Below are 71472 nucleotides of genomic sequence, written 5' to 3' on the forward strand. Positions count from 1 at the left end.
CTGACCTAGGTATCAGGTGGATAAGGATGCATTGACTGAACCGGGGGTCCAGGGGGAGTTGGTGATCTGGGGGCAGAAAGTGACTTCTGTTCTGCACCTTTCCACTTGGAGACGCCTGTGCAATATTCAGAAGACAGAGCCCAGCTGTCTTTTAGTTTTCCTTGGTTCTGCATGCGAAATCAGAGAGAACCCACATCCTGTCAGAGGCTGTGGCTTCTCCCCTGGCCCCTCTGCTGGGCTCTCTCCAGCCCCTTGCCCCCAGGCAAGAGAGGGGCCAGCTGCACAGTCTGCCGGGGGCTCCAGGAGCAGGCTCTTAACGCAGCGGGGCCCTTCAGATGTTCTGCAGCTGACAACCCCAGGCCCCGTGCCTGCCAGCATCTGTTCACACAGACACAGCTTCACAAACTCTCCGGACTGGAAGGGACGTTGGAGGTCACAGATTCCAGTCTCCGGGTTGGCATTTTCAAACTGCTCTGATAATGCAAGAGTTCTTTCCTTCTGCTGTACAGCGTCCCTGTCTTCTGACCGCCCCCGAATATATTGTTAAAGACACAGTCCCCCCCACCGTGAGGCTCACTCCCAAGGAGAAGCATGCTTGCAATGTCTCAGGCTTGTGGCTCTAGCAGCAAGGAACACAACAAGCCCAGATTTGGGAACACAAGTTCTTTTTGTCCTTCACACTACAGCTACGAGAATGGTCTCCATGGTTACCGCAGCTTCTCCGAGGTGTCTCGATTTTCATTTTCTATATTCCTCTAAATGTCTAATTTATGAATAATCTGTTTAGGTAACCTGCTAGAAAGTTCCTGCATGTATATGAACATCAAGAAACAGATATTATGTATTCAAAAACCAAAAAAAAAAAAAGTAGGTCGACAGGCATTTTTGGTATATATATATATTTTTTTTTTCTCTCACTATAAAAAGCAATTTGGATTGACTTAAAAAATTTTCAAGTTAAACAAGATTCAATGAAAGAAACATTGCCTTCATGTTCTTCAAAGGCATGTAAGCCAACGAGGGGTAGGAGCTAACCTAATTATGTTTTCTTTAATGTGGAATAGTTATTTGCCTGACATTTGATTTGCATTCACCATCACATTCAAATGGCTGGGACATTGATTTTTTTTCTCCTGTTCCCTTTGAACATGAAAGTGTTTTTTAAAAAATTTTTTTTCCCTCTTATGAACATCGTGATAAAAATGGATCGATAATTACATTGTTGGATAAAAATGAATATAAACTTTATTGGAAAACACCAGCAAAATGTGGGAACAGCGTACATACACTACAGCCACGGGCCCACACAACTCAATGTGCACGTTATGAGCCATAATCAGGTCTCTAACTACTATTTATTCTAATGAAAAGAAATTATAGACCTCAGAGGAACCGATGTGGGCCACAGATGCACGCCACCTTTGAAATCTTTGCCAATAGCGAACGATGGGGCAATAATGTGTTTGCTGTGAGCAATCCGGTATACTGCAAGAATTAATTGGTTTAGAGAGAAACTAATCCTTCCAGTGAGCAGGGCGTCTAAACCTCCACGCTATTACTTTTCAAGTCTTTTGAGAAGAGAATCTCACAAACTTTTTTTTTTTTTTGGCAACGTGTTCCTCCCGCTTGACAACAGGAAATAGTTCTTGATGTCTAGCCTGAATCCCTCATGCTTCAGTTCATTGATTTATTTCTCTTTAATCTCAGCAGGCTGTGAGGGGTTTGTCCTGGTGGAACAATGTAACATATGGGGGGACTCGCAGTGATCCCAATCAGACTGAAAACAGAGGCCAGCTGTGCTCCTGGCACTTCTGAAACAAGCTGAAAAGAAGTTAATTGCGGTGGTGGCTGCCACCCCTCTCCTCTGCCCCATCATCACTCCCCCACCCTTATGCATCCTGGCACCCATCCTGGGACTTTCGTGCAAATGCTCTGAGTTTTATCAGTTTCGGTCCTTCACTGGCATAGTAATGAGCATGATCAAAGCTGCCCCCATCCAGTCCTATGTCCAGCGTTTCTGTTTCATGAAGGGATTTCCGGGCAAAACGCTCTTAATTCTTAACCACCATCTCTTCTCACCACGCCAGGCAGTCCCTCAGGCTCCTCTCACAGCTTGTGCATGGCAAAGACGGGCTGGGTGCACACACGCGAAAGCGCTGAGAAACCACGAGAAAAGCACCCAGTGATTTTTAACATAAACACTCAACACTATTTTTTCAAGTTTTTTTTTGCCTAAAAAAACCAGGGGATGCATTCATTCCCTCCTCGCTGTTTGCAGCGCAGGCAGCTCCGCACTTGGACCACCAGGTGGCGCTCGTGCCCTTCCACCGGCCACGGGGACTCGTGGAGCAGGAAACAAAGATGGGGATTTGAATAAAAGCCTTCAAAAATGCAATTCCGAATTTCTAGCTTGAGCAGCGTGCGTGTAAAAATTCATGAAGATTGAATTTCGTTTCATGTATTTTTACTTCCGTGAAAAGAAAGGCAGGTGATTTCCTGACTGCGCCTACAGCTGTCTTTACAAAAGGGGGTGCCTGGTTAAAGCAGGAGGGAGGGGCAGGCGGATGCCCGGCGGGTGCTTTGAGAGGCGGGGCCTCCCTCCCTGGTGCTGGGGACAGCTCCTGTTTTGCTGGGTAGCATCCTCTACATGCTCCAGAATGTAGGGCTAGCTGTGACAATCAGCGCTGCTTGCAGTGACTGACATGAGTCACCGAAGGCACTTATTATTTTGATGAAACGCAGCACATTTCTTTCAACCCATAAAATCAAAGGTCTGAGAACAGGCTGTTTTCAGGGTGTAAACACTCCCCTTGTTTCCCTGGGATGGTGCATAGTGGTTAAGCCTCTGGGGCCTTTGTGCATTTTTCAGGCATGAGTGACACAGTGCTGGGTGGCAGACCCTGTTGGCAGATGCTGGACACAGGCCAGGGCATCTCAGCCTCCCAGGGAGGATCCATCTGGTGGAAGTTGGGCACCTTGTAACCAGGCTCTGGGCCAGGTCCACGCTGGGTGGCAGTGGGAACCTAAGTGGGAGGGGCCCCAGGGGATGATGGACCGAAGTATTGGGAGCCTGGAACTTCAGACAGGCCTGGGGCCATCCAACCTGAGCTCTAGATGGCTGCAACTGGGCCACCCTGGGTTCACTTGTGTAGCCCCAGCATCTGGTGCAGTGCCTGGCACTTACCAAGTGTCCCAGGAGCATTTGTGAGGTACACACCTGGCGGATGAATGCAGAGGCCCCTTCCTGGGCTGGCTGGGGCTGCTGCTGAGCCTTGGGGCATGTGGAGTGACTACCAAGGATGGGTGCTAGGTCGTGTCAGCTCTCAGGGACCTGACATAGGCAGGGGCAGCAGAGACCCAAGAGTTCATCAGGGCCCACCGCAGAGTGTGTCCATGTGCCAGGACTATGTGGGAGTGGCCTCACGGGGTCTTTCTTTGTCCTTCCCTCCCTGCTGCCCTGCTAGAGCCAGTTTTTCCACGGTTGCCATGACAACTTCAGCCTCAGTCACCGCTGAGGGTCAGCTGGGCAGTTGGGGCTTCTCAGGACAGGCCTGAGCGAGCAAGGGGCCTTAAACTCCCCCCACCACCCCCACAGAAGGCAGGACTGTCAAAGACCAGGGGTGTGTGTCTCATCTCAAAGAAAGACAGAAAGATGGGATAAGGCTTTTCCTCTAGTACAAGCACAAAAATTGCTCCCAGGGCAGATGCCCTCAGTCTGGCTGTGTGGTGGGGACTCTGGAGCAGGCAGAACCCTGTTACCACCCGAGTCTCCTGAGAACTTCGATATAACACATTGCTACTCATTCACCCTACCTCCTACCCAGGCACTGGTCTCTACCAGGGTTACCAGCAAGGCTCCCGAAAGACCCGACTTGGAAGGCCTCTGGAGGCTTCCTGGGAGGGCACAGGCTGAAGAGGGCTGGGGGCAGCCCCAGGCTTTAGGCCAGATCAACCGGCCTGCATGTTTGTCAGGAGCCCCATAGTCAGGCCTCACAACCTCAGACCCGGGTTGCAGGACTGCACACCACCATCCATCCTCCAGCTCCTGTTGGGCACCCATGAATAGGTGCTGGGTCTGCTCTCTGTTCTCGTTGTCACATTCCTGGCTACCCGCAGGGACAGGAGGGGGGGGTGCATAGACTCCAGCCAGGTGGGAGTCGGGTACCTTCCTTTCCACATTCTCTTTATTCCAGGGCTTTTGAAGAGCAAGGAGTGGCTAATAAAGAGGCAGTGGGAATGCATGAGATGGCCAGACCCCAAATTCCCTGGGTCCAGGAGCTGCAGAGAGATACCATGCGCTACTTGGAAAGGGTTCCATGATTCGGGGTTGACCACCTGGCAAATCGTGCTCCTCTGGCAGGAGGAGAATTCTGTAAGTATCACGCAGAAAACTTGCAGCCTGGACCGTAGCCCGGCTGTCCCACATGAGCCCTGTTAACAACAATGGTAGCGTTAGCACAAAAAGGGGGGCATCTGGGTACTGGGGTACGGTTCACAAGACCTTGGATTTACATAGCACCTTTATATTCTAAAAGGCCTTGCCTCGGTCCCTTCAGCAGTGGCCACACTGAGGGAAGCCTTTAGAACTCAAATTATCTCGGCACCTGCAGCGGAGCAGGGAAACCAAGGCAGAGGCCTAGAAATGATTTTGTGCAGACTCAGTGGTGTCCAGGGCTCTCTGCACTTCCCCGGGGCCCTCTGAGGTGGTGTGAGTGGGGTGCAGGCCCTCACTGGGCGTTCACTTTGTATTTCAGGATGTAGGAGTAGAAGTTGTGGTTGGCATTCTCTAGCACCATGACGTAGACTTCCTGGCAGCCAGCAGTGCTACAGCTGCCCTCCCAGTAGCCCTCGTGGTTCAGGGTCAGGGGCCATGTGTCCTGCCCCTTGACCAGGGCTTTGGCGATCCCGTGCAGCTTCAATTTGAATGGGACATTCCGGTTGGCAGGAAGCACGCCCGACAGAGGTTCCAGCAGCTCATTGTCCTGCCCCCAGTTGCCAAAGCTCTCAGGGAACACGGGCCAGTTCACCTTGGTGTTGGCGCAGCACAGGAGGTAATTGAAGACAAAGATGTAGTTGCCGGGCTCCTGCCTCTTCTTGACAAAGATCTTGAGGGCAAACTTGCCGGCATGGGGCAGCTGGACTTTCAACTCTGTCCTCTTCTCCCGGTGCAGCTGGAAGATATAGCGGCGCTGGGTCTCCTCAGTGATGGGGCCATCATCTCCATGTAGGGAAGCCAGCACGCTGATGCCCTCCTCCACACCAAAACTGATGGAGCAGCGCCCATCGCTGGTGTGGATGATGGGGTCAGGGTGGGAGGGCTTCACAATGCCCATCTGCTCTGAGAACCAGCTGGGGCCCACGGGCTGGTGAAGCTCGGCCGGCAGCCGGACACCCAGGTCCACGTAGTTGCACTTGATCGTGTACTCCAGCACCGAGCTATAGATGTCGGAGTTGCCTTTGGCGAAGATCTGCAGCTTGTGGGTGCCCATGGTGGGAGGGTACACGTCCAGCTTCATGCCGTTCTTCCTGAGGCTCAGCAGCCCGTGCTCCTGTTTGCCATTGAGCATAAACATGAACAGTGTTGGGGCGCAGCTCTCAATGGTGATTGTGGCCTTTCCGTTCACTGTGGAGAGAAAGGCAGGGGTCAGGTGCCAGCGTGTGCTTGCGTGCTGATAAATACTTAACAGCTGACTCTAACTTACTGTGTTTGCCCATTTCTGTGGTGTAAATATTTCACCAAGATTGATTTGAACCAACCCAGGTGATGTTACTGAACATGGTATAGGCCAACTGGAAGAGTTCCTCTACCCACTTTAGGTGGATCTTTTAGAGAGAGCTGAGAGCAGGGGTCTCAAGAAAGATCTGCCCGCAGCTGTATGGGCTCTTCCTACCTATTTGATTCACATTAGATGAAGGTTGCCTGGAGTCTTGGCCTGATTCCAGAGCAGGGGAGAGGGTCAAGGGACAGAAGGGTACCATCTTGTTCAAGTCTTAGGTCTTGCTTTCACACCACTCCTTCCAGTATCTGTTCATTATGGCTCAACAGCTCTCATGTCAACGCGGTCCCTTAAAAACTTTACTCTTGGAGACTGTGCCCAGAGGGTGAGGGTGAGGTGCTTCCCCTGCCCTACCCCCTCCTTCTCACATAGGCAAACCTGAGCCATGTTTCTGGAATGGAACCAGTGTGTGCACCTGAGGGTCTTTTGCATACCCTCTTCCTTGGTCTTTTCCCTTGCCCTGACATTTTTAACTCCTCTGTCCTGGTCACTGTTTTTGAGGAACAGGTTCCTGGGTTTTGCAGCCCATGAGGACTCACCTATCTGCCCTCCCTGGCTCCCAGGGAGGGGCAGTGACTTCTCTGAGTCTTGCCTCACCCTCACTCAGAAGTTGACCCGCAGCCCCAGCCCCAGGATCCTCCTCAGCTCTGTCTTATAAGTGTGCGCCAATGGAGCTCCTCCTTCCCAGCTCTGTCCGCGGGTGGAGACAGGCCATCTGATCCTTGCTCACTGTGAACCCTTCCCCCAAACCTGGCCAGACCTCAACTTCAAGGCTCAGCTGTTAAGAAGCCGGTTCTGACCCCTCAGGCGAACCTGAGTTCTCAGGGAGCTTCTGTCCTGACCCTGGCTCTCTTCAGAGAACTCATTAGGGTTGTAATCAGTTATATGAACATTTTTGTATAACGTCTGTCCCCTCTCTTGGGGTCCCCTTCCTTCCCTTTCTTTTTTGTCCCCCTCAGATTCCCTCTTCTTTCTCATCCCTACTCTTATGGTAAATGGCTACCATCAAGAATTTTTTTTTTTTTTGGATGTGTATCACGAAGGTCTAGAATAAAGTTTGAGATGACTATAAATTAAGAAAATCTGGCATTCACAATTTCCTGTCTCGCTATGAGGCAAACTCAACTCAGGGACATTAGTTCGATGCTGTAGCCAGGTCGATTCTTTCCTGTGGCTCAATGACCCACCACAGACTGAACAGGCCTCCATCTGATGCAGGCGCAGGAAACCGATTCTCAAAAGTGAGCAGCCTCACACTGTTATTTTAGCAGCAGGAGCTGCCAGGCTTTTGTGGCTGTGAAGAGAATGCAGGAGCTCAGCCTACTGGTTAAGGAGACCCCTGTGGGACAGGAGAGACAAGGTGCCACAGCTAACCTGAGGGCACGTGGGCTTCCTGTCTGCCTTCATCGCCCTGCAGAGTGGGGTGAGGCTGGGGGCCCCGCTCACAGGTCACCCTAGCTGATAGCCAATGTGAGATCAGTTCTCCGTCCAGGACGCCCCCTGGTGGCAGTGCTTTGCCAAGATGTGGGAGGTGGGTCCACTGCTTTATGAACCCTGCAGGATGCCCAGCTGCACACCTAGCCCTGGACCAGGCGCTGGGCCCTCAGGGTAGCATGAGAGACAGTCCTCTAGAGAAAGGCTTTCGAGGCCTAGACCACAGTTCTGGCCCCTCAGGCTTGGCCCTCCATGCTCTGTAGAGTGTAAAAACCAGCTGCCCTGGCCCCTCTGGGCAGGTGAGAAGGCAAATGTCAGCCCTGGCCAGCTGTGGGAGATAGCTAGATGCACTGCCCTGGGCCCCAGGGAAGCTGACTGGCGAAGGCTGGATCCTTTGTTCAAAGAAAGGGGTTTCTGAGCCGGCCAGTGGAGTCTGCAGGGCTGGGGAGTGGAGGTTGGGGGCCATGCTCTCTCCTCCTCTCTCCTCCCACTGCCTATGACAAGTCCATCTGACCTGTCCTCCATCTGCTGTAATCCAGCACACTGGCCACCTCTCTAAGGCAGCCTTCCCTGCCCTCTGTCCTGGTGGAACTGCCTCTACCTGTCCAGGGAGAGCCCTTGCCCTGACCTCACTGGATCGCCACTGACCCACAGATATCAGCTCTGTGGGGTCCAGACATGCTCCCTACCTGAGCCCAGGAGAACACAGCAGTCTGGTCAGCTTTTGTTGGGCTCCTGAGCAGGTGGGTGTCTGTGGTCTAAGATAGTCCTGTCCTCTGGCACGTGAGCTGAGACAGAGGGGCCCCTCCAGGCCTGGTCCTGTGACATGACAGGCTGTGTGTCCTGCCCTTAGGTGCTGGGACATCTTCTGACACATCCTTTTCTTATGCAAGTGTGAATGGGGGCTTCTGTCCTTGCCAATGTGACCTACAGCCATGTCCTGCACTGATAGTCTTGGCTGTCTGGTGCCCACACACCCTTGTGCACATATGGGCTCTGGCTAGGGCCCTGCAGGGTGGCCTTCTAGCAGCACAGAGCAGATGGCTCTGTCCCTGCTGTGGGGCCCAGCCTGGCCACCTGCTTCGCGTTACCTGTTCTGATCATGGAAGTCTCTGGGTGGGCGCTCAGCATCCCCTTGTTGTAGAATTCGCTCTTGTGATACATGTTGTTCTCAAACTGCCTCAAAGACTGAGGAGGTTTTAGCAGTTGCCAGTTCTTATTGTCCGGGAAGTGGTCCTCGATGAACAGTGCGGGGTGGGTGAGGAAGTAGAATTCGTTGTAGCTGGAGGAGGAAGAGCTGGTCAGGAGCCAGGAGCGGGGAGCGGATCAACCGCTCCCACCCAGCTCTGCAGGTAGCAGGGCTTATGGGGGGAACTTTTCAGGCTTCTTTTGATTGACACACTCACGGGAGGGACCCTGCCGGCACCCAATGGGAAGAGGCGCCATCTTTGTTCTGACATGGCCACTGGACACCTCAGTGGCTACTTTTGGACACTGGAGCCAAAGCAGAGTCCCAGACTCCTCTTAAGAGAAAGCCATGCTTGAAATTGTGGCCTGTTATGAATGGCCTAAGGTGTCCATGGGAGAGAAATGGTTCCCCTCTCAATGTCAAAAAGAAATTTGAAGAGTATAATGTAACCTGTGGACCAGGTGCTGGCAGTAGAGGTGTTGGGGAGGGGGGCAGAAGGCAAAGTGCTTGAACGTCCCACCTCCATGTCTCCCCATCTGTGGGCACTTCTATGACTCCTGGGGGCCAGCTAGAGGCTTTGAGGCCAGTGACAGGGACCAAGAGAAGAATGGGGAGGCTCATCCTGAGATGGGGGAGGCTCCTCTCTGCCTAAGGAGACCAGAATTCAGAGCATCAGAGGTGTCTGTGAGCACATGAGCCTTGTGTGTCGGACATTGTGGGCACGTGACATGGGGTTTGTCACAGCGTGGAAGCTGCAAAAACCAGAGAGAATGTTCTCATTTTTCTGAATAAAAAGGAATCTGAAGGCTGGGGGTGTGGCTCAAGCGGTAGCGCGCTCGCCTGGCATGCGTGCAGCCCGGGTTCGATCCTCAGCACCACATACCAACAAAGATGTTGTGTCCACCGAATACTAAAAAATAAATATTAAAATTCTCTTCCTCTCTCTCTCTCCCTTAAAAAAAAAAGGAATCTTAGCCGGGCACAGTGGCGCACACCTGTGATCCCAGTGAGTTGAGAGGCTGAGGCAGGAGGACTGCAAGTTCAAAGCCAGCCTCAGCAACTACCGAGACCCTGCCTCAAAATGGAAAATAAAAAGGGCTGGGGATGTGGCTCAGAGGCCAAGTACCCTTGGGTTCAATCTCTGGAACCAAAAAAAAAAAAAAAAGGAATCCGAGCTGCTGATGGACATCATGATCCTTCAGAATGTGGCCTTAGGAGAAGGCCAGGGTCTCCCAGAGCCCTTCAAGGTAAAAACCGTCCAGTTTGCAACCCTGCCACGATGCCCTACTATGGCCCACGAGGAGTCTACATCACCCACAGGACTCCTCCCCACACACACAGCTCTTCTTCGGTCCAGAGAGGAGCCTGGCATGTGAGGAGGCAGCGGGAGAGCATGCTGGCATCTGGGCATGGTGACACGGGCTGGGCCTGAGTGGGACTGCAGATAGCTAAGGTGGCCTCTCAGCCCTACCCTCTGGACCCACGCTGATGGCCAGTGAGGGAGGCCTTGGGGTTTAGGTGGAGGGAGCAGTAGGGAGCCAGAGGAGGCACTTGTCTGTGGAGGGTGAGGTCACAGAAAAGTCTGGGCCCTCCCAAGTGGCCTAGAGCTGGCTCCTGTCACAGCCAGCCGCTAGATGAGGCCACCAGCCTCTCCTTCCGCCCACCAAGCCTTCTCCACCTGTTGCCTCCTTCAACCCCATGTCTTCCCAGCCCACCAGCCGGACACCTGGTAGGAGCAAGACTGGCACTTACAGGAAGGTGAACTTGGAGGTGGCGGTGTCCACCAAGCCGCTGCCCCACGTGCTGTCCACCAGGTGCCATCTCCCCTCCAGGTGCACAGCATTCCAGGCGTGGTCAAACTCGCCAGAGAAACTCTGCCCTGTCTGGTAGCCGAAGCCCTTGGAGTAGCCGGGCACCGTCACGCAATGCACGCCAGCGATCCTGGGGGGCGGGACAGGAGTCTGAGAGAGTCTCCTGTTGGGGCTGGTCCCCAAGTCGGACTGTCCGTGGCCCCAGGCTGCAGGTCCTTCCCGTCGTCCCTCCTTTATCCTGCCTCTCACACATTCACAAGTGTGCATCCTTGAGTGCTTTATCTTGGGGGGTGGGGACAGGCAGACTCAGTGCTGGCTGATCCTGCCACGGCAAACTGGCTGTAGTCCCTCCCGTGAGACTGTTCAAATCACTTCTGAAATGTCTCCCTAGAGCCTGCTTGACACGATCCACCACTAGCTCTTCCACAGGAGAAAAATGAGGCCAAGAGTAAAGATGGTCTTAAGAATGGAACCAGGGAAATGATGATGTCCTTGCAAGGGGGGTGAAGAGAAGCTGGAGGAACAAGTGTCCTTAGGGAGAGCTGGTCATGAAGGCAGGAGAAAGCTGACCCCTGCCCCGCTGGCTAACCTTTCCAAACATGTCTGTAGGCAAGCTGGTCTCTGCATGCTGGCCTACGGAGCCCTGACCAGTTGCCAGTTCCTCTCAGGTCTGATGGACAGGTCAGTCCTCTGTGAACATCATGGTGCATGAAGATCATTCACAGACTGTCCAGGCCACCAGGTTGGTGTTCCCCATAGCTGTCTTGGGAGGAGTGGAATTGTGAGCAGTTAGCCTGAGCTTTGGGGTCCTTTTGGCAATGCTCACAGCCTCGATAGCACCATTTTCTGGAAGCCTGGACAGTGGGGAATGGGTGTTGATCACCTCTGGAGACCACAGAAAACCAGGCATTTGGAGCTAAAACTCATGAGGTCCAGGCCTGGGCTATGAAACCACCAAAAGCAAGACCTCTGACCATCCCGCCATGCCAGCTGGCCTTCCTCCCCAGCAGCCCTGCAGCTCACATGGCTGCCAAGGGATGGACTGTGTGGATAATTCCATGGCCAGTATGACCCGGGGGCACTCCATGCCAGCCCTTCAGAGGCCTTTGTGTGAATTAGAAAAAGCCACTCCTTCCCCAAATGGTTTTCTTGCACTTGTAGAAAACTGTTGTAATAAATGCCCAGATCTACGGATGTGCAGGGTGCCCCTCAGATGGGGCTCCTTTGGCATCTGACAAGCTGCCCAGCCCTCCACACCAGAGGTCTGCTGGTCCTGCAGACGTCTCAGATCTGAGTTTGTAGCTCAGGACTTTAGCCATGCCTGTTTCAGGAGGGTGGCCCTCTGGGGGCCTGGGCCAGGTCCTGTCATGGACCAACTCCATAGCTTTAGTTGCTCTAAATAATAGGGCCATGGGCTCTCAGGGTAGTGGGGTGAAATTGTCATGCATATACTATAAGGACAAGGAGAATTTTCCCTGGGAAAACAAACATTGAATTAAAAGTTAGCAGAATATCAGTATTATTAAAAATTACTGATTGAGAGGTTGAGTCAGAAGGATGGCAAGTTGGAGGCCAGCCTCAGCAACTTAGCAAGACCCTCAGCAGTTTAATGAGAACCTATCTCAAAAATAAAAAGGGACTGAAGAGATAGCTCAGTGATAAAACACCCTGAGTTCAATCCCCAGTAGCCCCCCCCCCAAATTATCTATACATCATTTGTTGAGAGTCACTGAGGTAAAATGTGGTGTCCTGAAGGTGAGCTGATTTTATTTTCCCTGTTCTCCATGTTACCTCATGTGCATATAATGATTATGTTACCACATTGGCTTTAACCCTCCTCCAACTGCAGGGTCTAGGCCACTCATGCCAAGGTTCCTTAGAGGCCTGGAAGTTCCGCAGCCTCTGTCCTTGACCCACAGTTTCATGAAAGGAGGTCCAGGTCTTCTTGGCTCTCCAGAGACCCTGGTGCACACATACCAGCTGGACCCTTTGGGAAGGACTTCGGGAGCCCTGTGGGCACCCACTGGCAGGCAGACCCTGATGGCAGAATTTTCTACTGGAAAAGGTCAAAAATGACTTCCAGAGCAGAAGGGCTGCCCAGAGGCAGGAGGAGCCCAGGGGAGAGGGAAAGGAGCAGCACCCACACTTGGAGAGCCAGTGACCTCATTTCTCTGCAGCAGAGTGGAGGATGACAGGCTGTGCTGAGGGGATGCTGGGCTCAGGATACAGATACTGTCTTATTGTCTTAGAGAAGAACATCAGCAGAGAGAGTGTGGCACGCAAAGCCAGAGGGGTGGCATGGAGGGGTGGGATAGAGGGGTGGGATGGAGGCGCGGGATGGAGGTGTGGGTGGGGCAGTGGGCCTTCTGTAGGAGACAGGGCCCCATCCACTCAGAGGTTGGTTGAGGAGAAAAAAAATGCTGTAAAAAATATTTAGAGGGGTTGGGATTGTGGCTCAGTGGTAGAGCGCTCGCCTAGCACAGGCGGGACCCAGGTTTGATCCTCAGCACCACATAAAAATAAAGGCATTGTGTTGTGTCCATCTACACCTAAAATATAACCATTTACAAAATAATATTTAGGGAGGTAGATTAGTACTTCTGACATAATGATAAAACTCTACAATCAGTGCAATGTCTGCGTGTGGGTAAATATGTGCATGCATGGAGAACAGGGGCCAGCAGAATGAGAGAGGGGGAGAGAGAGATCCAGGGTGAATGGATCTTCTGAAATGATCTTCTGAAAATGGGATTATGGGTGACTTTAACTTACTTTTAAAATTTTCTCTATATTTTCTGAATTTCAAATAACAATTATGTGTTATTTTTAGAGTTGGGAAAAATCCATAAATACTACTTAAAATCATATTCTTCAGTAAATGATTTCCCACTGTTACGTAGAGGTCTGTGCTTAGGAATTTCCAGCATGTCATGGAGGGATGGATGAAGGAGCCCTGGGAACTCCGGTGTTTAGTGAACAGCTCATTTTGCATTAAGGTAAACTGATCCATGCAGCGCTGGGCATATGTCTGCTGATGCTTGTCCTGTTCAGAGCCAGCTGGGGACAAGGAAGGAGGAGGAGCATTTGGGATCCACGTAATCTCCAGATATTGGTGCACGCTGAGGTCCCTCTGCAAGAAGCCGTGTCCCCAGGAGTGTGCCCAGGGTGACACCCACCCACCAAAAGGGTGAAGTGGAGAGAGGGTCTGAAGAACCACGTGGGGAGCAGTAGTGAGCGCCTCCCCAACCATGGAAAGGGCTGGAAGAAAAACTAAGTGGCGGGGACATCCACCCGGACTGCTCCAAGCTGGAGGGGGTGGCTGGTCATCAGGCGTGGCCAGGAAATCAGGGTTCTACTCGCAGGTTTAATGGTTGTCTCCAGTGTGACCTTGCCAGACTCATGATGGGCAAAAAAGAAAGTTGGCATTAAATGATCTCCAGGGGGTGATTCTCCTCTGATAGCGCAAGGAGAGTCTAGGAGGGCCATAGGGAATGCCTGCGGCAGAAAAAAATGAAAAAAGAGAACTCAGCTGTAAGCCACGCATTGCTTGACTATGACATGAGCATATTTTATTATCTGGCAGCCACGTGCAAGGTGAAGTGGGCAGAGGAAGTTATAATGTAAAATAGTGCTGATAATCTATAGTTTTCCAGCAAAAGAAAGTACTCCCTATGTATCAAATAATAATTGCAGAACTAGTAGGGGTTTTGTGTCTAGCCTCTTGTTGCTAGTCAGAATGACCCATGACCCTTTCCTGTCATCAAAAGATCACTAACTAGCCACGTGTGGTGGTGCATGCACACTACTGGAAGCCCAGCTGTTGGAAGAACTGAGGCAGGAGGATGGCAAGTTCAAGGTCAGCCTGGGCAACTTAGCAAGACTCTGTCTCAAAAAATAATTTAAAGAAATGAAAGACCACTAACTATATAAATTAGGTACCAAGCACTGAAGCAGGCACCAGGGCATCATGTACCCTGGCACAGCATGACATCATGTGACACAACACAACACAATCACATAATAAAAAAACTCCTCCAATGAGGCTGGGGATGTGGCTCAAGCAGTAGCGCGCTTACATAGCATGCGCAGGGCGCTGGGTTCGATCCCCAGCACCACATACAAATAAAATAAAGATGTTGTGTCCACCGAAAACTAAAAAATAAATGCTGAAAATTTCTCTCTCTCTCTCTCTCTCTCTCTCTCTCTAAAACAACAACAACAACAACAACAAAAAACCAAAACATACTCCTCCAATGAAGCTCAGCCAATGAAGCTCAGTGGCTGCCCCAGGAGCTCTTCCTGGTGGAAGAAGGATAGATCTTTGAACTGTCACTAAAATGCCAGTGTACAAGCAGATCCCCAGGGAATTCAGTAGAGGGGTGTTCACTGCCAACAGGAGCTGGGAGAACATGGAAGGACGGACCAGCTCAAGAAACATCTCCACCTACTAAAGAGCTCAATCAGCTCTTCAAAGCTAGAGCAGCCAGTATCACCCAAGGACACCATAGGTTGCAGAATCTCTGCTTTTACTTTTGACAGTCTTTACAACCCCTATTCAGGCTGCACAGCGTGAGGCTGATGTGTATCTCAAGCCACAAAGGAAACAAGCAGGCAGGATGCCCCAGGGAACTTCCAGAGGATCCAGAGAAAGCTGCAGTCAGGTCTCTAGCAAGTGCCAGGGCTCAGTGACACAACCAGAGGAGCCATGAGAGCAGGGGTCACTGAGGTTGCAAGAACTAGGTGGCCACTCAATATGGCCTGATAGAGATGGATTGAACACAGGTGCAGGTAGACAGAAGGCAGTGTCATTAGCTGGATCCCTAAGGTTACTGCAGGTCCGAGTGCATTATCCTTATTTTAAGAAGATGGGTGTTTCCCAGCTTAGTGCGGCATATCCTCAGGTGTTAACTGAGCAGGTGTGTGTGTGGGGGGTGAAGATGATGAGATGGTCCAGGACCTGCCATAGGCATCCTATGACACTGCTAGAGCCATGTCACTGCCAGGCTCCAGGAACAGTATGGTTGAAGGTGGGCAGGCAGGGTGCCCTGCACCCACTGGGCTCTGACCAACTCTCCCAACTCTGATCATCTTTGCCAGGATGTCTGAGCCAATCAGGAAAAAAAGGGAGGGGTGGAAGAACCATAGCTGTAGGTGAGGCAATGAAACATGCTTTTTTCTTCTGCCATTTTGTTGAAAATAGTGGAGTTTCTGTACTCAGCAGGACAAACAACCCTTGGCTTATCTTTCACAATGTATATAATTGATTTTTCTCTGCAAAATTGACAGATGCTATGAAAGACCACTAACTATATAATGTCCCCTCTTTCCCCTTTTCTTACACTACCCTTCTGGCTAGATCAATAACTCCCAATGATAACCTCACTCAAAGGTATGTAGAGCTCATGATATATGACCTCTGAGTCCTCCTCTCCAATAGGTGACCAGTCAGTTCAGAGAGGGAGGCTGCCTGGCCTGGGGACACAGAGTGAGCTAGAGGCTGAAGTGAAACCGGGATGCAGTTGTCCTGAGGCACAAATCAGGAGACTTTCTGTTGCATCAGGCCTTTGGTAAAGCTTTGAACTTTTGTCTTTACCTGTGAACTTGTGGGTGGTGGTTTGAGTGAAATTAAAGCTGGTTTGTTAAAGAGATATAATTCACCTTTGTATCAGAAGGGTAGAGAGAGTTTAGATGACCCTTTCTGGAGGCTTTCATGACAAAGGGAGATTTGCAATAATTTAAATTTATCCATCTCCTGGGGAATCCGCATCTCTCAGGAGGCTTAGATGGCTACATCCTGTCTTTGGGGGCATTTGGATCCAAGTGGTGCTTTAGGACCTCGGCGGGGATGTCATGCTGACCAGAAGCAGCCATCTGAGTATGCATGCCTCTGCACTTGCTCTCCGTGGCAACTGGAGGATGGATGGAAAGCCAGATGACATTGGATTGGTGACGCGACCACCCAGTCTCAAAGCCTCGGACTAACCATAAGCTCCTGGTTATTCAAAATCTCTGGAAATCTGCTAGCTGATGGTGCTAGAGTGAATTTACTAGAGGCTGACTCAGTAGCAGGAGCCTAGGGAATTAACCTCGGCCCCTGCAAAGAATTAGGTAGAATCAATTCAGGCTGTGGACCGTCAAGGTGAAAGGGAAGAAATTAACATTTGACAGAGAATCAGAAAGCAACTGAACCAGCAATTATTAGCAATAGCACTAACAGAAACAAAAAAACCAAAACGTCATGTCTAGAACTTGAGAAAGACAATGAGGAAATGAATGATGCTATACAAATCTCTGAATTCCCCTCCAAATTACTTTATTAAATCAGTCTTTAATGAGACCATTACAAGGAGGAGGACTGCCCTGGTAAGAAGTAATGATGGTCAGGTGGGTACAACTCTTGCTAAAAGGCCACCCTGTCAACCAATGAGGGATAAATCAGCAAGTGTGGATTGCATGTCTTCCGTGGTTAAGGAATTAGCTGATGAATTTACAAACCTTTGGCAGTTATCTCAGAGGTAAAGGGAATTGAGAAAGTGAGGTATGGCTGGATTACTGACCTTTAAGGCAGAAGTTAAAGGAATTTGGGGGAATCTGTGAGCTATTTCTGCACATCCTGGGCAGCAGTGAGGAATTTTGTGCCTGCTAACTGCCAGGTTGAAACTAACTTTAAGTGATGCAAAATGTTGGGATGGATTTTAATGATCGGCTGTGGGCCAGAATACGGCCCCTGCTAAGCATCTGGATTGGGCCAAAAGCTGACAGTTTCACTCAAGACAAGTGTCAATTTTCTTGAGTCTATGTGGGCTGGCGCAGTCTGTAGGAAAGTTCCACAGAACGAAAAACTCCAATACTCAAGAAAGACAGGACTTGTTTAAAAACAGCAACTCCAAAGTCAGGTGACCAAAATCCCAAACTGCATGGCCTCACTCAGTCCCACAGTCCTGCCAGGTAGGCAATATGGCTCCCCAGGTACAGATGAGAAGACTGAGGCCCTGAGAGGTCCAGTGCCTTACCCAAAGGAACAAAACAAAGAGGTGGTCAGATGGGGACTGGAACTCAGGTCTTTTTGGCTTCGAATCTGGGACTCCTACAGCATGCTAGAAAGCATGTACTGGATAAAGAAGCATTTCTTAAAAAAAAAAAAAAACAAACTAACCAACCCATTGTTTTCAAATTCACAAATCAGATGAAAATGATCATATTGTGAAAGCCTGGGAAAGAAGGTGACAAATTGCTAGACACAGTGGAGCTAAAAACAGACTGGTAGTTATTTCTTATGAAAGAGAATACACAAGGGGCTGGCGTTGTAGCTCAGTGGTACAGCGCTTGTCTTGCAGGTGTGAGGCACTGGGTTCGAGTCCCAGCACCATATATAAATAAATAAAGGTCCATCAACAACTAATAAAAAATATATTAAAAAAATATGCAAGTGTGCCAGGAATTGCCCTTCATTTCCTGACATCTTGTAAATACTTATTGAGGTCCTACTGTGTCTAGGATTCTGAGATGAGTGTTCACAGGGAGGCAGGAAGAGAGGGGGCTAAAAAGATCCCCAAAGTCACATAAGAGTTCTAAGGCATAAAGGAGAAATGAGCACAGCAGCGCCTAGACACACAGAACGAAGCCTGGGAAAGAAGGTGACAAATTGCTAACAGCGTTATCTCTAAGTGGTGGCATTCGGAGGCACTTAATTCTTTTTCTGTTCGCTTTGTGCACTTTATAGATCTTGTACAATGAATAATTTTTTTTAAAAAATTGAAAAAGTTATTAAATGAAATCATAAAGCAATTCACAAGCTGGCGTACAAGGTATATGCTGAGGGCCTCCGGGAGGGGAAGGTGCTGTGGTCCCAGGGTGGGGCCTGGAAAGAAAGGAAGGAGCGGGCAATAGTGTGATGTCAAAGGGTGCAGGGGCTGGAGAGAGGGTTGAGGTCAGATTTTGGAGGACATTGTAAGACAGTGTGAGTCATTAGTGGAATTCAGGAACCCAGGCTCAGGGCAGCCTGGGGAAGGGAGGTGGGTGAGGATTCAGTTTCCTGGAGAGAGCATGTGAGTAAGAGTCTGGGGGTGGCAGTGAGAACATGGAGGAGTGGAGAGGGCTACACTGGCGGGGTAAACAGGGGTGGCCAGGGTGACTCTCTGCACCCTCAATTACCCTGGTGTGTCAGAGGTGGACCTTGGAAGGGAGGGAAAAGGGGAGTGGAGCTGGTAAGGAGTTTGGAACGTCTCGGAGGCCAGGTGCATGTCTGTGTTTTGTGCGGGGTCAGAGACTGGGGGGCAGGACAGTGGGCGAATAGGTTGCATATCCACCACGAGCACCCTGCAGCTGCCTCAGCCAGAGTGAGGCATCACAGCCGCCTGCCTGTGGACCGTTTGCTGCTGCTTGGTGTGGTAAATCTCCACCTGTAGTCCTGGTGCCTGGCACCTGGGTGTGTGAGCAGCTTTACTCTCAGAGGCCTGCGGAGACACAGGCAGTCAGTCATTCCTTTCTTGGGGTTAGGGCTCTCCGGAGGTCCCAGGACTGGCTGTTTCCTATGAGAACACAGCACACCTCAGAGAGGGAGTCCCCGGAAGCTGTGGGGGTTGGCCGTGTTCTCCGAGCCTTGATCAGTCTTGAATTCACTGGGAACTAGCAAAAGCCCATCTCCCACTCAGGCAAGTAACCTGGTCATCCGCTCACTCCCAGAGCCCTGGAAATAGTGCCCCAAGACTCCCAGAGAAGCTGTTTCCTGCTTATTTCAGCTTTCCATCTGACAGATATTTTCAGGTAGAATTTCTGTTTCTCCCAAGCGAGGACCCCGTGCCAGCCCAAAGGACAGCCTTTCCTAGTCCCCTTGGTGCCAGCAGCCACATCCTTTGTTCCCAGGCCTGCCATTCTTTAACCTTCAGCTGCATGGAGAAGGGAAAAGGCAGAAAAAAGGGCCTTTTATAACCAAATTATCTCTGTGCATTCATTTGCCATTATGTTAATGCCTCACGAAGCCCGGCAGATGGTACAAAGTCAATTATGTTGGTGTTAAAAAGGGAGAAATTGACCTTTTCAGGACTCACTTGGATTCCAGAGCAGAGTTTGCAAACTCAGGCTTCCGGGGCCTGGCATGTGAGCCAAGGCACACAGCTCTTTGGAAGAAGGAGAAGGATGGGGTCGGGTGGTCAGCCGGGAGACTCCTGTCCCTTGCTGGCCACCTGTCATACCTGCACATTCTTTCGAAGAGGCCAGCATAGCCGTCACAGTTGGTTTTCTGGGTCCGCAGAATGTCAGTGGGCTTGAAGGCCTGGCGGTCCTTCTCCTGGGCAGCCTCAACGTCGTACTCTGGAGGGCAGAGGAGGGGACAGTGAGGAACCAGCGTGGAGCCTGGTGCAGAGGTGAGAGGAGGCCTCACTTCCTGTGGATGGCCCCCAACCAAGCGGTGCTCTGGGCATCCCAGGCCTGTGTGGGGAGCGGGCCAGTGGGTTGAAGGGAGCCAGGCCCCCAGAGCTAGCCAGGCCTGGGAAATGGCTACTCAGTTCAGCCATGGGGAGTCCTCCTCCCATACTTTCAACTCGCTCTGCACATACCGGTGATTGTGCAGGCAGCGAGAGGATGAGCAAGACCAAGGCAGAGAGGCACTTGGCTCTCAGGCCTCTGATGAGGGCTGTGTGTGCCAGAAATAATAAATAAAATAAATAAAGGGTCTATTTCTGCTCCTGGCATTGCTGGAGGGGTTGGGAAGGGAGGAGGTGGCTTCATGGCTCTATGCTCAGACCTTCTGCCTATGTCAGGTGAGTTCATCCTTTAAGCTGCCTCCTGAGAACAAAGGAAAATCCTCATGGCAGCAGGTCAGGGAGGGCCTGGCTGTTCCTCCTGTCAAAGGACTCAGAGTCCACCCCTCTCCCTGCCGTCCATCCTTTTATTTGTGCTTTCAACACTCCTCCAAGGGCAGCCTCTGCTTGCAGCCCCCTGTGGCTTGGTTTGCCCTGCTCAGGCCCCAGGCTGTCCTGTGGAGAGCTGTGGGCAGCAGCACAGGACCAGGTCCTCTGAGACAGCCCTGAGAACCTTGGGGACTGGACTGAGACCAGTGGCCAAGGTCATCAGCATGGAAGCAGGGAGCAGGAAGCAGGGAGAGGAGAGCCTGCCCTTCCTGGCACGGGTACTGGATGAAACCTCTGGGTTGCAATGACTTCAGGTAGCTGGGACTCTCCTCAACCGCTGGCCATCCTTCTTGGAGATTCCTTCCTGTCCTGGGTTGTTCTCTCTGTGGAGCAGGATCACGAGGAAGCCAAGATCAAGGGTAGACTGCTGCAGGGTGAGGGACCTCCTTGGTTAGTCTTTGGCTACTCGGTTCAGCCACGGGGAGTCCTCCCCCCCTACCTTCAACTCGCTCTGCACATACCAGTGATTGGATGGGAACAGGGGGCTACAGAGGGTGACGTCTAGGGTTCTAGAGACAGTGTGCTACACCATGAGCCTACCTATGTGGTGGCAGATCCAGATCCAGATGGCGCGGACCCTTTCCAGATCACTGTGGGCCTCCTGGAGCAGGTCACTCACCAGCTCATCCAGGCCACTCTTGACTGTCACCTGGGGAACAGGAAAGGTGTGCTGCATTAGGGCCTGGAGGAGGGTGGGGGAGGCCAGCACCTGCCACCTGCAGCCAGGGCTGCTAGGGAAGCCAGAGCCAAGGTGCAGAAGGACAAAGGCTGGTTGAGGGGTCAATTGCATGGACATGGGGGTGCTGGACAGGGCAAGGGTGCTGACCAGCTGAATCATCAGCCCCAGAGCCACCACGGGCTTTTCTGTAAAGATCTTGGGACCAGACAGGTGGGCTTCTGGGAGGCTATAGCAGCTTCTAGTCATGATGAATACTTCTGGAAACCATCTATGAATTCAACCTAAATCCGATCAAAATTCTAGAAGCTCTTTTGGATGAAATGAACAAGTCAATCCTCAAGTTCAAGGTTACCAGAGATTCTGAGTAACCAAAGCCAACTGTGCAAAAGAAAGAGCAAGATGGATGGACTCACTCTTTCCAGTGTTACTACTTACTGTAAAGCTAATCAAAACAGTTTGGTGTTATCATAAGAATCATATAGACCAGAACTGAGAACTGAGAACCCAGAAGTAAACCCACACATCTATGGCCAATTGATTTTTTTTTAAAAAAGAGAGAGAGAGAAATTTTTTTTTAATATTTATTTTTTACTTTCCGGTGGACACAAAATCTTTATTTTATTTTTATGTGGTGCTGAGGATTGAACCCAGTGTCCCGCGCATGCCAGGTGAGCGCGCCACCGCTTGAGCCACATCCCCAGCCCGCCAATTGATTTTTGACAATTTTTCCCATAGGGGAAAGGGTAGTCTCTTTAACAAACGGTGGGAACAACTGGATTTCTACTGCAAGAGAATGAAGCTGGACTCTACCTGACACCCTGTATAAAAATCCAACTCAAGATGGATCAATGACCCAAATATAAGAGCTGAAGCCAGAAAACTCTTAGGAGAAAACATTGGGGTTCATCATTATGACCTTGGATTTGACAATGGATTCCTTGGTAGGATGTCAAAGACCCAAGCAAAAGAAGAAGAAATAGATTAAATTGGAGCTCATTAGAATTAGAATTTTGTGAACTTTAAAAAATATTGTTAGCTAGGCAAGATGGCGAACATACATAATCCCATGTGTGCTACTTGGGAGGCTGAGGCAGGGAGATTACAAGTTGGAGGCCAGCCTTGTTGACTTAGCAAGAAGGGCCTGGGATGGAGCTCAGTGGTAAAGTACCCCTGGGTTCAATCTCTAGTATCCCTAAAAATAATAAGTGTGAGCACAACTGTGGAATAATAGGAACCCTGGCACTTTACTGGTGAGAATATCAAGTGGAGCAGCTGCTGGAGACAGCATTGTGGTGATGATGGGTCTGAGCAGAGAATGAGCAGATGATCCAGCAATTCCCCTCCCAGAGAGATCCCCCCAGAACTGATGACAGGGGACTCAGACAGATACTCATCCACCTATGTTCACTGCAGCATTAATTCATGAAAACCAAAAGGTGGAGATAACAAAAGCATCCACCCAACACAAAATGTGGCACAGGCACACGATGGAATATTATCCAACCCATAAAAAGGAGGAATTAAATTCCGTGCATGCTACCACATGGTGCCAGATGAAATAAGACTCAAGGACAGCTGTTATGTGATTTCACTTAATCGAGATAGCCAGAAGAAGCAAATTCATAGATGTAAGCAGAGGTGACCAGGGGCTAAGGACGGCGTTGCTTAATGAGTGAGACGTGGGACGTGGGACATGGGATGTGGCATTGCTTAATGAGTGCAGAGTTTCTGCTTGGGATGATGAAAAGGTTTTGGAGATAGATGGTGGCAATGATTATGCAACATGTAAATGAAATTAATTAATTAATGTTAGTGAATTTTCCACTTAAAAATGAATAAAATGAAGCCAGGCATAGTAGCACACGCCTGTAAATCCCAGCCTCTTGGGAGGCTGAGGCAAGAGGATCCCAGATTTGAGGCCAGTTTCAGCAACTTTGTAAGACCCTGTTCCTAAAAAAAAAAAAAAGAGCTGGGGATGTAGCTCAGTGGTTAAGACCCCTGGGTTCAATCCCTGGTAGCTCCCCTCCAAATGAATAAAATGGCAAATTTTATGTTACATATATTTTATCATTAAAATAATAATAATTATGATAAAAGAACAAATGAGCTTTTCTCCAGAGACCTTCTGAAGGAAACAGGCTTGAGAAAAGCAGAAAAGCAGCCCTGACCCTGTTCAACTCTTGAGAAAGGATGAAGCAGCTCCTGCTTGGGGCCTGCATAGGTGTCAGTAGGTGTCCCATAAGTGTCCACACCTGGCCTCAGGGGACTCCCTGACTTGCTTTCACCTGGAGCGGTTCCATCACTTACTTGGGAACTCCTAGGCCCCACCCTCTGGCCACTCCTACCACGCTGGTGCTTTGACCTGGGGGGGAGCTTTGAACCTGGGAGGGAGGGTGTCTGAGGAGGGTGGGGCACTTGGTAATGGCCACCGGAAGTGGGGAGGATGAGACAGGCTGCTGGTGAGGCTCAGTACACACTGCCCAGAGCCCAGCCAAGGCTGGAGAACAGTGGGTGGCCCAGAGGGAGCCAGGAGGAGCAGTGCCCCACCCTCCTCAGACCCTGGGCCCCACCCCTTCCCCACTTGGGGCCCTGGCAAGGCCTAGGCCTCCCGTGAGGCCAGGAAACACTTGCTTTCTGATGAGGTCCTGCTTCTCCAGGTCTCCTGTCTTTGCAGGGACATGGCTTCCTCAGTCAATGTCCTTCCTTTTCTGGGTCCCCACATCTTACTTCCTTCCTGGCTGCCTTATGTCTTCCTGCTCTTCTACCTTAGAACGCCCTCGTAATGTCTTTCCCAGTCCTACCACAACCAGCCTCCCTTCTCTGCCAGCCTCCTGAGGGTCTACTTTTACCTTCTGTTCTATCCTTCACCCACTAGTCAGAGAGCCCTCCAGTCCCCTCTGAGGGGGCACTTGAGCTCTTCCTCTTGCCCTCCCACCTTCCTCCAGACATGGGTAGGCCTGCGGTGGGGGAAACCATGGCAGCTCATGCTCTCAGGGCTGAGCTCTGCTGTGATCAGTGGCTCTCTCTGCCTGCATCGGTGGCCGTCCCCCACCCTCTCCATCCTTTCCTCCATGGGTTGCTGGCAGAGCTCAGCAGCAGTGATACCCAAATGGTCAGGGCCAGGACACAGCAGGGCTGGCCAGAGGGGCCTGCCAATGGCCAGCTCTGGGGTGTGCCACCCGGGTGGACGCATCAGGACGGTGGGCAGGGTTGGGATGGAATGCCTTTGGTCCTAGGCAGGGCCCTTGGGACATCCAAGGCTGTGAAAAGGCATCTCTGGGCCATCCAACCAGGTGACTCAGGGTATGTTCGGGAGGAGCCCGGGCTGGGGAACTCCAAGTCAACTTTGGGGGCCTTTGGCCAGAGGGGCCGTCCCCCCTACCTGTGAGGCATAGGTGTCCAGTTTTTCAAACTGCCGCAGGTCCAGAGGCATGGATTTCAGGCTGGATCGGTCCCAGGGGTAGGCTGGAAATACAGAGAGGCTGGGTCAGTGACTGAGACCCGCTGAGGAGGGTCTCCAAGAGCTGTATCTCCTAGAAGGGTTCTTTGGTAAAATTAGTTTGAGAACCAGGGCAATTCCTCTCGTCCTCCTGGATATCCACGGGGAACATAGGCCTACCTGCAGACCCTGGCAAATCAGCATTCAAGAGACTGGCTTCACCTCAGTTAACCCAGCAACCCCCAGACGTGTTGGTAAGGGAATTTCCTTCTTCCCACTATTTTTCTACAGATTCTTGTGGGAAATGTCTAGATAGTGCTGCTAGCTCCTAACAAACGCAGGGACACAGGGTCAGCGCCATGGCCGTGTGCTGGGTGAGGTACTGCAGAGCACCCCGTGGGTAGGGGGGCATAGCAGGGCAGACCATCTGGGTCCTATAGGGTGAGGTGTGCTTGGCACCCCATCAGGCTTCCTCCCTGGTCCATGGCCAATTGGAGACTGGAACACCCCAGAAAACCAACTGTAGGTGGAGATATTCAGGTGCCAGGTACTCAAGGTACTATGAGGAAATCTCTGAAGGAAGCTGGGCCCATAGACACAGGGAAGAAAGGCAACTCAAGATTGATGCTGACCAGGCCCAGCAGCTGCCCAGGCTTCCCCACTGGACACAGGAGAGCTCCAGGCAGAATTGGGAGACAGTGTTGGGAGGGAGAGCTGGAGCTCACAGCACCAACTCCTGCTCCCATTCACTCCTCTGTGCCTATTACCCCTGGGCAGGGAGACACGGTAACCCTGGCAGGGCCCTACCAAGCTTCCCCATGTCTCAATTCCTTCCTTCCACAGACACTGGCTCCTGACATTGTCTGATAGGAGATATCGAGGTGACCTAGGTGAATACGATGTGGACTTACACATTTAAAAGGTTCCGCTCACGACAGCTCTCTCCTTATCCCATTTAGAAGAAGGATGGCATTTCTAATATGGGATTGAAAACCCTGTCTATTAGTTTTACTCTTTCTTGGTTCCATTTTGCAGTATTTATTATTTTACACTGAAGAATATCCACAATGATTCGCGTCTCACTAACTCTATCTTCTGAGCAGATTATATAAATCCAAATATGATTTTGCATAAATACATTTAATATGCCAGTTGCATTAACTAAATGGATCTCATTTTAAAGCAAAACAATAGGGAGAAGGGCAGAGTGCATTGAGCCTTAGAGGACATCTGGTCTACCACAGGGGAAAGTGAGGCCTAGGGTAGTCAGTCAGGGAAAGCAGGATTCCAACCCAGACTGTCTCTCATCCTAGCCAGTGTTTCCTCCCCTGCCTTAGTTTGCTTATTCACATGTCTCCTGCCTTATAGACATTTGGCATTCAGTTTAAAAGTTACCATGATTCTGAACTGTTTTTATTGTTTCCCATAATGGACTGCTTTGGTGTTGGAAAGGGTTAATCTTCGGCTTTGGGATGACATCCCTCTTCTCCTTGTCCATGGCAGACATAGTTAATCAATCATGACACTCTTCCTTTCAAACCCAGAGGTGACCCCAGACGCTCAATGTCCCAGGAAGCTGTTGCCAGTTGACTGGTGATTGTCTCATGAGGCTAACTCAATAGGCTCTCTCTCGAGAATGCCCCTGGAGAGGGGCCTGGAACTTACCATGGGCATCTTTCCCTCCAGGTTGCCGGGGTCTCATGTTTCCATTTTTATCACCTTGTAAACCTACAATATCCCAATGGTCAGAAGTAGAGACATTTAATAAGAAGTAGGAATGCAAGATCTGAAGATATCTGTGTGCAGATCCCTTAGCTTCTAACCCTCTGCTTCCAGCTCCTTTTCATAGGCTCCTTGTTTCCATCCCCACCCACTGCCCAATGGCTGCTGAGATTGCTGTGAACTTTCTTGTGGGGCAGAGGCAAGTCTGGGAACCAAGGAATGGATGACAGAGCTGCAGTCTGTGAGCAGAGCCAGAATGTGCTCTGGCTTCAACACTTTGGATGATGCCATGGTCCCCCTAGAGCCTGACGTTCCTGGCCACCCCATGCATTCTCCCGCCATCTTGGAACATGGCTGCAGATGCTGAGAGTGTTGCTAGTGTCCTCCAGATAACCCGAGGAAAAGAACCATCCATGGATAAAAATGAAAGAGGCAGTTTGTATGGACCTTGGAACCTAGAACCTTTGACAATTACCCATGTGATCATCAAAGGGCAGCTGAATTCTTATGAATTCAGGGTGGTTAAAGAAGAGTGCTAGGGGCTGGGGATGTGGCTCAAGTGGTAGCATGCTCGCCTAGCATGCATGAGGCACTGGGTTCGATTCTCAGCACCACATTAAAACCAAAATAAAGATATTGTGTCTGCCTAAAACTAAAAAATAAATATTTTAAGCAAAGAAGAATGCTAACCAGTAGTTGTCATATCCACAAGCAAAAGGAAGGGAACATTTCCTTCTGATTTGAAACCAGGTCAGGAAGATGTGGGTCCGTCCACATGGACCTGGGGGTGGGGATGTCAAGGTAACTGTAAAATCTACTTAGGTGGGTAAATATTACAACAGAACTTTGCAAATGTACACAGGTAATTTTGAGAAATAGTAGTCCTGTTGTTTCTTACATCTACATTTTGTTTCCACCTACATTCTGGGATGCAATGGTGGGAGTTCAAAAGAGTAGCTAGCATTTATTGTGCACTTCCTATGCCTGGCCTGGGCCTTATTTTTACCATCTCTTCTGACCTCACAGTGATCCTAGGGGGAGGTTTATGCATTTTCCTCTTCTTGCAGATAAGAAAATTGAGTTCAACATTCAGGTTAAGCCATATGCTCAAGGTCATATGTCTGAGAAATGGACCCAGCCAGTGGCTTCCTGAGCTTCCCTGTCCACACTGGACTGGGATCCTGAACACTGAGGACTGCAGGGCCTGCTAGCCTTGGGGGGGCTGTGGCCTATTGAGTGGACGTGGGAGGACTGAGGCTCAGTTTTCTGTAGCATCCTTTCCCTGGCCTTCTAAGGCCTCTGATTAGCCATGAGATGGACAGATAGAGGAAGAAGAAGGGATCAGAGAAGCCACTGTGGCCCTGAACATGGCCTGTGTACATGGCACTGGGTGCTAAGTTAAGATCACGGGCTTCAGAAACAGACCTGGGTTCTGACCCACTTCCTAGCTGGGTAACTTGGGCAGTTATTTTGACTTTCTGAGCCTCTGCTGATCTAAAAAAAACAAAGAAAAAAACCAAATGGGGGTAATTTCAGTTTATACCAAAGGGCTATGAAGTTACTGAAGTATTTAGCACTGTATACCCTGTTGCTTAGACAATCAGCAAATCGTATCTAAAACACCAGCAACAATACTCTTGTAACGAAAGGTACCTTCAGCCACCTACCCAGTGTTACCCAGGCCTAATTCCAGAAACAGAAGAACCGTGGAAGCTGGGTGGGCAGAGCGAGTATCCCAGGAAGACATTGTCATAGCTCTCTGCCTTTTCCCAGTTTGCAAGCTGAGGCTACTCTTCCCCATCCCTCAGAAGATACCCAGGCTGCAATCTGGCCCACCCATTGCCCTCAGTGGCCCCTGCCACCCCTCCACCAGCAGCAGCCCTGTACGTACGTACGTTTAGCCAAGGAGAACTTCTTGAGGAACTGGGGCATGGCGTCTCGAGGGTGGACCTCCACTGTCAGCTGTGTCCCTGAAAAGGAGCAGGAGGTGCTGTTTTCAGCCAGGTGCTGCCAGGAAGGGCGTGCTGCCCTGTGACAGATGTTTGAACAACAAAACACCATTTGTTTTAGAGCTTTCTTCTGCATATGCAAATAATTCCTGTTTCTATAAAAAAAATGAAACAACATACTAAGCAGACAATTTCTGGATCTAGGCAAGATGGAATATGCACACTCCACCTCCTGTCTCCCACCAGAGGCCTCTGTCCATCCTGGATAGAATGCACCGGGAAACCACCTGCAGATCCTGTGAATCAATGGTAGAAGGCAGATGGAGCAGAAGATCAGGATTGAAAGAATCACCAAACCGGCACTGAGTCTATTTCTCTTGTCCTCTCTGGCATCACCTTGATTGGACTCAAAGGCATCCTCAAGCCCAGAGCTTCACAGTGGGTAGCCCATACAGGGTAGATCTGTAGAGCACCTCAGAGATTTCAACCCTATATTACTTAGCAGAAGACTCAAGAAAAATCTCAATTTGAAAAGGAAAAGATAATCAAGAGCTGTCAATCCCATGATGATACAGATTCAAGTCAGACAATGACTTTAAAGTAGCCACGACAGTCATGCTCCAAAAAGCAAGGGCAAACAGTTTTGAAATAAACAGAAAGATACAAAGTATTAGCAAATAAATCGAAGACGTAAAGAAGAAATGAAGAGAGATGATAGAACTGAAATATAAAATAGTTTTAAGAAACTTCCAGATTTGCTCAAGAGGACAGGGGAGAGTCCGGGATCTTGAAGATAAAGCAACAGACACTATTCAGTTTGAACAATGGAAAAAGGTGAACAATGCCTCAGGGATTTATCAGATAGGAATCTAATAGTCTAACACTCATGTCAGAAGGAAAGGAGAAATAATGTGGTGCAGAATAACGATTGGAAGAAATAACAAAAATTTCCAAAATTTGATAAAAGGCATAACTTACATATTCTAGAAACTTAGCAAATCCCAAACAGGATAAATAAGGAAATCCAAGTCCAGACACATTATAATCAAATTATCGAAGGCAAAAAATTATTTAAAGTAGACCATGAAAAATAATACATTATGTATAGCATTGCTGCAGTTTTCTTGTTCGAAACCAGGTCAGAGGGATGTGGAACATTTTAAAAATGCAAAAAGAAATAAACTGTCAAAGCAGAATTCTATATCCAGTAAAAATACCATGGAAGAATGCAAGTAAAATAAAGACATTCATAGATAAAGCAATACCAGGAGTTCATTAACAACAGAGTTGCTCTAAAAGAAATTCTAATGGAAGTTCTGCAGATGGAAGAGAAAAGTTGCTAGAGGGAAACTTGGAAGAGGAGTAAAATTGGTAAATACCTACGTAAATATATCAGCCAATTCCTCTTAAATTCTTTAACATGAATGATGATTGAGAGCAATAATCCTAACATTGTTTAATAGGTTTTCAGCATATGTAGACATAAAATACATGATAACTACCTATATGGAAGTAAAGTCTCTTCATTCTGTTTGAAATGTTAACATTACTAATACTTAGAATGTGAATAGTGAAATATGAATACTATAAGACATACAAAAGATCTATACAAAGAGAAAAATCTTCATAAAACAATAAATAATTTAAATATTATTCTGAAAGATATAAAAATAATTTTAAAAAAGCAGGAAAGAAGTAGCAGAAGAACAAATAGAAAACAAAAAATAAAGTGGAACACCTAAATCCAAATGTACCAATAATTTTATTAAGTGTAAATGGGGTAAGTGCACTACTTAAAAATAGAGATTGTAAGAAAGGGTAAGAAAGGAGACTGAACTATATCCTGTTCCCAAGGGTTCAACTTCATTGTGACATTGATTAGTTAAAAAAAGATGACATAAAAGTTCAGTAGATTACACAAAGAAGAATGAGGGAAAGGGATGGGGGACAGGAATAGGAAAGGGAGTAGAATGAATCTATGTACATAGGTAAATAAACCACAGTGAATTTCCACATCATGTACAAGACTGGGATCCTAATTAGAATAATATACACTCTGTGTTTGTGTAAATATGTTAAAATATATTCTACAATCATGTATAACTAAAAAGAACAAATAAAAAAAATTAAAGCTGGAGTTGCAGTATTAATATCAAACACAGTAGACTTCAGAGCATAGAAGATATCAGAGATGGAGAAACACTACATAATGATAAATGAGTCATTTCACTAAGACATGATAAGCTTAAATATATACTCATCTACAACAAAGTTTTAAAATATATGAAACAAAAACTGATAGAACTGAAAGAAGGGCTGGGCAAATCTAGATCACAGTTGGAGATTTTAGCATTCTCCTCTCAGTAATTGAGAGAATTGGTAGAAAGAAAATCAAATATATAGAAGAATTGAGTGATACTATTAAGTAACAGAATTTATTTGATGTTTATAGAATACTTCATCAAATGACAGCAGAATACACATTCAAGTGCCCATAGAATATTCACCAAGATGGACTATATCCTAAATCATAACACAAACCTTAAAAAGTTAAAAAAAAGAAATCATATGAAGTTTTTCTTTGGCCATTTTGACTATAGTGGGATTAAACTAGAAGTTAAAAACAAAGATTAGCTGGAAAACCTCCAAACACTTGAAAATTAAGTAACCTACTTCCTAAAAATCCTCCCAAAGAGGAAGTCTCAGAGAAGATATTTTGAACTCAGCAAAAATGAAAATACAGTACATCAAAATATGTAAGATGAAGGCAAAACAGTCCTTCATGGGAAACCTATAGCATTAAATACTTATATCAAAAAAGAGAATGATGTTAAATCAGTAATCTAAGCTTCCACCTTAATAAGTAGAGAAATAGTAGAAAATTAAACCTAAGGCAAAGAAGGAGGGAAATGAAAAAGATAAAAACATAAACCAGTGAAATTTAAAATAATATCAATGGAGAATAATCAATGAAACCAAAAGTTAGTTCTTTCAAAAGATTTGTAAAATTGATAAACCTATAGCTTGAGTGATGAAGATAAAAGAGTTATGACACAAATTGGGAGTCCAGTCATTAACATTAGAATGGACATCTTTATACACCCCCCATATGTACCAAAATCATAAAGGAATACTACAAACAATGCTATGCACATAATTTCTACAACTTAAATAAAATGGACCAATTCCTTAAAAGTCACAAATTACCAAAAGACTCATTTAAGAATTAGATAACCTGAACATTCCTAATACCTCCTCACCAAAAAGCAAGGCCCAGATGGTTTCATTGGTAAATTCCAACACATATTTAGAAAGAATACCAATTCTTCATAAGATCATTCAGAAAACTGAGGAACAGTGAGCATTTCATAACTCCATTTAAGACACCAGCATTAGTCTTATACAAAACCAAAGACAGCATAAGAACGCTACAGACTAATAATCCTCATGAAAATAAACACGAAATTCTCAACAAAGTGTAAAAAATTAAATCCAGAAATACAACAAGATAATAATATATAACAACCATGGGTCGTTATTTTGGAAGGGTAAAGTTAGTTTAATATCTGAAGATTAATAAATATAATTCACTACATTAACAGGCTAAAGTAGAAAAACCACAGGATCATACCAGTTGATTAAAAAAGATACTTTTCACAAATTTAACATCAATTCATGAGAAAACTTCCTAAAAAATTGGAATAAAAGAAAACTTTCTTAATTTGACAAAGGGTATTATCAAAATGTATATAGATAACAGCAATGGTGAAAATAGTATACTTTCTTTGTAGTATTGGAAACAAGTCACAAATGTCCACTTTCAGTGTTCCTAATAACTTGCACTGGAAATACTACTACCCAATGCAATAAGACAAGAAAAATAAATAATAGCTATAATGTTCTTATTCATAGATGGTATGTAAAAAACATTCCAAGTCATCTAAAAACTCCTAAAATGAATTTAGGGTTGTCTCAGAATATATGGTTAAAATAATCTCTCTATATTAACAATAAAAATTAGAAAGTTAACTTAAAAATAACCAATTTCCATATCTCCAAAATTGCACCACTTAGGTATAAATATAAAACAAACAAACAAACACCCTCCAACCATGCAGTAATTGTATACTAAAAAACTTTTAAATAAGATTAAACATATTAAAGAGGACTTAAATTAGTGGGAAGGCATATCAAGCTTATGCATTGGAAGATTCAGTATAGTCAATTGTTAATTCTCTCTAAATTGATCTAAAATTTAATGCAAATTCAATCAAACCCCTAGGGAAATTTTGTAGATATAGGCACGATGATTCTATGAGTTAGGTGGTAAATCACAGAAACTAGAATAACCAACAGGGTTCTGAAAAAAAAGTCAGAGGACTACCACTATCTGATTTTAAGATGTATGAATAAAATTACAGTAATCACAACATTGTGATTTTTGCAAAAGGATAGATAATATAGCTCAATGAAACAGATAAAAGTCAAGAAAGAGATTCACATGAATATGACAATTTTTTTTTATAAAAGTACAGAGGCAATTAGCAGAAAGGGCTCAAGAACAGATATTTCACAAAAAAAAAAAGATTCCAGGTGGAAAATAAGTATACAAAAAGATGTTTAGCATCATCAGCCTTAGGAGAAGGCAAATTAAAAACCACCCTGAGATATTACATCTATTGGAAGAGCAATAGCATCATTTTAAATTACATGCTGACAGAGATGCGGAGAAACTGGATCTCATCTATTGCTGGTGGGTTGTAAAATAGAAAAGCTACTCTGGAAAAAAATGTTTGGCTGTTTCTTATAAAACAAAGCAGGTCCTTACCATACCACCCAACAATTATACTACTGGGCATTTAACTCAGAGAAATGAAAACTCGTGTTCATATAATGCTGTACATGAATGTGTACAGCAGCTCAAGCTGGAAATGACCTAAATGTCCTTCAGTGAGTGAATAGATCAACAATCAGTGGTACATCCACGTCAAGTACTTTTACAACACAAGGAGTAATGGGAGAATTAGTCTACACAAGGGAATATTTTGGGGGAGACAGAACTGTTCTATATCCTGCTTATGGTGGTAGTTCAGTGAATCCGTGCATGTGTTGAAACTCAGGGCTACATGCTACAAAAATTATATTTTACTGAATGTTAATATAAAATTAAAAAATTACATTTTACTGAGTGCTTAAATAAAATAAAAATACTAAGCACATCCCTAAGGATTGGGGGAAAAAAAACAACAAGTAAAATTAAAAGGAAAAAAAATCTGGATGTTACAGAAAGATACAAAAGAGAATGTGAAAAATCCTTTTAGATGTAATTTCTACATTTAAAAATCCAAAAGCAGGAATACAGTCAACATGCTTTATATAATCTGCTTTTGTCATGTAAGTTTTTACATGTGGGTGAATACGGCCACATGTATCATCTTAAATGGCTGCATAATACTCTTTTTTTTTTTCTTGTGGTGCTGAGGATTGAACCCAGGGCTTTGTACATGCAAGGCACACACTCTACCAACTGAGCTATATCTCTAGCCCATAATACTCTATTTTACAGATGGCTTGTAATCTATTCAAGCAAACCCTTTTTGTTGGATATTTTGCTTTTCCCCAAATGTTTGCTTATTATAAACAGTAATTTGATGAAGATTCTGACATAAACATCTCTAACTTTTCAAATTGGCTCATTCCAATAAATTCTTAAATATAAATAAAAGAGTAAAGGGGATTTTTAAGACTTTTGTTAGAAATCAGCAAACTTTTCCCACAAATTATTCCATTGGTTTGTAATTTCACCAACCATGCAAGAGAAATGCCCATTTTGCTTATTCTTGTGTGTTTGCACAACTGGCCACAATACTTTGTCCTTCTTTGCAGTGAGAGGTCTTTTGTTCCAACCTGTGAATCTGGGCTGACCTTCTGACTTCATTTGGCCAATTCGCATGTGGCAGAAGTGATGTTATACAAGTTCTGAGCTTAGCCCTCCAGAGACTTTGCAGCCCTCGCTGTCATTCTTGGAATCTCAGCCACAACTGCCCCGGGGACGTGCCAGGCTGGGTAGCAGAGACCACAGGGAGCACAGCAGAGCCTCTCAGGTGAGGCTGAGAACAGCTGGCCTCCTGCCAAGCCACCAGCTGATGACACACAGGCGCAAACTCAGCCAGGAGCCAGGCTCAGCTGAGAACCAGCTGACAAGTAGAATGTCCAGCCAACCTGCAGGCTTCAAACCTGGGAAATGCTCACTGTTTTCAGCAGCTGAGCTATGTGCTGGTGTGTAATGCAAAAATAGATGACGGACATTTGCTTTGATTAATTCTTTAAGCTTTTATCAGTGAACCATGATACTGCATTGTTTCATATATTTCTTTAATTTTTAGAGTAGTCTTCCTATATTTGTCATTTAAATTCCTATTTTATGAATTGGTTAGTTCCCTATGGATTTATTACTTTTTCCTTGTTGTTTTTACTAGAGTTTTAAAAATCAACGCTTTGTCTGCTAAATATGTTGCAGTTATTTTTCTGCAGAAGAATGTGGTTGATTTTCTTGTGGTAGTTCTGCAACGCCAAACAGGGCAATTCCCAAAACGATTAAAAAAGATACCATGTGGTCTCACAGGCATTGCTGTAAGGGGTTAACTAACATTCATTTTCTTTCTGTCTTTTTTTTTTTTGGTACTGGGGATTGAACCTGGGGGTACTTTACCACTGAGCTATATTCCCAGCCCTTTTAATTTTTTTATTTGGTGACATGATCTCATTAAGTTGCTTAGGCCCTTGCCAAATTACTGAGGATGACCTCGAACTTGTAATACCCAAGTCCCAGGATTATGGCATGCATCTCTGCACTCGGCACTAACATTCATTTTGAAGTGTAGTTTCTAGCACATGCATTGTGTCAAAGAAAATCAGCCTTGTGATTTGATAATGCAGACATGAAATGTTTCAGAGTTGAAGGCACAATTCAGTTCTGGTCATAGGATCAGGTTCTATCACCTTCACTGGCAAATACTTCCTGCGTGTCTCCCTCTGGAGACACAGTCAGGGGTCTCTTCTACTTTGCCTATTCACCTTCTCTATCCAAAACACTCTGAGATATTTTTCAAAGTGGATGCCAGGTGGTAAAAGGCTCCAAAGAATCTTCGTGCAAGATGAATTGAGAAACACGCCCCCTCTCTCCCCTCTTGCAGGTCACATACCAGAATGCTCTGAGAAGTCCTGCAACAAAAAACTCTTATTTAATGCGGGATTATTTTATCAAATACAGAAAAAATGCTGGATTAGAATAGGCTCTGTAAATTTCGAGGAGCTGTCAAAATAGGCAACTTGTTGGTATCAGGATCAATAACAAACCTCTTCCTAAAATTCTCATAGTGGCCAGGTACTTCCAACCACTCCCTATTCAGCCATGTCTCTGGCAAAGTGCAATTGAGCTAAAACACAAAATGTTGTGAAAGTCCCATTTGGAGCAAGGGCCTGGCCCAGAAGCTCTGCCCATCACCACTTTCCAATCCCTTCTCTCCTTCCTGAAGTTCCCCTTTCCTCTTGGACAGGGGTCAATGTCCGGCATTCTCCTCAGTCCCATTTCCTGACTTTTCTCCAAAGCTGTGCTCTTGTTGATCACTGCCTCAAAGAAAAGAGCAAAACTCTGGCCTCCCTGCTCTGGGGGAGTGTGAGTCCTGCTTTCATTCACCGGTGCTTGAGGGCACTTCTGGGAGGTTTCTCAAGCTCCAGGACCAGGGGTGGGGTGGGCATGTGGTCTCAAGGTGGGTAGCATTCACTAGAGAGCTTCGAGCTTCCTAAAAGCATGAACTACTGAGGGTTTGTAGGTTTTGACATTCCTGTATCAAATACATCTCTTTTAAGAAAAAAATGTTAACTTGATCAATCTCTAATTATAGAGTCATCATGTGGAATAATATTCACAGTCAGCTCTAAGTGCAACTGAATCCCCTTCGGATCAAATGTTCCTGGGACTCTAGGTGGCCTGTCCCTCCTCTCTCAGGGCACCCTTCCCCTGCTCTACTAGCTGTCACGCAAACAGCATTTTTGAAACTGCAGCTCTGGCCATTTTAGTAAAAGCATGTTAGAGATTATTTCCCACGAACCCCACGAGGTGGCTCCCAGGCCATTTTCCCAAATCCCACTGGCTTGTCTTTCTTTCAGACCCTCTCAGAAGTCGAGATGCACAGGAGCAAACAAGCTCAGCTGTGAATGTGTACCACCTTGGGCCTGCCTTTTATCCAGTCAGGATGCTTCTCCTGCCTGACATCTCCTCTCCAGATATCTTCAGGTTTCAATCAGGATGTGTGCAAAGGCCTAATTTGCTCAGAATACCTAATGCAGGGAGGGCAAACAGGTTTCGTGTTGTTCATTAGCTCTGACTGATTGGAAGTGGCTGCCTGGAGCTCTGATCAATTAACAAAGATTGCCAGATATGTGAGTGTGTGGATGCATGTGAGTGTGTACATGTGTGTGAGTGTGCACTCATGCATGAGTAGACATGTGTGAGCAGAGCTGCCGGATTGCCATTAGATACTTTGCATCCCCTACTTAAGGTCTCATTAACTCTTTCTGTAACAGGCTGCTATGCTTACGACCTGGATTATTTGCCTTGGAAATTTTTCCTGTTATTAGCTGACAGTTGGGAAAACCTTAGTTAAAGCTTTTGTTGTTGTAAAAACAACCTTAAACAGACCCTGGGCAGGTATTCAACAGAGGTGTGCTGGGGTCCTGCCCAGGGTGCTATAGTCAGGAAGTGGTGAGCTGTAACATTCCAGCATGATGCTAGGTGGGGACAAGGAAATGTCCGGTTCTGTGGAACATCAACAGAGCACCACCTCAATAGGTATTACCAAATGCAGCATGAAGGGCCCCCTTCCGTAATAGCTGCTCTGGTATGAGAGGACACCCCAGGGTGCCATAGCTCAGGGCTGAACTTGTGTGGGCCCCTGCTGATGTGTGAGATGACAGGTTTCTCTCACAGTCCCCTCTGCCCCTGGTTTCCTATGGACCTTGAAAACACAGGAACATTCATGACTCCTTCTGCAGAATGGAGTTCCACAAGGAAGTCCCAGGTCTGCAAATGTGGCAGTGTCCCCAAGCTCATGCATGATCAATGAAGGTTGCTCCCCTTCTGGTCCAAGAGTGTTTGCTTGGTGCTAAGAGCTGATGACTGGAAGGACAGGAGGCCGAAAGAAATACAGACTCCTCAAAATAACCCGCTGGACCTGAAGTCGCAGGGCCTCCTCCTACAGATCACTCTCCTGTCTTCCAATCCATACGTGCATCACAGATCCGTCTTCTGAAGACCCATCGGTATGAAGACCTGAGAGTTCTGAACAGCCATCTCTGGATGAAATCTTGGGTTTCTTTTTGGGAGTGGGATGGAGGTCCTGCATCCAACTTGGCCACCATATTGGTCCCTGTCCTTTATGGAGGAAGTGGCATGGTAGACTAGTTAAGCCCACTGGCTCTGGGAGTGTTCAGGTATGGTTCAGCTCCTGGGTCTGGCTTTGCTAGCGGTGTTACTTTGGGCAAGTTATTTCAACTTCTATGAACCTCAGTTTCCCCATTTGTAAAATGGGGGTGACAACCCCATCCCCAGAGTGTAGTTGTGAAGATTAAATGAGGTGAGTTATAAAAGTTGCTCAGCTCGATGTCTGGCACATAGAAGTCACTGTATTTACTGTGATAGATAGAGCTTCTAGTAGTCCAGAGAACAGAGCTTAAGAAGTTCAAGGCTCATTGGATAAGAAGAAAGTAACATGGGAAATACTGACTGGAGTAAGTCACTGTTTTCGAATGTGATAGGTGCTGGCAGCAACCTCAACAGGGCCAAATCTGAACTCTTCCTGTTTCTTCTGGAACCCATCCCACCACATCTCCTTTCCCTTTATCCTCCCCACTGTCTAGGTCCTGTCTTTGACTCACATCTGGGATCCAGACCACAGGAAAAACTTGCTACAGGATCATGCCTCCTAGGGGGTCTTCTCACTTCCAACCTTGGCCCCTGCAGTTTATTCTCCACACGTTGGAAGCAGTCATGTCCCAAACCATCCAATAATTTTCTAACACACTCAGATTAGAAGCCAGCATGCCTAAGGTAGCCCCAGGCCCTGCAGGTCTTGCCCTAGATCCTCTCTGACGCATTTTCTCCTTCCCTCCCCTAACCATGCCCCTCCCTCCCCTTCCAGCCACAGCCACCTGCTCCCTGGATCCTGCCTCAGGCCTCTGCACCCCATCTCTCCCTCTGCTGAAAGGTCTTCCCCAGATGCCCTCATGGCTTGCTCCCTTCCCTCTTTCCTGGTTCAAATGTCACTTTCTCAATGAGGCCTTTCTCACCTACTCTATTTTGATCCCTCATGGTAGGATGAATTATGGCCTTTACAGGCAAGCATGCCAGGGATCTGTGGAAGCTGTGAAAGTTGCTTTCTATGGCAAGCGAACTTTGCAGATACCCTTAAATGCAGACTCGGCAGGTAGAGAGATTATCCTGGCTGCCACTGGGCCCTAAATGCAACCATATATATCCTTATAAGAGGGAGATCGGGAGACTCAACTGCTCACGGGGAGAGAAGGTAGGTGGTGATGAAAGCAGAGACTGGAATACTAACCACAAGTCAAGAGCATCAACAGCTTCAGGGGCAGGAAGAGGCCAGGAATGACTTCCTCCGCAGAGCCTCCAAAAGCCCAGGGCAGCTGATTTTAGATTTCCACTCCAGAAGTGTCAGTATTTTTGAATTGTGAAAGCCACCACGTTGATGGAAATTTGCTAGCAGGTCCCCTGCACCCCATCATCCTTTCTGCTTCGGCCTCCCCTGCCTCACTGAGTTTCACTTGTTAGGATTGTCCTCCCTTCCTCGCAAGATGTGGGATGCACAAGACCGGGAACCTCTATCTGTGTGGCTAAGGGACACCAGTGGCCGGCTAGTCTACTCTCTTTCTAGCAAGGTAGCTCATGAGCGACGTGCAGTTAAGTTCATTTCAGAGAAACAGCCAGGGCCCGGGCTTGTCCATATGGTGGTCAGGGCAGGTGGCAGGTCTTGCTGGGCCCACTAACTGGGCTCTAGTGTCTATCCTGGGCTGCAGTCCCAGGAATTCTAGCATAAAACACAGAATGCAAAGACAGCTGGCTCCCTCGTGCTCTCATGCTGGTGACCCGAGTTGACTGGCCTTTGCTCACTACCTGCCAGCACCTTTCTGTGAAGATGTTGAGGAGGCCTACATTTCAGAGAGCAATTCCCAGAGGGCTCTTGGGTTTCCAGAGGCTTCCTGTTTCAGAAGGGAGGGGGTACTGCTATCCTCCCCTGGATGTCATCAGATGATTTCCTTGCAGATTAGGGTTTCAAGGCCCTGGTGACAAACTCTTTGGGCTGAGCCTTTGAGGATCCTCCAACATCAGTCCATGAGACTCTACTGAAGAGCTGTTAACCATGGTGGGTGTGGGGGGGTCTCTGGTCAGCCCTCACCTCCAGCCATGACCTCCTATCTCTATCCTGTCATGCTCCCAGATCCAGCTGATTGCAGAATCAGCCTGGTGATGCTGTTGCCTGCCATTCCTGAGCTGCCATGAACCTGTCCTGGAAAAGTAAGGATTCTCAAGGAAGGGCCCTATCACTCCATCTTGGCACTAGGTGGAAAGCTCTTGGCAGGCTCAGTTTCAGAAGAGGCCAAGGAGCCACTGACTCAGGCCAGAGAAGGGCTTGGACACCATCAGCCAGCAGGGGGAGACGGGTTTCCAGGGGAATTGCAGAAGCTGAGCCGGGTAACAGCTGAGACCTTGCTGAGGGGTAGAGGGCAATGGATCAAAGTGCCGACTCTGATTCCTGCTGATCGTGTGATTTTGGACATATGACAGCCTTTCCAAGCCTCAGTTTACCCATCTGTAAAATGAGGACCGTGAGAGCACCTATTAAATAGAATTGCTGAGAAGCTTAACGCCCGTGAGAATAAATATGGAAATGGCTTGGCAGAGAGCCTGGCACAGGGTTAGCACTCATTAAAGGTTAGCTATAGTGATGGCGATGATGGTGGTGACGATGATGATGGGGTTTGGTGCCACAAGGACTTTATTTTGGGCAGAGGTACCAGGGATTGAACTCAGGGGCACTAGACCACTGAGCCACATCCCTATTTTTTGTATTTTTAATTTAGAGACAGGGTCTCACTGAATTGTTTAGCGGCTCGCTTTTTGCTGAGGCTGGCTTTGAACTCTCGATCCTCCTGTCTCAGCCTCCCGAGCTGCTGGGATTACAGGTGTGTGCCACTGTGTCCAGCAGGACTTTATTTTTTGACCTTTGATGAAGGGCAGACACAGACCATGAAACCTCCCAGGGCTTCCTCTAGAATGCCAGGAGAGGACAAGGGTGCTTGCTCCAAACCTCCACGGGCGCAGAGAGGAGCTGCTCTCCAAGGTCTGAGCTCCACATCCGGGTCTGTCTCTGGCTGGGGCAGCAGTACCAGAGGGACAGTCACAAGAGAGGTTACCACTAGCGAGCGAGTCACTTACCTTGGTTGTCATAGGAAGTGATGACCTGGGGCTGCTGAGGGTGCTGCTTCTCTGCCAGGTTTCCTATTTAAGGAAGACAGAGAGGCCTGCAGTGACCACTGGGAACACAGTGGAATTTTCCCTGGGCAGAGCAGGGAGCTGTGTGCATCTGCAAGAAAGGCAGGCTTGAGCACATCCACAGGCCTGGCCCATTCACATGCACACCCCCTGTGGACACCCCCATGGTGTGCACACCACCTGTGAACCAGCACAGAGATGCACCTGAATATGGAGGCAAATGCCTGGGAGCGCATGTGCACATGCCCCTTCCACCTGCCAGCAGGAGCCAGCGCAGGCTGGGGCTCACAGGACCAGGCCGGTAATATCCCTAATGTTGTGGAGCCATAACACAACACTGACAGGTGTCACTGCATACTCTCACATGCATGGAGACCTCATGCGATCTCCACATATGGGAGGTTCTGACTTGGAACTTGAACACCAAGTTTCCTAAATCTTAACTTCCCACCTCTCTGTTAGGAGAACAAGGGGCAGCTGTCCCTATGCCAGCCTTGGAGTGGGGACAATGTGCGGTTTGATTCAGTTTCATAAACATCACAGGACAGGTTCTATCCATACACCATAGATATTTCTGTCCTTTGAAAACCACTTGTCCTTAGAGCCTAGCAGGGTCAGGCTACTGCAGAGAGATGCCTAGGCTCTGCCATAGGCAATCAAAGGGGAATCTTCAGGCTTCCCTGCTTCTCCTATGAGCAGTATGACCTCTCCCTCACCCCTGCTACCTATTGGCTGCCAGGGCTGTGCCTTGGTCTTACGGAAGCTGCCCTTGAACCTCTACTTCAGGGGGAAGAGGAGGAGCTGGGGAAGGGCCAGACTACGGCAGTAGGAGGTTCCACCACGACCACCCTGTCCTGCCATCTTCTTCCTCTGGCCTCCGGCTGGCCTGCAGCAGGCCTGCCACAGGGAGTGACCACTGGAACCAGTGCCTCAGCCTGGGAATTAGTTTGTCCCTAGGGTACTGGGCTGAACAGATTCCATTTGAATGACTCCTTTTGTACATTCAACCAAATGGGTCACTCAGATGCTTCCCATGCCTGATCCCAAGCAGAAGCCAGTTGAGGTGGATGGGAAAGGGGACCCTGAGCCGGTCAGGACCTGTGATCTACCTGGCAGGGCCTTCCCTGGGACAAGCCTGACTGCTCCAGTCTTCTCTGGTGAATAAGCTGAACCAGGCCCCTGAAGCCCCCAGGCCAGGGTTAGTTAGCCGAGGCTAGGCTGTGTCTGCCAATGCAGGGTGATATGGCATGTTGGTTTGGAGCCCCAGGCCAGAACCAGGCAGGACAGGGAGGCTGCCTCTTGTGGGCACAGCTGGCTGCATCTCCAGGAGGAAACAGGATCCGGGAAGGGAATCCTCAAGGAGGGTGATTGGCTGGCATAGCTTCTGTGCGGTATTTATAGTCAGGGCTCTATGACTGGTTTCCCTCTAGCTGTAGGGCATTGGATACTGTGCTGCTAGGCAGACTTTGGCCAGGACCAAGGAAAGCAGCCAATCACAGCAGGGGAAGCCCGTTGCTGGGCAAGCTATTTGGGTGGCAGTGTGGCTCAGTGCCAACACCTGCTGCTTCTAAAAGTTTGGAGCTCTCCAGGGCCCCCTCCCCACACCTGCCAACACCCAGGTCCAAGGAGTATAGAGGGCAGCAACAGGGGGAAAAATGTGCCCTTCTGGATCAATGCCATGTTCATTGGTGCACACTCTACCAGCCCAGGCCATCAGCTGCTTCCTTCTGAGATGAAAGTATCCAGTTGCCAGGGCTGGGCGGCCTGCTGGTCACCAGGAATGGGTGTCTTGGGCTCCACCAGGGCATGTATGAGGAAAGATAAGCTTCAATACCCGAAGCCCAGATTTTGGAATTTAGAAACACAGAAAAAAGTGAGGCATCTTCTTCTTTCTGTTTTAATTCTGGCCTATTACAAACATGCCATTTGAAAAATAAAGGAAAATTCACTTTGAATTACATGCATTGGAGGAGTGGTAGAACCTTCATCTTTTCTGGAACCAGGACTCTGTCGAGTCCCTTCCCAGCTCTGCATTTACTCCAAACTCTCAGCTCTCAAGGTGGTTTTGCAAGAACTATTTTAATCATCCTCTTTATGGACCCACTTCCTGTCTTTTTTTAAAATATTTTTTTTGGGGTTGTTGATGGACCTTTATTTTATTTATTCATACACAGTGCTGAGAATCGAACCCAGTGACTCACACATGCCAGGCAAGTGCGCTACTGCTGAGCCCCAGCCCCAGCCCTCACTTCCTGTCTTTTACAAGAGTCTTGTAATAGTCTTGAAATAGTTACTGCATTATTTTGTATTTTCCACTAACTTTCCCCAAAATCAGGACCCTGGAAGATGGTAAAAAATAGCAGGAGTTCAGTATATTCCAATTCATTCCTGAGATTTCCTAAGAGGAATGTCAGACAACTCGGGCAAGGTCAGAGAGAACTGCAGTAAACAAGGATGCTGTGTCTCTTTGCACCCACCTGTGGCTTACTTTGCCCACTTGCCCACTCATACGCTGCCCAGCACACACGCCCTGAAGGCCATTTCTGAGGCTGACAGGTTTCCGGAGGTCTAGTCCTGATTATAATTCTCACTAGCCCATAACTAGCTATAGTGTCTGCTAGAGCAAAAGCTGGCATGTCTACTGCCTGATGGTCCCAGGAACAAAGTAAAGAAAGCCTTTGCACTCATGTATGCCCAAGAGTCAGGACACAGAGGGGTGGTCTCCCTGGTGAGGAGCAGGCATGTCCTGAGGATGACTTCTACCCGTGAGCTGGGCAGGGGAAACAGGAAGACATTTCACCACCATGATTTTGAGACTCTACAGCAATGAATGGTATTATGATTATAATTTTAATGTAGTCCTACAAAGACAGGGTTTCCAGACTGCCTTGATCACTGTTTTCTTCTCCAACATTTGAAACTTTACCTGACACTAAAGATATTTGTGGAGGAAATGATGAATGAACTTACTTTTGAAACCCAATCCTTTCCTTTTGTTACTGTAAGAAGGATGACAGAGCATCTTTATGTGGTTTTACTCAATTGCAGTCCTATTTGCCCATTTGGGAAGGGTCACGGAGGGTGGTTTTTTTAAGACTGGCATATGATAAGCCCCACTATCTGATTCCAGGGCTCACACAGCTGGGGTCTGATGGAGTTCCATAGGGGGGCTCTGGGAGTGCAGGTCTGATTCCTATTAGAATTTTCATGTATCATCCCATGTACTGTCACTGATGTTTGTCCCTGAAGCCTGGGATTATGAATCCCTGAAAGGCAAAGAACAGGGCTCATTATAATCAGCCCATCCAAACCACTTCCAGAGGGATGCTGAGTTTTCAGGGAGGAGAGATGTCTGGTACCAGAGAGAGAGAGAGAGAGGTTTTGGAAACTGACTCCTTATTGTATTCTGGGTCCCAGGCCTGCAGGCCAGTAGGGAGTTATAAACAGATTCCTTGACTAGTGCCTCCCCAGGCATCAATGGCCCAAGGCAGGCCACCATCCCCTCCGTTCAGAAAATAAATTAATAAATAAATGGATAGCCTTGTGACTGACATGTGCAGACCAACCTTCTGTGGGAACACAATCAAACCTCATCACCCAAGGGAGGCCAAGTCTTCCCTTATTGCTTAGCCAGCAAACAAGTGGGTGCTCAAGTTCATGGCATTGCTCCCCAGCACCAGCCTCCAGGAGAGCAGAGGCCCTGATGCCAGGGAAAACTTTCCAGGTTCACAGCAGCCCTAGAGGCCTGGCTGAATCACAAGCAGCCATTCTTTGCTCAGAGGTTAGATGTCTAGAGCCAGTCTTCAAATGAATGAAACCCAACCCTTCCAGTTATTTTTCAATGTATTAGATTGCAGAGGTTGAAAAGAAAACAGAAAGGAAAGGAGAATTTACCATAAAGTTCATTTCCTTCTAATTTCTGCCATTTCCGGATTCCGTTTCCAACACCTTGGAATCCTGTGAAATAACAAGGACACTGGAGTGAGGTTCTCTGCAGAGGGAGGCACAGGCAAGCAAGCATGTACTAAGTGCAGACTTATTTGTGTTAAAGTGGGGCTGGTGGAAGTTGATTCTTTTGGGATCCAAGGGAGGCTGCCCTCAAATGAGATGTATTTGAGGAAAAGAAGGCAACCCTCAAAATTCAAAAACATCAAAAAAAAACACGTTAAAATAGAATTGTCATAGAGATAGGCATGCCCACCCCTCTATGGGAATGGAAAGTGACAGTAGCCTGCTCTCCCAGCTTCCCTTACAGCTAGAGCATGGACCTGTGTGGCCTAGGTTCAATCAGATGTACCTGAGTCAGACTCTGTCTGCTGCTGATGCAATGGGGAAGGGAAAGGAAGACTTCTCTGACAGCAGCTGGAAGTGGTAGCTGCAAGGTCAAGTTCCTGGCATGAAACTGACATATGTTCTGGCAGTGGGAGCTCCTGCAATCAAAGTGAGTTCCTGGCATAGAAGAAAAGTCCAGTGTACCTTGGTAGCTGCAGAAGTTCCCTCTGCAGATCAGCTCTGTAGCACACTTTGTGGCACAGTTCCTGGAAACTCAGCCTTGAGTCTAGCTCTCCAAACTTGCAATCACTCACAAGCCCCCAATTCCTCCTTAGTCCCTTTCTTTTTTGTGAAGTCCTCCAAAGACCACTTGGAACTCCCATTGATGTACTAGTGGAACGGAATGCATGAGTCACATAAACTTCTGGGATAAAAATCTAGGCATATAGCTCTTCCAGACTTGGTGCAGGCAGCTACAGGCTACCTCCTCTACTGCCACAGGTATATATGAGCTCTCCCCGCCAAAGCAAGCTTTGCGAAAAGTTCTGCTCTAAGGGAATAACTGGGAAGATGCTAGAGTCAGAGAAGAAAGGAGACAACATCCACTGGCTTTGCAGCCCAAAGCCCTTGTGATTAGCCTATCTGCGCTCTCCTGGCTGTCTTGCCCTCTGACTCCTTTCTGCCACAAGGCCACCCAGTGTCTGAATTGTGGCAGTAACTGAGCTTCACTCTTCATATATGGGGCTCAGGCCCTTATTTGCAGAGGTGAGGAAGAGCCATTCCCCAGTGGGGAAATGGTCATGTAGAGGAGACACCTGCAAGTGGCCGGTGTTTGTTTGGGATTTTGTGTAATCATAAGAGGCCTTGGGCAAGCTAGTTTTGCTTGGTATTTTCGTCCCTTGGTGCTGCAGCTCAGGGAGCGGGCCTGCAGACTGACTTGGCCTGAGGTCTACTGAACATCACTGATGGCTGGCATTATTGAAGGCTTGTTCTTTCCTTTTTATCCATTCTAGAGCAGAACTGTCTGGTTGTTAATGAGTGCCAGTTTTCTCCACTGTCATAGCATCTTTGAGAAACCTCCATTGGGAAAATATGTGTAGAAATCTATCAGCTCCTATCAAGCAGGGATGCTTTCCTCCCCGAGTCATGGTCATGAGTGCAAAATGTGATGGTCTAGAGTCATGGGGAGCTGTGCTATATTCCAGGTACCTTTCAGAGAGGTGTCCCTGCCTGGCATTTCCTGCTTCTTTGTGTCCTTTGGCCTCCTCTGGTGTCAGAGTCTTTAGGACAGACATGATCAGAGGGGTGAAGATGTGGGAACTCATGGGGTGACTTGGAATGGGACCTCCTCCAGCACACACACACACAGGGGGTAGGTCTGGATTGCAGGGCATGTGGTAGGAGCAGTCTCCTGTCTTTCATGAAGCTGATGACCTCTGCTGATTTCCTACTTACAAATACCCTGTGGGCCATTTATTTCCCTTTCTCCCAGGATCTGCTCTGAGAACTAGAGAACCAACTAACTTATACAACTCCTGACCCCCATATCCTTCCAAGACTGGAGCACCTGTCGATGTTCTCAGCCCTCCAGGGTCTATTTCTTTCCCAGGACTGCCTCCCCAAGACCTATCCAGCCTGGGTGGCTTGTGGGACAAGACCATTCACAGAATTGGTGCTTTAATGGGATAGGTGGAGGGTGGCTGGTCAATGTGCATTGGGACTTTGGGGACAGAAGAGCCAGGGGTAGAGTGGCAGCCAGCTCCAAGGAGCTCCAGAACTGGAGGGGAAGTTGGGGGGTGAGGAGGGAGAAATCATTTTCTCATAAGGGCTATCAAACATCACTCCTAAAGACCTGGTGTACTGTCCTCTGGTGTCAGAGTCTTTAGGACAGACATGCACCCCCACACCAGCCTGGGAGACCAGGACCCTTAGGTTCCCATGGTTCTCAGGGCCTTATTTAACCTCCATTATTAACCATTTATACTCTATTCACATTGCTTCTGAGTTGAGGCCAGGGTCCCCTTCCACAATCGCTCTATAACCAGTTACTTTATTTGACCACTTTTCACTCCCCCAGAAAGTCTGTAGAACAAGTTACATTGATGGACAAGTTCAAGCTGAGAGAGCAGAACCATCCCACCCGAGCCTGTGCTCTTTCTATCTGTAGGAGGCTGGGAATGAGACTGAAGAAGGGAAAACTGAGGTTATAAGTTGTGCAAGGCCACCTAGGGAGCTCCTCGTCTCAGAATCTGGCTCAGTACACAGATGCCCCTTGGGTCCCTCGTGCCCTGCAGTGTGCTACATGGGGCAGCAGGCCTCTGCCACACATGAGTCAGCCCGAGGCTCTGGCCCCCTTTCTCCAGGGCATCCTCTAACCCTGATCTGCACCCTTCGGGGAGTGGTTCCAAGGAAACAGGCTCCGGGGTCACCAAAGCACCCAGAGGCCCACACTGGGAGTCAAGCTAGGACAACCACCCGGCTACGCGTTGCCATGGGACGCCGGTGCTAAGGCGTGGAGGCACAGGCAGCTGTAGGGGAGAGGACCCGGCTTGCTGACTTCTTTCGGGGGCATACGAAACTTCCCTCGGCGGGCCGGCCCTGGGGCGTGGAGGCCGAGGTGCCAAGGGGCCGAGGGACCCGGGCTGGGCGCGCTTTACCTCCTCGGCGCTGCAGCAGCGCGCCCGGGTCCGCCTGCGAGTCCATGTGCGCGCCCTGTGCGGCGCGGCGCTTCTCCGAGTGCACGATCAACAGCATGTCGATGGACACGGCGTTGCTGTCCTTCTTCAGCTCCATGGTGCCACCTCCCTCCGGGCCGGCGCGCCGCGGCTGCTCGCGAGGCTGCCTGCTTTGCAAATGGCCCCGTGCGCACCGCTGCCTGGCGCGGGAGCGGACAGGGCGCGGGAGAGGGCGCTCCCCCGCCGCCAGAGCCACTGGGCGCCGCGTTTCGCTGACTCTGCCAAACACACTATTAGGACCCGCCCGGGAGGGCGCTATCCTAATGAAGCGGCTCTAAGTCACCTTTGAAAGGAAATCCCCAAGCCTAGCCCTGACCTGCACCCAGGCCGTGGTCCGCAGAGGCGGCGGGTTCCAGAGCGTCCCTCCTGGTGTCCCTGGCCTCTCGCCCCCTGTGCTTGAAGCGCTGATCCTGGGCTGCGGGACTGTTCTCCCCCATGGCTGCTGTCTCATCCCCACCATCTCCGGGAACTTAGGGGTAGGGGGTCCCAAAAGGGACCTCCTGAGAAAAGTCACTGGCCAATGACGAAATGGCACAGTGCCATCCACATTGAGAGTTAGTTCAAGGAAGGAAAGACAGCAAGGGGGTTCCCGAATAAACTGCAAGGTGTGCCGAAACTGGTCAGGTTTTGGCCTGGGCCTCATTCATTTTTTGGGTGGGTTTTGGAGGTTGGCAGCTTTCTCTATAGGAGGGAGTTGGTGGGTGTTGGGGTCACAACCTCCGCATAATGGCTAGTCCAGAACTAAAATCGTGTCCACTGGACATCAGGCTAACTATCTTCTTTGGCCTGAAATGGAAGTGGTAAAATCTCTGTTCCTTCTAGAAGACTGACTCCTGCTCTCAGGGGAAAGGAGGAGGGAGGGAGGGAGGAGGCTGGGGCACAGGGGGCTGCCTGCTGCTGTCAGGGAGCTGGACCTGAGAACCCTCTATTTTTAGCTGGTCTAGCTTGCCCAGCCAACAGCAGCAGGGCACTTGGCTGTGGGTCTAAGGAGTGTTTACATGGGCATCTGCCTGGTAGCCTTTGGCACTGCAGGCCCACGGGGTAGAGGACAGTTCCCTAATTTGAATTTCCACCATGAATAAATGCTGTCCACATGGAGGGCTTTCCTCTGGAACCCCTTCTAACATCAGACTATACTGACCTGCTTTGCAGATGGGCCCAGGAGCTTCCACCTTCTCCTTAGAACTGCCAGTATTGGGCGGCTGTGTTCCAGTACCGGCTCCACCACTTGCTGGCCATGTGATCTTGGAACAGCCATTTCTCCTCCATTTTCTCACCCGTATCATTGGAGTAATAAAAATTCTCACAAGGCTGTTGTGAGAATGACATGCATGTAAGGTGCCTGGCACATAGTAAGTGGTCTCCAAATGTTAGCTGTCATTCTTATCTCATTTTGAGGGTGAGGAAAGGGACAGGTGGAGTGATAAGCCAGTAATGAAGCCGGGTGTGTGGAGGGGATGCACACAGCCACACCCTCAGATTCTGAAGGTCTTCCCCCAGTGCCTTTGGCTTTCACATGGGCCTATATAAGGGTTGCTGCCCCTTTGTATCACCACCACCTCATCACCGACTGGGCAGCTATCATTGGCTTTTGGTAAGTGTTGAACTGGTGTCCCTAGAGATCTGAGCCTTTGGATGGGCAGCTGGAGGTGGATGACTCCCAAGGCAGGATTTTTTCCTGCTAAATTGAGTCCTGTTCCATGTTTACATGTGTATGGGCTCTTTCTCTCTGTGTCATGCATACACATGGGCACATACATGTTCAGGAGGGTCTGGGAAGCTGGGGGAAAAGGACTATGGACCATGCAAACTTCCTGGGTTATTAGAGACTGCTGAGGTGGCTTTCAGGTGCCAGAGTCACTTCCACTGTCCTGGGACAGTATTGCCTCTATCCTTCAGAGTACAGAAACCACCAGCAGCTCCTGTCCAATAATCCTTGTTGCTGAGTGGGGAAAGCAGGGAGGCTGACGTCCACTTACCTTATAGTAACATGCTCTTATTCCCATGCTGGAAAGTGTCACTCTTAGGGATTCTCTCACCATGATGTCCCCTCCCAGAATTGCCTCTGGAGCACATGAAGACCTGCAAGTGTGCCAGCCAGAGGTCTAGTAAGACAGTATGGGGGCATCCTGCTTCTCCACTATGTCTGGAATCTGAGACTTTGGAACAGGGCTTGCTTCTCATTTGGCACCATTGACTTTTTGGGCCAAATAATTGTTTGTTGTAGAGAGCTGTCCTGTGCATTGCAGGATGTTTAGCAACACACCTACTAGGTGACAGCAGCATCTACTTTCCAATTGTGGCAACCTAGAACATCTTTAGAAACAGACAAATATTTCCCAAGTGACAGTGAGAGCAAATGAGGCCAAGTTGGCTGATCTGAGAGATGCTACTGCCCCTGAATCCTAATGCTACCAGTACCTGGATCCACTCCCCAGGGGCTCTTCCTCATAGCTGTCATGCAATAGCTCAGTTCTTGGGGCTTGCAGAGATACTCCCTGCCAAGAGCAGGAGCATAAAGAGGAGACTAGCTTCTCACTCCCCTCTGCACTTCCTGGCTTTGTTTGACTCAGCTGCATCCCATTTCCTAGGATCTATTCATGGAGACCTCTTCCTGGAGGGAGAGAGAGATATTATGGGGAAAGAAATGTATGTACATGCATTTGGATATATCAGGAAAGGGGAGGGGAGCAGAAGAGAAGGCTGAGCTACTGACATAGCATTAGACAGAGGTTCTATCCCATCTGCTCAAATCCCACCTCCTGCTGTTCCTACAGGACAAAGACCAGATTCTAAGTCCACAGTTCACACCCTGGGCCCACCCTCTTTCTGTAGACCCATGTATCCTGCAGCCAAAGCCATTTCTTCTGTCTCAAACACATCTGGCCTCTCTACCTCTAGGTTTTCCTTAACATACAAATTCCACCACCTTGCTATCATCTTGAATAACATGGGCTTCAAGGATCTCTGTATTCTCGCCTATGAATATAACATTTCAGTCAGTGATGGACCATGTAGATAGTGGCTCCATACCATTATAATGGAGCTGGAGAATTCGCATCACCCGGTGATATCGTGACCATGGTGATGTTGTAGCACAACCTATTACTCATGTTTGTGGTGATGCTGGTGTAAACAAACTGAGACTACCAGTAAGTACAGCACATACAATTAAGTCCAATAGATAACACTAATGATAATAAACATTTGCATTATTGGTTTACATATTTATTACATTTTATCATTATTTGAGAGTGCACTTTTTCTACTTATACAAGATTTTCTATAAACAGTATGTGGTGTTATGTCACCAGAAGCTTCATATCCCTCCAATTGATTAGACTCTTGATGGTGCCACTTTCTCTTGTGCTGGACTTAATCTGATCTTTTTGTTCACCATGGCCCTGGGAGCAATAGGCTACATAGGTGTGTAGTAGACTACAGTCCATCTAGATTTGTGTAAGTACACTCAATGATGTTTGCACAATGATGAAATCACCTAAAGATGCATTTCCCTGAATATATCCTTCTTGTTCAGTGATGCATGACTGTCACATGACATGTCCAGCTGTCACTTACAGCTTGAAGCTTCTCTTTCTTTTACTTGAGTTGGGATTTGTCAGTTGCCTGAGTGGTTCTGGCCCTGAGCTGGCTTCGTTGCCTTGGAGATGAGGGCTAGTCATCAGACTCCTGGTAGAGGAGACCCTGACCAGAGAAGGGGGGGGGATGTCCTGATTCTCTCTTTCCTCAGAAGTAGGCATTCTTCAGGCGCCACCAGTCATCATAACCCTTTTAGCTTTCTTGGGTTCTCAAGAGGCAAGTTTCTCTCCCTTCAACAGATACGTGTGGGCCAAGGAAAGGAAGGCTCTTAGTGGGGATTTTGCAGACATGGCATGCTCTTCTCCATGCACACAGGGGGAGGAATCTGTCTTTCTTCCTGTGTCACTCATTGTTTGATGTCACCATTCTGCTAATATAGAGAAACTCAGTGAGCCACAGAATCCATTCCTTGAAGATGCGACATCACATCTGTGCAGCTGCAGCCTCTCCAGCAGGGCTCATGGCTCAGCTCTGCTCTGCTTCCTCCTACCTGCACCGAACTCCCAACACCGTGTGTCCTCCGTGAGCTGTCTTTGCGTGGTCCACACCTAATAGATGAAAGACGGATGCTTAGAAACCTAGGGCGACTTACATAAGATCTTACAGGCATCTTATGGGAAGCAAGGGACATCTCAACCTTTCATACCCACCCATTTCTAATGCTCCAAAGCTCATAGGCTGAACAGTCCCTACCCTGTGATCTGAGGCTGCTTAGTGCCCAGGCTAAAGGGAAGAACAGCTGTCAGCAATCACTGCGAACACGTCTCCTTCCCACAAGCCTCTACCTAAGCCTTGGAAAAGATTCTCTGACCTCAAGCCTTGATCTGGTCCTTTGAGGACAGATTTTTTTCATGCTCTGTGGCATCAGTAGGGGGGACACATGGTGGCATTGGTAGTAGTCACAAGTTGGTGGCCAGGAGCACTCAGCAGTCTTCAGGAACAGTGAAGTAACCCTGCCAGGGATGGAGAGGGAGGCAGAAGTGCACCATTTTCATAGACATTAAAAGGAATTTAATAAGCCCCTCACTGTTCTGAGGTGAGCATGACTAAACTTGTAAGAAGGCTTTCTGCTTCTGCTCAGTTGGCCATGAAGGTGCAGCCTGGCATAGACAAGGTTGGTCTTGAGCCCCTACTATGTGCAGTGCTGCACAGTGAAATGAAAGAGTAAGCTCAGGGGAGGGACTCCTATCCTAGGTGAAAGTGACCCATGAATGAGTAGGACAGAGGCACTAAAGTAGGGTGTGGGACCTCCAGGGAGAGGGGGAGCCTGGGTGGAGAGGCTGGAAGGAGTGCTCTAGGTGAGAGAGAAATTGCATGTTTTAAGGAGCGGAAGCAGAGCCATCTGCCTGGTACTGTGTGCTACAGGGAGAAAGAGTTGGTGGGTGGGCATGGAGCTGTAGAGCAGCCACGGCTGGTCTGCCATGGGCAGGGCTTCGGCTCCCATCTGAGGAGCAGTTCAGGCCATTGTTAGGAGCGAGGGGAGAGCACAGAGTATTTGCAAGGGTGAGAGGGTCTAAGTCTGGCTGTTCCCGTGGGCATGCTCATGGCTACTGCTACCTGAACTTGGCTCTCTGGAGGAGATGCAAGTCAAGGACAGTGGCAGTGTGAGAAGACAGGCATGCACCAAATACAGGGCTCTGTAAGAAAAGGAGGATTTGGGAATGTAGGGCAGAGTGACCCGATGGAGAGAGGACAGACAGGAGCTGGTTGGAGCAGGGAGAAGATGCAGAATCTCTACTGCAGCTGAAGCCAGAGGCCAGCTTAGTGCCAAGACCCAGGGACCCTCTCAGTGAGCTGTGTCTTGGAGTCCCATGGGCCCACAGTAGGCCAAGCTGCTGTGCCAAACTTATGTTCACTGCTGAAAATTCAGAAAAAGACATCAACTGTATAAAACAAGTAAATACCACCCCCATCCCACCCCACCCCACATTCTATCATCTCATCTTCTAGAGATAATCACCTTTAAACATTCTGTTATTTGGTATTTTCTTCCATTACCACTGCAATCCATATAAAATAAATGAATATTGCACATATGCATACAAATATATATGAAATATCTTTAAAAACAAAATTAGAATCTTATCATTTACAGTTTGGTATCTTGATTTTTTTTCCCCTACTCAACACACATAATGAATGGTTTACTAAAAACCTTTTCAGAACCCAATTTAGAAGGCTGCCTGATTACGGATTATATTGACATGCCACAGTCCAATTTTCTTCTTTTCTTATTGTTGGCATTTTAGTTTGTTTCGCATTGTCCACCTTCATAAATGATGTGATGATGAATATTTGTGTGCTTATACCTTTGACCACATATCTGGTTATTTCCTTAGAATAGATTCCTGGAAGTGGAATTACTGAGTCAAAGGTTATGACTATTTTAAGGCTCGAGATATATACAATGTCAAATCACTTTCCAGAGAGATTTTGCTTATTCACAAACTCACAAGCTGTGTATGTTGACCCCTCCGTACACCATCCCAAGCATCAAATGTTATCACTAAATAAATCTTTGCTCTGATGATAACTGATACATGGTATAACTTTTCTAATTTTCATCTTGTTTCACCTCTGAGATGGAACAATTTTTAAACATAAATTTACCTGTGCATGCGTGTAGGATTTTTTGGATTCATACACATAGTTTTTTTTTCCCCCTATTGTAATAGCACAAGCGTTTAAAATGTTAGTTGGAAAAAAAGAATACTCTTCCAGTCTTCCTCTGATCTTTTGTATTTTATAATAAAGTCTCTGGTAAATGCACTGCCGTACCTCTGACCTCTTTAAACCCTTGGAAGACCAGGTCATGGTCTAGCTCATTACTGAATCCCTCTGAGCCCCCCACTGTGCCTGTGTTGTACACGGGAGGTGCTCAATAAATGTCTGAATCAAACGGAACAGAATTAATGCTCCCATCAAGCTGAGACTTCTCCCTTTAGCCTGGAGGCATAGCTGAGCCTTTCAGAGATTTGTAGCATTTGCTCTTCTGAGTCTTTCTCACAGACCTTCAGGGAATGGAGGAGAAGGAGGTCACATGAGGACAAGCGGCTCTAAAGGCACCTTCCTCTGCTGTTGGCAGAAGCTTCTGGAATATGAATTTGGGGAGAGCTTTGTTCTGACACACAGCGGTTCAGTCCTATGCAGTCACCGCCCCTAACCCCACCCCAGTCGGAGCCAAAGCTGTGTCTCTTCTTTTAAAAACAATTTCCATTCTTAACCTTTCTGGTATCTCGCCCCAGATGAATGCCCGTCAGCCATTCCTTGTTCCAGTGTTTCTGTTCACGACACCTTAATTGACTTTCCATATTTTTCTGTCCATAGCTCATTAAAATCCCATCTTCTTTCATATAATTGTGCGCAAATGTGGGAAGCCCTCCATTCCAAATTTCAAGGAGTTTGAATTTTGGAAGTCTTTGTACTCTACAGCATTCTTGGCCTTTTCCTGGGGATGGAGATGATGAAAATCAATTTGTCTCTCACCACCATTTCCAAAATATCTTGGGTAATGCCAAGAGAGGTATCCAGTGGCACATGAAGCCTGCGGAGAGATTACCTCTTCAGCCTTGCCAAGTCTGTATTACCGAGCTATTGACACGCCCCTTGCCTGCTCCTCCATCCGCCTACCTACAGAACCCGACAAGAGTTCTGCACACCTGGATCATGCCTTCTCGTCTGCCTGGGGTCAGAACTCTGCTTCTGTTCCAAAGTCTGCATTTGTATTTCCATGAACTCATTGGGTTTTCACAATGAAAACCCAAGGTGAGGCTGATGGATCTGTGCCCATTTTATTGACAGAGAAACAAAGGGTCAAAAGATTGGTTCACACAGTTCCCCAGTGGCTTGGGGACAGACCCTCTGAGTTCAAAGTACTTGCCATTCTGCATGCTTTAGTGAAAAAGGGCACAGGTGTGTTTTCCAGGGACAGATTGAGATTTGAGCTGGACATTCGAAAGGACCTGGGTGGGTGGGGGGAAGCACTCTGCATGACACTCTGCTAGGACCCTGTCCTGTCCTGTGGGGGTGAGGAGGGGCACAGAAGAGGCTTTAGAGTATCTGAATGAAACCACAGATGATCCCAGTGGACTCTTGATGAGTATCACAGGACCCCCAGGGGGCTGTCAGGAAGATGTTAATGCCATCTGCCCCAGGAGGGACTGGGCCAGTGGCCTGGATCCCAGGGGGCGTGCGGGAGTCAGGTTTTAGTGAGAGTGCCGTCTCCAGCTTTGCCTATTCCTGGCACAGAGCTTCTAATAGGAGCCGGGGATATTTTTAGTCTCACGTGTGCAGGCGCAGGACAAGGTGAGCTGGACGGGAACAGCTAATAAGCCGTAGTCCTGATTAAGTTGGGCAGGATGAAATGAGGGGAGGAGAGGAGCCTGGTGGAACTTTCCACAGGCCTCCCTTGCAGAGAACTCTCTTTCCATAATTCACAGAGAAAGATTGAGGTCAGGGCGATTATGTACAGCCCCAGTTGCAGAAACCAAAAAGTGGGGCATGTTCACGTCCTGCAGCCTGCCCACCCCTCCCCACAGGGCCCTGTTCTGCCCTGGTGGGTGAGGCTGGGCAAGAGGGATGGGCAACTTTGGGGTTTGACTCTCAGGGTTCCAGGGTCTGGGTAAGTTCTTAAAAGGACCAGATTAGAAGTTTCCCCTGAGAGAGTTGAGTGTATCAACCATCATCCTGAGTTCACAGATGAGGAAATGGGGGCTCAGAGAGGCACAGGGACCTAGTGAAGTCACACAGTTGGGAAGTGGCCGAGCTGGGATCAAACTCAGGGTCCTAGATCAAGGTTCATTGTTTTCCCCCAGGGACGCTGAGTTGTATCTAAGATACATCATCTATTTTCCTTAACCCACAAACATTTTTTTCTGGGCCAACTTTGTGTCCGAGTTGGCCACTGGAATGGTGCGAGAGGTTGCTGCCACTCCTGCTGTCAAGGAGCTCTGGGTTGGTGAGGGTCACCCAGAGGTGATGACCTGTTGAACTTCATGTGCCCAGAATGCCAGGGTGTCCCGCGGGGAGGGAAATGGACGGGTTGCCAGCCTTTGGTATTGAGTGAGAGGACCCTGAAAACTCTGCTGGTATAGCCAGTTCTCCTCTTCTGCATCTTTTGAGGGTGGATTGGGGACATGGCCAGAGAGAAGCAAGGGTTGCCCTCCATCCCTTCTTATTTTTTTTTTTTAGGGGGATGCCAGGGATTGAACTCAGGGTTACTCAAACACTGAGCCACATCCTCAGATCTATTTTGTATTTTATTTAGAGACAGGGTCTCACTTAGATCTTGCCATTGCTGAGGCCTCGCCATTGCTGAGGCTGGCTTTGAACTCTCCATCCTCTTAGCCTTTTGAGCAGCTGCGATCAGAGGCGTGTGCCACTGATGCCTTGCACCCATTCTGGGGCCCCGTGGCTCTGAGGTTTGTGCTGTGTGAAGTTGGTGGCAGGACCCACTAAGTGAGAGCTTGGGCAAAGCCAGATGGAAGTCACTCCCCGGCTCTGCTGTTTCTGTCCCTCCTTTCCTTACCGCCCTGATCTTTATGGTCTGAGAGCCCTGGGTACAGAATGAGAACGCTAGTGTGGGGTGGAAACATGGAAGGGAGCTCCTTACAGCCTTCCTGTCTTGGCCCAGAGCCAACCATAGCATGTTCCCGCGGCCATCTGTTTTCCATCCACTAATCCACCCTCTCGGATACATGAGCATCTCCCTTTGACATCCATTCATCTCACTTCGCTGTTTATGCACCCATCCCTCCATCTCTGCTTGGACATCACCCCTCAACCCATCTGCCAACTCCATCCTTCCACCCCTTCCATCGAACCCGCTCCCCCTCTCCACTGAGTCATGATTTCTCTTTTTGTCCTCAACACCCTTCCAATTCCAACTCCCTCGCTCCACTGCAACTAGAAACTATGTTCTCGGCCTTGTGTAGGGACACAGAGATGAATGAGCCTCTCTCTCGTAGTTGACCTAGAAAATAGCGTGCAAATCCACTTAGGAAGGAAAGGGTGGACCTGAAGAGGGGTATTAGAGGGAACTCGCAGGCTCACAAAGCATCTGACTGGAGGAGAAGAGAGGGAGCTGAACATGGATAGATTAGGACAGTGGAAACGCTCCTTTCTGGGAAGATCCAGAGTGGGCGGAGAGAAAGGAGGTAGGAAGAAGGAGAGGATGAGGGTGTTAGCTGTGGTCTGAAATTCATATGTTGAAATCCTAATACCCTCAAACTTGAGATCCTCTTCCTCCTCCCTCAGCCTCCAGAGCCACTGGGATTACAGGGGTGCACCATTGCACCTGGACTTCCTGACAATCTTTTGATGTAGGTACCTACATTTTAGAGTTGGGGAACTGGGGCTCAGAGAGGGCACCTGCTCAGCATGTCTAAAGTGTGAAACCCTGAAACCTGGGGGAGGCTGAATAAACTTGCTAATCCAAAGCATCAGAATGATGGAACAAACAGATTGAAGACAGTTGAAAAGCAGGCTACTTGACAGAAACTTCTGAATTGGTGTATGCGGTCAGGAAGCACAAAGTCTGCTGCTCGTATGGTACCCAGTGAGGAAGACGTTGGGGGCTCAATCAGCTGTTGGGGTCTGATGCCGGGTTGTTCCTGTTTGATGTGGAGTTGAAGTGTTCCTTGGTGGCCCCACCAGATCCAGAATCTAGCTGGAAAAGATTCCTGGTCCTGAACTTTCTTCCCAGGATTTACCAAGTAATTTTAGGACATCCATACAGCTAGTTCAATGTCCAGCTTTGTTTTTCTGACCCATGATCTCCTCCTGGGGGAGGGGGGTGAGAGGTCAGCTTCACCTCCCGTCTGCTAAGATTTCAGCCAAGCCTAGGCCCCTCTGGTTCTCAGTTTTCCCACAGTCACATCATTTCTGGAACTTTCTGGGTGCATTCTCATTGCTGTCCCCTGACCATTCGAATGATTCTCCAAGGACCACTAGTTGATAACTGCCGTCCCTAGCTGGGAGTATTCCCAAATAGTTTAAGTAAGGTTTCTAGTAACATCTCAGGGTGCAAGGGCTCCTTGGGATGAGGCGGACCTGCGATTTATCAGACAGATACCTTCCAATGGCTGCAGAGCTTGTTTTCAGGGTAGGTGTGTGGCAGAGGTTGGGAGAGCAGGACCACTGCTAACTACAGGTTCTAGAATTCTATAGCCCTACCACTTCCCCCACCAACGCGTAGGTTTTCAATTCTCTGAAGTCAATCTATCTGTCTGTTGAGAAATCATTTGATGTGTCCTTGGTTCCCCTGGAGAGCAGAGTTCGGGGTAACAGGGGTATAAGTGTCCGTGCATTGGTGCTAGGGCAGGTGGATCCACCATTGCCATGGAGGGGGTCCCTGGTGGCTAGCACGGGGGAGGAAGGACTGGGGAGAGTGGCTGCTGCAGGCCTGAGTTACCTCAGCTGTCCTTCCTCCCCTGCTTCCCCCTCGGCATGGCCGGGCCACCCACCTGCCAGCTCAGCTGTCCTCTTGTTCACCATGTAATCCCTGCCAGGAAGAGAGGAGGGAAACATGAGCCGGGCCAGCTCCTACTGCATCCTGCCATCCTGTGCTCCCTCCAGCCAGAAGGGAGGGGAGGGCGGCATGGGGACAGAGAAGGGCAGGGCTGATAAAGAGCTCCTGGGCCCAGCTGATTCTGGGCTGGTGCATGGAAACCACCAGACTCAGGCCTTCCCTTGGGAACAGGCACCGTGGGATGCTCTGGCCTTCTCAGCATCTGGACACCTGCTAGGCTGATTCTTTGCCTCTCTGTACCCGGAAGGTCTCTGATGGGTACAGACATATACATGTAATTTTGTCCTAAAAGACCAACTTGGAAGTTGAAGTCCCAGCATTCCCAGGAGAGTCAGAGCCTCTTCATGTAGCCCAGCAGCAATTGCACCCGTTGCTCAGGGTGGAAGGCAGATGAGCTCAGGGAGAGTATACCCTCCAGACACACCGGGCATTCATGGCAGCACCAGCCCATCCCTGAACCTGGGACACCACTGCAGATGTGCGAACACAGCTGCTAACCTCATTCTCAGGGCATCTAGGACATGCTGCATGGGACGAGCAGCAACCCCATGCAAACCTCACTCTGGGATCCCAGGAGTGACAAGGTGGTGGCATGTGCCTGATGAGTTTTTGTGTGGGGTTCTCTATAGCAGGGAATGTGCCGTTCGTTGCTGTTTTTCTAGAATAACCAACTTCCTGACCCAATAGGTATCGTTTTAAGGCAATTCCACGTACCTGTGTGAGCATATCCACATATTGTAACTAGGCCATTTGAACTTTCAGGTCCCCCATGGGTGCTGTGAGATGTTGGAAGAGTCTTTTTGTTTCTCTGCACCTTGGTTTCTTTATGGAAAAAATAGGTGTGTTGATTCCTGCCTGTGTGGCTAATCTGCACTCGGCATTTCAGCACTGGGCCACTGTGCAGCATGGAGTCTATACGGGGGACCTTGACGTGGCTTCCTTCCCCCACCCATGCAGAGATTTCCTCAGGTTGTCTTGGGGTCTGATCCAGAAAGGGAGGAAGGGCAGGGGTGCAGCATGGGCAGTGGGTGTGGGGTGGTGCCTTGTCATGGACACTGATATGCTCTGCAAGGCTGGCCTTCAGGTCAGTTGCATGCGGCCACTCTGGGCCTACCCTTCAAGTGCAGAAGAAATCAGGCAGGGGTTTTAGGGCACACCTGCCAGCCTGGCTTCTTCTCCCCAGCTCTGGCATTCGAGGGGTTATGTTGGGGGCATGACCACGACTTTCAATGAGAGGCTGAGGCTGGCCTAGTGTCTGTGGATGACCCTTGCCTCCTGATCCTGGCCTAGTATCCTGTACGACCCTTGTCCCTGCCCCTGCTCTCCTCCCCGGCTGCAGCTCCCCGAGGATGGCTTCTGGTCCCTGGAGTGGGTTATTGTGCAAGCAAGTCAGGGAGCTGGCTTCTCCCAGGGTTATCCAAGGCAGGCTGGGCCCAGAGCTAGCCAGGCCCTGAATCACAGTGGTGACAGTGACCTGTTTGTGGCAGGACAGTTTGCACTCCCCAGGTGGTCACTGACAAGCCATGGAGGGAGGAGCCTCGTGATGACATGGGCCTCTGGCCAATGCCTAAGAGCCATCTGTTCCCTGCCAGCCTGGAGGCCTCCAGGAAGGGAAGAGAGGGGGAGAGAAGGAGAGAGAAGCAGGGGACATGGACAGAGATAAGCAGAGAGGCACAGAGACAAAGGGAGAGAGACAGAGAGATACTGAGAGATAGGGAGATAAGCAGAGAGACCCAGAGAAGTAGGGAGATTTAAGAGAAAGAACGAACCACAGAAAGGTGGACAGACAGATATATAGAGAGGTGGGGTCACCTTAGGGGTGAAGCAATGAGGACCAGAGATGGCATGAAATAAGCCCAAGGCTACCCAGCAAGTAGATGGCAGAGGCTGGACCAGGATCCAGGTCTGTCTTAGCCTAAACCATGCTCACGCCAGCCTCTCCTGTGTCTGTTCATGGCTCTGTTGCCTCTCAGGCCAGGAGCCCAGACTCAGCTTCCTTGCACTGTCCTCCCCTCTCCCCATCAACCCATGTCCCAGGCGCCATGCCCCACAGCCGTTCTCACTGGTGGCCATTGTTTCCCACTGCAACACCTCCTTCCAGACACAGCGGCCCTGCCTCTTGCCCAGGTGGAGACAGTGATCTTCCAGCTCATTCCGCCCCCCCCCCAAAGTTGTTACAGAAAGCGTTGGAAGTGAGATGATTTTAGGAACTGTCTTTCCAGGACTCTAGAAAACAAAGCCCCAGGCCAATTTTGCAGGTTGCCACTTCAGGAGAGGAAGTCACAAGGCAGAGAGAGCAGGGGATAGAGGCCCTGAGGCAGTGAGAGGGAGGCCCAGCTGGGGAAGGTGCACCCCGAGTTCATTACGGTTCCAAGAAGCAAAGTCTGGTTCTTTAGTCACATGGATTGTTTAAAAAAAAAAAAATTCATGGAGCATCTTCTCTTGAAACTCGTGTGTGTGTGTGTGTGTGTGTGTGTGTGTGTGTCTGAAAGGGCAAGGAATTTATGCCCTCTTGCCTGTCTCTTCTCATTCCTTGCTAGAAGAAGTTCACCGCATGAGGAATTAGCATCCCTGCACTTCCAGATTGTTACCTGGCCCCTACTGTTCAGCGACAGGACCCATGCCCTGGGGGTTGGGCCTCTTGCAATCCCATGATGGCTGGCAGTGTTGGGCAACGTGGAGAGAGAGGCCAGAGGCTGGCTCTATTCTGGGCCGGCAACTGAGGCCCAGGAAAGAGAGAGCCAAATAGCTCTGCTGAGGCTCATAAACAGGGTCTGGTACAGGAGAGCATTTTTTTTATTGGTCAGATGATACAGAATAAATTAGGCAATAAAATATAAATCAGGGCGGTCAAGGTCAAATTGTATTTAGAAATATGCAGACTTGACAATGTGAAAAGAACAGGGTCAGTGGAACACACAAGTCTGTCTCATGGTCTTATCTGCCTTGGAGACACGTTCCGGGAGGGGGCCTGTTGGCTGAAATGCGGTGGCCAGCATGCTTCGTGCTCCAGCCAGCAACAGGACTTGCAAGAGCCACCCATAAGCAATCCTGCCCCGATTAGGGAAGGAGAAGACTGCGAGACTGTGGCCATGGGAATCCCTGTCTGCCAAGCTGCCAACTTCAGCCAAGGAGGAATTTGAGGATTGAGGAAGGCTGTCCAGATGTGTGCTGGACAGGAAGAGAGCTTCCTCCAGGAACTGAGGCCAAAGAGGAGAGGAAACATTTGAGTTCATTGGGTCCTTTTCCATCAAGACCAGCTGAGGACAGGTGGTGGGGCTGCTTGAGGCAGAGCAGACACTCAGCATCTTCTGAACGGCTTTCCATCTGGGTAGCCTTCAGCACACTCTCACGATGAAACCACAGCTGCTGCTGCTCAGGTAGATTGTTGCTCACACTTAGCACATTTCCACATAATACAGGCATTCGCCACTTGGACTAGCACATCTGACTACGCTATTTCTATCAAGAGGCCACTACGCCCATCACCTCCACCTCCATCACCTCCACCATTTCTATCTCTACCTCCACCACCTCCGCCATCTCTATCTCCACCTCTATCACCTCTGCCACCTCCACTGCCCCCCCTCTACTTCACTACCTCTACTCTCACATTCACCTCCACCATCTCCACCACCACCACCTCTACCTCCTCCGCTTCCATCACCCCTCACCTCCATCTCCACCAATACCACCTCTATCTCCATCATCTCCACATCAGTGCCTCCACCTATACCACTACCATCCCCAACCACCAAAAAAATTGTTCCTTCATCTTAGACTTCAGTTTTTGAAGCAGCATGCAACAGAAAAAGAGGCAGATGGATGCAGTTAAAGGAGCATAGCTCGTGGATTTAGTGCAGGCTCTTTGGGAGCCTGTTCTTTGTTTTCTGGTCAGACACTGGATTGGGGTAAGGTCCTGGCTTCACCCCCTGGCCCTGACACCCAGATGCCTGGCAGTGCAGTAATAACTAGGGGGCTCTTGGACCCAGATAGCTCTTAGCTGGTTTGCATGGTGTGGCTACCCTGGACTGTTGACAAATGCCATCCGTTCTGATCGATCAACTTCTGTGATATGGATCATTGAATATTTTGCATAATACCGACATTCCCCCAGGCTAACTGGGACTCAATTCATGTTAGTTACTGATGAGGCTGATGATGATTTCAATAAGGATAAATCTTGTTAGTCATTGTTCCATGGTTTCTGGAGGGTTAAATTGCTTGGATAATTAGATTTTTTAAAAAAACTTAAGTAAAAATAATGCCTGTGCATGTTAAAAAGATGGGATTTGGGGGTCTGGCAAATAATCTTTTTGAGCACATCATAAGGTTTTTAATTATTATAAACTAGATAATTGCTATAGACTGAATGTTTATGCTCCTTCAAAACTGATATGTTGAAATCCTAACCCCCAATGTGGGACTCACTGATGGTAGGATTTGGGGGGGGGGTGGTTAGGCAGGATCACAAAGGCAGGACCTTCATGCACACAAAACACCCCAGAGAGTGCTCTCAGCCCTTCTGCTACAGAAAGACATGGCAAGAAGTTGGCAGTCTGCAACCTGGAAGAAAGCCTTCATAGAACCCTGACCTTGAACTTCCAGCCTCCAGAAGTGTGAGAAACAAATACGCCTATCTCAGCTACCTGGGAGGCTGAAGCAGAAGTTTGAAGGCAGCCTCAGCAACTTGGGAAGGCTCTAAGAACTTAGCAAGACCCTGTCTCAAAAGGGCTGAGGATGTAGTTCAGTTGTAAAGCACCCCTGGGTTTAATTCCTTGTAACCCCCCCATCATCTATTCCCACCCCCCCACAGAAGTAAATTTCTGTAGTTGTTTATAAGCCACCCAGTCTCTAGTGATTTGTTATAGTAACCTGAACTAGGACAGTTACCCATATTGAATCTGATTTGTTTGAGTTTCTCTGAGCTATTTTCACAGTTTTGCAGGTTGTCTACCTTCAATATGAACACACTCTGATGGAATCACCTACAAACCTTCCGTAAGTAAAACTTAAGTTTCAGTTAAAAAAAAAAACATTTACTAACTGTGGCATATCTGGTTTGACAGGAGCACTTAAAGAAGCACTCTGGGGGAATCTTAGATGGCCTCAAGCTGAGGCTGCAGTGTGAAGAGAGCAGACGAAGGACAGATGAGAAGTGAAGCGGTGTCTCATCACTGAAATTGATTCCTCAGCCATGGAATCAGAGGTGGGGCTGCTGGTGGGAATGGCGGTGAACTGCCACTTACTGCACATCACTAGGATAGTGAAGTCCACACTATGGTTTGCTGTGGGTAAATGGGCTGCTTATATCTGACTGGTGGGGATACTGAATGCTATCATAAACTCAGAGAGCAATGGGGCAACCTTTAAGAGTTCAAATACCCAGACTTCATGGCCCAGCTCAGACCATGTTCAAGGTTGTTTATTCAAGTGGAGTTTGCAAGACTTAAACACTGGGAATTGTCCATGGTAGGGGGTGGTTATGTATGTCATGACACCCTCCCATGCTGGAATGCTGTAGAGGGATCCATGCATGTAATGCATGGATGGCTGCTCTACAAGGAACTGTATGCATAAACATCCACGAAACAAAACAACTCAAACCATGTGAGTTAGAAGGGTATTATAGTATGACATAATTTAAATGTAGATTCATTCATTCATTCATTCATTCATTCATTCATTCATTCATTCATTCATTCATTCATTCTTGGTGCTGGGGGTTGGACTCAGGAGCACTTAACCATTGAGCCATATCCTCAGCCCTTTTTATTTCTTATTTTGAGACAGGGTCTCACTAAGTTGCTTAGGGCCTCACCAAGTTACTGAGGCTGGTTTTGAATTGGAAATCCTCCTGTCTCAGCCTCCTGAGTTCCTGGGGTTACAGGTGTGTGCCCAGCTTCGATGTAGGGTTGAAACATACAAAGCAATATATTGTCCATGGCTACATACATGTGTCGTCAGAGAAGTCAACAGAAGGTGTCACTACTGTTAGAAGAGTGATTCCTCTGGGAGGAGAAGGAGGGGAGGGTGTTGGAGGGAGATTCACAGAGATTATCAATACATTTGCAATGTTCTACTTTCTTTAAAAAGAAATCTGAAGCAAACGCTGAAAAAAAAAAAAAAGGTTAACCTTTGTTCATTCCCAGTGATGGGCATGTGGGTATTTGTTATGTATCAACTGTACTTTTCGGTGGGATTGAAATATTTCGTGATGAAAATAATAGATGTGCAAAGGAAAAATGAAAACTCAGAATTCTGATTCTGGGAAAGTGTTTATACAGAAGCTGTCCAAGCGCCTTCTGAGCACAGTGAGCCAATGCTTCCTGCCCTGGGGCTGAGGGGGTGACTGATGACCTAGAAACCAGGGCTCAAAAGGGGTTGAGCCCCTGTCCTGGCTCTCATGGTCGTGGGACATCCCAGTTGGTGGAGACGTCCCAATCGCTCTGAGCTGTGAAATGGGACGTTGTACTGAGGAAGGCTGTGTGTGGATATGGGCAGGGAGCACTGAGTCATACTCAGCGAGGGATTAGGACCTTGGCTGGCCAGATCTGTCCCCTGGGAGCCTCCAGTGACAACTTGTCAAACGAGTAACACTTAAACAAGTTGTGCAGAGTGGACCGTGGAAAACGATTTTTGAAAATGACCCTCCAACCTTCTTGAGGACCACAGAACCCCATTTGTATACAAAAAAGGTGCACGGATTTCATCCTGGGGCACTAGGGTCAGGCTGAATCAATGCCATCCCAGTGGCTTGCTGTGTCACCTGAGTTTTTTTTTCCTTGCTTCTAAATTGTGTAGTAACAGCAGCATCTGCTTTGTTGGGTTATTCTGAGGAATGGCTGAGATTTCCCATATCCCATGCTGAACTCAAACCCTGGCTCCTGGCCAGCAGTCGCCAAATGTTAACTGTCGTGACCACGGTGCCTTCTGGGTTCAAGGCTAAAGACAGCTGCCAAAGAACCCTTTGCTGCTTAGAATCAGTGATATATATAGCTGGAAAATAAGGCCACAGAGAATATGGTTGCTGAACTCCAAATTGCTATGATTGTGGTTGATTTTCTTCCCATTGAGACATGTAGCTGCTTTTGTAATGAGGTCTCTGAAGGAGGGGGAAGGCAGATGGCCAGGAATCTGGCAAAAAAGTGGGCTGGTGGTACTGACAGATCCTCCTTCCTGCTACACCCTGGTACTAGGGGGGCTTCTAGTCACCCCATTAACTGCTTCTCTTCCCGCTGACCTTGACCTCTATGTGTCTGCTCTCAGTCTTCCTCTGTCCCTGCTCTCTACCTGCTTATTCTATCTTGTGGTTTCAGCACCAATTCTGTGCTGGGTACTTGGTCCTTGCCCTGGTCTGAGCCTCCACTGACCATTGGCTGGCTGGACAATGGAGCAGCTTCTTCTGCGGTCCTTTCTCAGCATGGTGGAGTGAGTGTCTTGATCAGTTCCGCTCTAATCAGGCCACGTCCTGGCTGACATCATTTCAATAGTTTCCCTTTGCTTTTCAGATGAAGCTCTGGTCCTCTCTGGGACCTCCAGTCTAGGCAGCTTCAGCATCGGTTCTCAGATGTCTCCCATGTTCTGTGGTCCTCCAGCTTCACTCTGCAAACTCCCAGGATTCACCTCTACTCAGTGAAGCCAATCACATCCCCCTTATTCTTCAACAGGTCTTTGGAGTAAAGTCACTGCCTTTGCAAACACCAGAAGACTGCAATGATTGGAGAGATGCCACCACCCATTGTCCCCTTGTTAACTCCAGTGTTTTCCATTCATCCTTCCCTAGAACTTCCTCCCCTCTGAGATCTCTGACACCTTGCCAGTCCTTCTCCAGTTGTTGCATGGCCTCACACAGATGCTCCTGGACTTCCCCAAGACTTCCAGTCCCAAGGCCACACCCTCTTCCCTGGCAATCAGCTCCATGGCCTCTCTTCCCTCCCAGCTCTGCAGGGTGTCTTCAGTGAGCCATCTGAATGGTTCTCTCACTAGTTTCAGGATTCCCTCTCCTTCCATCATACACAACTGAAAAAAATTCCAACCCTGACTTCGATTTGCAAACCAGCCTGGAGGATGGAGTCAAGTCAGCCTTGAGAGTCAAGACCTCCAGGGGCAGCTGAGCCCTTGATATTGCCGTTCCACATTTTAGGTATCTTCCACTCATACATCTGTGGTCACTTGATTTTTGAAACTCCACCTCCATCCTTCCTTGGAGGTCTAAGTTCCCTTTACAACTTCTCTACTTTATCTCTTCTCCATAATTCCCTCCAGCAGACAACCTCACCTCCTCCTTCTACCCACCCTTGCAGATTTATGCACAGCCACCCTACCCACCTCTTCCTCCTACAGGTGACATTTCCACATGGTCAATTTTATTAGGTGGTGAGAATTTATTATTTTTGTTGCCCAACATCTATCGATCATCTGGAAAACATGAACCCCACAGTTTATTTTGGGGTCCACAGGCTCTCACTCTGATCCCCAGTTTACCGAGATTGATCCTATGCCTAGATTCATTTCTAAACCAATCAACAAAACTCACCTAATTTCACAGTGATAAGTTTATGGTGGTACACATGACCCTTTGGGGTCTGTAAGGGCCATGCCTTGATTTGCATTAGGCTGTTAGAGTGAAATGTTCTCTCCTTCTCATTGGATAAGAACCTATGGCTACAGACAGATGTCTTGAGTGGTCAGGAGGTTAGTCTGTTCTCCAAAAGTAAATGAATCAATCAACCAATTAAAAAATACAGGCGAATCAAATCTAACAACATAGACAAGGCACCATGAATACGTCAAATTTATTCTAGGAATGCAAGGTTGGTTCAATGCAAGGTTGGTTCAACACAAGGAAAGCAATCAATGCAATCATCATATCAATAAAAGAAAACACAAAACCACATGGTTATCTCAATAGACATAGAAAGAAAAAACATTTGACAAAATGCAACACTTTTTCATGCTAACAATGCTCAACAAATTAGGAATATATATGGGAACTTTCACAGCCCCATGTATGGACATCTATGAAACTCGAGAGTTAACATAAACATAATGGTAAAAAAACTGAAAGTTTTTCCCTAAGAGCTGGAATGAGACAATGATATCTACTCTCAGTACTTCTCAACCTTGTAGGTTCTTGCAAGAGAAATTGAGTAATAAAAAGAAATAAAAGGCATCCAAATTGGAAAGCAAGAAGTAGAACTATTTGAAGGTGACATGATTTTACATATGGGAAACTCCAAGAAATCCATAATAAATGTATTAAATTTAATAAAAGGTAGTAAGCTGTTTGACCAGTACACAAAAATAAATTGTATTTCTACCTGTAGCAGTGGAAATCCTAAGAATAAAATCAAGGAAGCAATGAGCATCAAACAATAAAATACTTAAGAATAAATTTGACAAAAGACACTCAAGAATTGACACTGAAAACCACAAAAGTCATTGGAAGAAATTACAGAAGGCCTTAGAAAATGGAAAGACATCCTGCATTCATGTATTAGAAAATTTAGTATTAAGATCCCCAAATTAATCCAAAGGTTCTATACCATCTAAATAAAAATTCTGGTTGCCATTTTTTGGGGGGCAGAAATTGATAAATAAAGCCTAAAATTCATATGGAAATATAAAACACCCAGACAGCCCAAACAATCTTAAAACTGTACAAAGTTGAAGAACTTATACTTTCCAAATCCAAAACTTACTATCAAAGCTGCAGTTATTGATACTCTATGGTCTGGGATAAGAATAGACAGGTCTATGAGATAGAATAGAGTCCAGAAAACAACTCATACATCTGTGGTCACTTGATTTTTGACAAGACTGTTCAAATAATTATGTATGAAAAGAATAACTTTTCAAAAAAATAGTGCTGGGATAAATGGATATCCAATGAAAAAAATGAATTGGATACCTGCTCATACCATAAACAATGAGTTCAAAATATATGATAAACCTAATGTAAGACACAAAAAGAAAGCCTGAGAAGAAAATACAGGTGTAAAGCTTCATGACCTTGGAAAAAGTAATTGCTTCTTAGATACAACAAAATGTACAACTAAAGGGAAAAAATAGATAAATTGGACTTGCTCAAAATAGAAATGTTCATGCTACTAAAGACACCATCAAGAAAGTGAAAAGACAACTCATAGAATGGGAGAGAATATTTTAAAATCATATATCTTGTCCTGCAGGTGAATTTTATTTTCCACATGGTCAATTTTATTTGGTGTAGGAATTTATTATTTTAGCTGTCCAACATCTATCAATCATTCTGGAAAACATGAACCTCACAGTTTCTTTTGGGGACCACAGGCTCTCACTCTGATCCCCAGGGACTTCTATCTAGAATATATAAAAAAAATTCATAACAAATCAATAATAAATAAGACCACTAAACAATGGGCAAGGATTTGAATAGATATCTCTCCAGAGAAAGGTCAATGACCAATAAGTACACAAAAAGATGTTTAGCACCATGAATCACTAGGGAAATGCAAATCAAAATCACATTGGTGGGCTGGGGATATAGCTCCACTGGTAGAGTGCTTGCCTCACATGCACAAGGCCCTGGGTTCAATTCCCAGAACCACATAAAACAACAACAAAACAACAACAACAACAGCAACAGCAAAACAACAACAATAACAACAAAAACCCCATAATGGTTGGCTATAAAAGAAAAGATAGACAACAGCAAGTTTTGCAAAGACACAGAGAACCTGGATCCCTCATATGCTGTGGGTGGGAATGTAAAATGGTACAGCCACTTTGGAAAATGATTTGGGAACACTTTAATAGGTTTAACATAGAATCACTAGATGATCTAGCAGTTCACTTGTAGGTTTATACCCGAGAACTGAAATCATGTACACACAAAGGGTTGTACATGAATAGCAGCATTATTCATAACAGTGAAAAAGAAAAAAAGAAACTACTGTAAAAATATTCACCTTTTGAGAGGATGAATTTTAAGGCTGTTAATTATATCTCAATTAAAAAAAAAGATAATTAAAAAAAAAACAGGTGAGTCTGAGAAGAAGGACGGGACTGGAGAGAGAGGCAGCGACCTGTGTGGTACACAGCCTGAGCCCCTATATCCGGTTGTGCCATAAGCCAGAGACCTTGGAATGTTTCAGTTATGCAGAGCCAACACCCGCTCTGCTTCTTAGGTCACCATGGATCAGGTTTTCTGTCACTTACCCCCAAAGGAGCCCAGGCTGGCAATACGCCCTTTGACCTCCTGGGGGCAGTACGGTCATTTCCATCTTCACCCACTGACTTCTTGTTCATGCTTCTTTCTTTTAAGAAAATAACCAACACCCCCACCTCCCAGCTTCCCGGCTTCACTTTGCTCCCTTTTCACTTCCCAACTTCATTCCAATCTCCCAGAGTGGCCCCCTCCTGCTGCTTCTGTTTCCATTTTCCTCTTATCCTTCTGCTTCCAAGTCCCTGCCCCACAGTCCCTGGGCTCTCTACTGCCCTCCTGTGGCTAAACCCAGAGAGCGGGGGTGAGGGGGGGCCTGGCCTTCACTTCCTGGTCCTCCTGCCCTCTGAGGCACGGTTGAGCTCTAGCCCACCTGGAAGGGCCTTGAGTTCTTTGGCTGTTCCTTTAAACTCTGCTCCTTGGCTTCCTCTGGCTTTCTCTGGTCATCCCTGGACATCCGTCCTCCCCTGACTCCGGGGTAGGCCCTGCTCTTACCTTCTGCTCCTTCTCCCTGGGCTGTGGGCTCCCTGCTCAGGACACACAGCTCAATTCCTCACGACTAGGCCCTTGCCTGAGCTATGGATTGGACTCCCTCTGCTCCCCTGTGTTCTGGAAGCACCCATGGACCCGGTCACTCATGCAGGCACCATCCCTTTCCCTCTCCTTCTCTTCACATAGTCATCCTGTCACCCAGTCCAGCCATGTCCCCTCGTAAGCATCCCTGGTAACCTTCCTCTCTCTGCTTTCCTCCAATGTCACCACCCTCATCACCTACTCCCTGGTCACTTTGTCTCCAGTGATCTCCCATCCAGTTCCACCTCTTGCCGCACTCTGGTTAACACACAAATCCAAGTACGCCATCCCCTGCTTAAACCTACATGGGATCCAGCCCAAGCCCTTAGCAGGACACCTGGGCCACCAGGTGTAGGTGTCTGCCAGGTTTCTGTTCATGACTAAAAGGCTCAGGGGTCACTCCAGTTGAACTGGGCTAACTGGGCTGCACGAAATAATCACACAAGAGACACAAATACCTTTTTCTTTGGGGTCGCTGTGACGGCTCCTCTGACCTTAAGGGTCCACAGGAAGAGAGAGAGCGAGGAGAAGCTATTCAAATTTATTTATTGAGGAGAAGCTATTCAAATGAGGCAAGGGGTCAGGTTTCAGGGGGCTGAGTCTGTCTTCATGATGTCCACTGTCAGCAGGTTGACTGACACCTGGGTAGGCCACACCCAAGGGCACAGTAAGAGGAGGGGACACACACAAGGCACTTCCATGGAAGATTCTATCCTAAACAGGGCAAGGGGTTATATTACAAAGGAACAGGTGAGCATAGCTTCACCCATGGGGCTGTAGCAAGACACACCCATGCATAAGACACCGACCCTCGAACCCAAGAAGGGTGGGGAAAGCTCTGCCACATTCCTGTGACTGAGCGCCTCAGCACCCAGCCGGGGAGTGTGACCCAGTCACGTGTAGGGTTGGTCTCCCACAGGTGCCTTTTTACTTCTCAGGTGCACTTCTTGCCATCTCTGCTCACTCTGTGCTCCTTCAACCTGGGATTGCTGCTGGGTTCTCATGAGGACTACAAAGTCCCTGGTGCCTTGGTGGTATGGTGGTCTTCTATTCCTCCACCTCCCCTCCCCTCC

General features: G+C 48.0%; 1 protein-coding gene across 2 annotated transcripts; it reads right to left on the reverse strand.

The window, feature by feature from the left end:
• Positions 1-1219: 1219 nt before the first annotated feature.
• Ky (kyphoscoliosis peptidase) lies at positions 1220-47722 on the reverse strand. Of its 2 annotated transcripts, XM_005327039.5 has the most exons (11): positions 47415-47682; positions 44380-44442; positions 40429-40491; positions 27858-27932; positions 25906-25968; positions 24184-24266; positions 20663-20771; positions 19406-19523; positions 10153-10341; positions 8303-8493; positions 1220-5623 (listed from the first exon to the last, which is right to left on the reverse strand). In XM_005327039.5, exons 1-11 carry the CDS (start codon positions 47548-47550, stop codon positions 4728-4730), a joined length of 1986 nt encoding a protein of 661 aa, XP_005327096.1. In that variant the 5' UTR covers positions 47551-47682; the 3' UTR covers positions 1220-4727. The 2 variants fall into 2 exon arrangements, with proteins under 2 accessions (XP_005327096.1, XP_040125758.1); XM_040269824.2 differs by lacking the exon at positions 25906-25968 and having other exon boundaries at positions 47415-47722.
• Positions 47723-71472: the final 23750 nt, after the last annotated feature.

The sequence above is a fragment of the Ictidomys tridecemlineatus genome, chromosome 3 (genome assembly GCF_052094955.1).
Source record: "Ictidomys tridecemlineatus isolate mIctTri1 chromosome 3, mIctTri1.hap1, whole genome shotgun sequence".
In the NCBI taxonomy this organism is placed as follows: Eukaryota; Metazoa; Chordata; class Mammalia; order Rodentia; family Sciuridae; genus Ictidomys; species Ictidomys tridecemlineatus.

Bases quoted from the DNA above. Each gene is read 5' to 3' on its own strand.
- Ky (XM_005327039.5), bottom strand. From the start codon at position 47,550: ATGGAGCTGAAGAAGGACAGCAACGCCGTGTCCATCGACATGCTGTTG. The intron at 10,342-19,405 runs GTATGACAGGTG...CCCGCCCCCCAG, and splicing joins CTCTTCGAAAGAATGTGCAG to GATCGCTGGCGTGCATTGCG. The intron at 5,624-8,302 runs GTAACGCGAAGC...TTCTCTCCACAG, and splicing joins GACTTCCATGATCAGAACAG to TGAACGGAAAGGCCACAATC.